The sequence below is a fragment of the Alligator mississippiensis genome, chromosome 3 (assembly GCF_030867095.1).
Source record: "Alligator mississippiensis isolate rAllMis1 chromosome 3, rAllMis1, whole genome shotgun sequence".
Taxonomy (NCBI): domain Eukaryota; kingdom Metazoa; phylum Chordata; order Crocodylia; family Alligatoridae; genus Alligator; species Alligator mississippiensis.
The window spans coordinates 241,046,767-241,118,855 of record NC_081826.1 but is presented as its reverse complement, the minus strand read 5'-3'; positions in this window follow the sequence as shown (position 1 = coordinate 241,118,855).

Below are 72,089 nucleotides of genomic sequence, written 5' to 3'. Positions count from 1 at the left end.
AAATTACCTATCTAACAAGGAGGGTTAATTGGTAGTTGCAAGCCAATGTGCATGCTCTCAACTAACTCCCTTATTATTTTTTTTTAACCTCCATGTGAACTATCGCCACATAGAATGTTTTATTGTTTTAACCCTTCCCCTGTAACACAAGTTCTGGATGACAATTTAATTTTTATTATTTTAAGATGAACTGGGATTTATAACATTTATACTCCTATAAATACAAGATAGTATGTCTATAATATATTAAATTATATTAAACGAAGCAACAGATTTATTTAATTAGTTTTTCTCTGTTTTCCTTTTCAGCCTGGGGGTGAGCTTCCACCCCTCCACCCCCCACCCCACTACCTTTTCACTGTAAAGTTGACCCTGGTAGAAGTGACTGAAGAATAAGGCTCAGAGTTGTCATCTCATAGAGGTGACCTCCGATCATTAGAGCTTGGAGTTAGAACTGTGAACATTTGAAAAACCCATGTCCATATCAGGTTAATTGGATCCAGTCCCAGGAAGCTTGCCAGAATTCAAACTGAGCACTGAAGTTTCCCTGAAGTAGCTGTGCCATCATGACAGCTACCAATAGTTGTGTTTCATGAACTTCTTCTAAAACTAATAGGTTTTCTTTTTTATTATTATTAAATATGCATAACTAAAAGTACTTCACAGACAAGGTTAGTGCCATCTTTCACAGATAATTGTTTAGTGTGAATGAAAGCTTTCTAAGAGTATAACTCCAGACAAAATTGCCCAAAGTAGTTTGGTAAATGCCATGATACATAAGACCTGTGTATCAAAAATGCATTTTGGACATGGCATGAAGATGGTATTGTTGAAGCAATTGCCTAATATTTCCATACTTATAACAACTGTCTGGCATAGGAAGGTTTGGATAGCCTTCACTGACTTTCATGTTGCACAAAATGAAAAATGTCTAACACTTGGGTGTTCTAATAACCATGATATTATTATAACAATTACGCCATTTAATATGTAGGATTAGTCCCTCGATAGTGCCATTAGCCATCCCTATACCCTATAATAGGTGGCTTCATCTTTGTTATGACATGATCTTTCCTACTGTTTATTGACCCTTCAATACAAGGGGGAGGGAACATTCCCAGCCCCCCAAACCTTTAAGCAGCTACTGTAAAGCTGTGGTTTTATTCTCAGCTGGAATGTTTAGAAACCCTTAGAGCTAAATACCTTGGTGTACTGCTTAAACACCAACAACAGCCTTATGGGGCCTTACCCAACTTTAAACACATCTTTTTTTGTTGAGAATATTGCATTCTGCCACAATTCTGTAGGCTAACCCTGGGCTCACATTAAATATACCAGCTTCATTGAAGCTTACTGAATTGAACTGAGTTGCTTTTTGTTTTATTCTCTCTTTACTTCACCCCCGACTGGGACTGGGCAGCCTTTCTTCTAGTGGAGCGTGCTTTAAAGTATCCAAAAAAAGAGAAGGGAGGGTGGAGTGGGGGTAAGAAAACCAAAAGGTGCAGCTTAGGCCCATAATTAGTCTTGATCCTTAGAGTCTAAAATATTTTAACGCCAGGTTTCTGATTGCAGTGCGGCAAAGTGGATTTGGGAATGCAGAAAAGTAATTAGGTCTGTGCATTGAAGTGTGGAGAGCATTTAAAAGTGAATGGGTGGTTACTACATTCTTGGCAGGCTGTTTTTTATCTTTTCATGCTCCACTGTTGTTAGAGGTGATGGGTTTATTGCAGTTTTAGCACTTTGGAGGTGGCTGTTTTTCTTAACCTCGCCTTTCACTTTCTGTCTCTAAGACGAATACTTGTGGCAGAAGGAAGAGTGAAGAAAATGTTCAATAATAAAAAAATAACCAGAGTCTAAAATCTCCAAAATAATGTTCACATAAGCAGAACAAGTAGGAGTAACTGACAGCCCTACAACAGGGCACTTACAAAGAATCCGGGTTTAATTAATGACTCACTGTGTATAGAACCAGCTGGAGACAATGGTCACCCCAAAGAGAAGGAAAACAAAACATTTTATTCTCTGGCTGGGTATGTTCACATAGTCATCTGGGCAAACCATCAGACAGAAAAGGCTGGAATCATGATGCTCCTTATAACTTCTGATGGGTGACTTAATATAGAGGAAACAAGAATACAGCAGACATTCTCTGACATGTAGTAATTTGTAGATTACTGTGGTCTGCATCGCCTTTGCAGTTTTGTAAAACCAACCAAGAGTCACATAATCTCTGTAGGTCTGAATCTATGCTGGCATGTTCACTACTCAGGTTTCCATTGGTGTTGACCTGAAGTCATACAAGTTCCTGCTTTTAAAAAAAAATGAAGAAATAAGATAAGAAACTATGTATTTCAGAGTGCTCCCTTTGGGGGAAATAGGTTCCCTAGCTCTGTCTGACTGCTGCTGTAATTGTAGACTACTGTATTAAAATATGAGGAAATACTAGGCCACAGAAAAATACAGGAAGGGCACTTATTAGCTTTGAGAAATTGCCTCAAATATTGAGAGAGAACTGCTAAAATGTAAGTAGAACAATGCATGGAAAATGTCCAATAGATATCTGATAAATAGATAACCTTGTGGTATTAGAATTGTATTCTGTTCTCAGATCTCTTCCTTTAACCAATTCTGTATTTTTTGCAATGGTTTCTGCTGTTTTATGAAAGGTATTTTGTTTGTTCCAGTGAAAAAACAATCTCTATTTTTTTAATAGATGAACTCTCTTTTTGTAGGTCACCCTAAAAATTTAATTTTATCCTTTAGTTCACTGGATGTTTATTCTTGTGAATGTTTGTCTTATTTCAGATATCCATTTTAAAAGGATTCGGTGCATTTCCTTCTGTTTAGTATTGTATATGGGAAATGTGTTATTTTAATTGGTCTCTTCTGATAACAAGTATTTAAATGGTCTCTTGCATGAGAGAACGTGTAGTGAAAAAGTGTTCAATTCTGTGCTTGCTACCTCACATACTCCTGGCTGGAGGAAAAATAATCCTCTTTTAAACGTCCGCATGACAGGTCTAGGTTAGTGATGGAGATGACCAAAACTAGTAGAAATGTGGTTCTATTTTGTTTTTACAGAAGTTTGTTAGTTAGATTTTGGCTTTATAAAACCAAACCCAAAATAAGGGATAGCTCAACTCTTGGTCTCAAGATAAAGCAGCATCCAGACTGCTTCCCACATCTCAGAACTCCCAAAGTTGAGAAAATTTGGGATGACCATTCCAGTTCTGATCCATTACTGATTACTGTTACTGGTCAGATGAACATTGACTGAGATGACATTGGGACTATGCCTGAGAGATAATTCCTCCAGGTTCTTCTGAAACACTCCTGTACTTCTAAAGTAAAGAGCATTTTTGCCATTTACTTCAGTGGGACATTTGCTTTTATGAAAGATATTACTTTTATAAATGCTAGTCCTTAAGACATGGTACACAAAACACTGCTTAACTGCTAGTGAGACAGCACTTCTAGCTCCAAAACATCATTTTTTAGAATAACATGTTTGAAGAAATTGAAATGAAATATAGGAATGACCATAAAAAGTAAAAGAGTCTGACAGGATGCTAACAGTTGTTGACTGTTGAATAAAGCTAACACACCTTTCCACTAGCACATCATTGAGATCAAACACGATGTTCTCATGTTCAGTGATATCCAAGCTGCATGGAGAGAGACAGACATTTTTAAACTTCTGGTGGTTGTTAGAAATGTTTGTTCTGTTTAGTGACTGCCTCTTTATTTGACTTCAGAAAAAAGGTATACAAGAAGTCACTTAGGTAGGCAAATCAACGTTCAGAAGGAGAGGAAGTATTCTGCAAATGAATAGAAATGCAAAAAGAAGTACTTGGACAATCTCAGCTGGAGGGAACAAATAAAAATGACTTAAGCTGGAATTACCCATGTTGTAGGTCTGATCACTATTGGAAGGTAACATTTGCTAACAGACCGTTAATTATTACCACAATTACTTCCTATTTTATAGGAAGAAAAACTGTTGGTAGTAGTAAGATTTTTTTGGTGAGCACTCAGCTGTGCTCTGGCCTAATAAATATGGTATTACTGCAAAGTATAGAGCCAGACTCTAAAGAAAAATGCACACATGTGATCACAATTGTTAGTCTAACTCTTGTGTTTCAAAATAAATTTAAAAATGAAATTTCTATAATCTTTGCTGTAAACATCACAAAGTATCGTAAGGGCTTTAAACCCATCATATATATTCAGTGACCACAGTTTAGTGCTCATGATTTTTCCTGATCAAATCTAACCAAATTAGTAACAATTAAAATCCTTACATGGATTCCATGAACTGTTGAAATAAGGTCAATTTGGGGCAAATTCAGATTTTGGTTTGGAGATGGAGACATATCTCATAATGTGGCAGTATATAGGGAATAGTGCTGGGAATAGGTCTCTCAAATATAATTGCATTCAGTGTTCATTGCCATGTGAAAGCAGTAGTGGAAATGATATATGACTCTTTTTCTTAAATGGAAAAGAAGCAACCTTTATGAGCTTTGTGGCAAACCTAACCCTGGTGTTCTAGTTCTGAAGGCTAGTGATCTTCAGAAATAGAAACACAGTTTTGCAAGCAGAGTAGAAAGAACCTATAAACCTTTAGATTAAGGCTCTTGGGAGTAGTGAAAGAAATCAAGGAAAAAGGTAATGACTGAAGGGAATTTAGTCCCATTATATTTCTATAAGAAGCAATCCCACATTGCAAATATGTAGAGAACATACTTCCACCACTCTCCAGGTAACCAGACGGTAGAATCTAAGTCCAGATAAACCACTCCCTCCAACAATGCATCTTGCCTCCAGATACAGCAGAAGGTCTAAGAGAAAAGCCATGCCAAAAAGAGATGCTGTTTAAAATAAAGCAAAAAATAATCTGCTGTTTTTGGCTTATATGTATAAATCATTGTCATTGGTGGTGATCTAGGTACCAAATAATACTGTAAAACAAGCTTTAAAACAGACAAATTAAAGGGAACAGTTTGCTAAGATGGCATATTTAAATTGCAAACATATTAATGTTTATTCAAAATACATTTTTTTAAATAAAATACCTGGCACTGTCCTGAAAACATTGGGGTTTTGCCATACTGAAAGTAGAACCTGGAACAAAAAGTCACATATCCAAACAACCTATCATCTAGTTGTTTTCAAACTTTTTTGGACTCAAGGAACCCCTGCAAAACTCTTGAATTTAACGGCATCCCATTTCAAAAACTATTTATTACAGTGCTTACCTCCTTGCACCCTACAACACCTTTAAAAGAAAGCTGTAGCACCCTAGAGTGCTGCAGCCTTCTCATTTGAACATCAATGATCTAGAACATGCTTCAATTGCTAATACAGGAGGAATGAAGACAGATATTTGCTCCTCCAGAGTTTGCATCAGAACTAAATATGTGCGAGGAATTTATTGTTCCTGAACTAGTTGGCACTAACACTCACTAAAAAGGCTCCCCATAGCTGATCTTTCCAGCAGAAATGGGGCCCAAATGGGCCCAACCTTCATGCAAAAACCTCTGGGACCTAGAACTTTGCAAGGGAGAACCTCCCAAGCCTGAGTACACTAGGTCACAGATATTGTCTTCTCCTCCCTGCTTTTCCTTCACCACCATGTTTAGGCTTATGTATCTAGCCTAACTGAGGGGGCAAACAGCCCCCACCACCACTGCTCCTCCTGCAGGGACTCGCATGCCAGCAACCAGAAATACCTGCCCTCATAGGCCAGGGAGTACGGAAGGAGAGGAGGGGCAAGGCAGTCAGGTAGAAAAGCATGGTTTTCTGGCCCGCATCTACCCATCCATGGCAGACCATACTGCTCAGAGCACAAAGACTGCCACAGGATAAGGAACAGCTATGGGTGACATGTGTCTGTAGGACATTAGTGTGCCTGGTGCCAGGCTAGAGGAGGAGTAAGCACTTATCCCCTTACATGGAGGCTGAGTGCTGCTGCATGCTGAAAAGGATCTCACAACACCAGTTCTTTTAAACCTATATTTGAGCTATAGTTTGAATAGCACAAGGTAATGGGCAACCCCTAGGAGTAGCCAAGGGGAGGATATGTAACCTGAGAGCTACAATCCCATCCCTGGATCCTTCTTCTTTCCAAGAAAGAGTCAGCCCTTATTCTGGACCAAATGGGGCCAGATGAATGCCATACTACTCTCTACCTCAGTCTCCGTCAATATTCCCAAACACCTCTACAGAAGAGTCGTGGCTCTGCAGAGCATGCCCTCAATTTTATAAACATAGTGGACACATCTACATGGGACACTAACTGCGCAATAGCCTAATTCTATTGCGCATCAGCGTGCAGGATAAAAACCATGCTAATAAGCTAATGCATATTACTATTAGGCTACTGCGCAGTTAGCGTCACCAAAAAGCCGTGCGCCAGCACTCCTGCACAGTAGCGCCAGTTACTGCACATTGATTTAGTACTAGGTTATACAAGTACTAAACTTAATGTGCAGTAACTACGGCATATTAGTGAATGCATAGATGTGCCTACTGGCAGTCTAGGTAGCCCACGTCAGACAATATGTGTAAGTTCTCATGACTCCTTATTCCATAGTGGATGCACAGAACAAATCCCAATTTTTCCCCGTCAATATGAGATATGAATACAGACAGCAACCCAATGTATAAACACTCTTCTAATTTTTGGCAGGGTTCAAAATCCAAATCCAGATCAAATCCAAATTACCCCTGTAATGGACTGAACTAAATGTCAAAGCTCATGTCCACAACATGCTAACTTTAGAAGACTCGAGTTGTGGAACTCAATACTGTATCAGGAGGCCATTTTACATTTTCCTAAGTACTAAGTAGCCGTATACTGTTTATATTTAGACATAGCAAATGAATACAGAAACTTGAAATAATTGATCGTTTTCTTCTAACTTCAAAAATTAAAAAATTGGTAATTGCTCTAAAAGCAAAGCTTAAAAAGTTAGCTTATCATTTATATGACATTAATAAGCATTGTGGATTTTTGGATTGTAGAGCTAGGTCAAAATACATATCAGTACGTAAATATTATTTCCCAGCCAGCTGACTGAAACTGAAGCCCAATATTAAATAGTTTGACATTCTTATTTATAGATATTATCTGAATAGTGACTTCTGTTAAAAATCAGTGATGTTTAATAAAATAGAAATTGAATTTCTAAGAATAGCAAACTTTGAATTGATGGTTTTATTTCAGAAATTGGATCTATTTTGTTTATCTCCTAAAAGCACTAAGTTTAAAGTGAGTAAAACTTTTCTTAGAATCAGTAAGCTGAAATGTTTTTGAATGAAACACTGGCTTCTTGCCTGTTCCCTATTATTTTAGTTATTTCCACTACAAAGGTCCAGATATGAATTGGGCCCTATATTTATATTAAAATTTTTCTATAATAATATATAGGGCCAATTATAGAGGGTCAAAATACCATAGACAGAGAATTCCCAAAAAGCCAAGAGTGTCTCATAATTAAAAGAAATTTCCTTATTATTTAGAACCTTGAAAACTATAATTTCTTTATGCAGTCTCATAGATTTCCATGAACCATAATCATGACAGATGAGTTACCTTTGCAAAGTCATAGCATCAATTGGATATCTCCTGCAAAATGATCATCATCAGGTAACAGTCACCCAAAAACCTGAAAATAAAAAGGAATATATTTTTCCACTCTTGCTTCTAGCTCTTTCTTCAGCCTGACAGTTGAAAGAAAATCAAGTTTCATTGATGACTGTTATTAGGCTGAGATGGCTGGATCGCAGTTTCATGACAAGTTTCAGAGAAGTCCCCTAGAGAACTTCTATTTTCACTGAGATGCAAAAACTGGAAAAAAAAAGTATCTTCTCACTCTTTTTATTTATTTTTTTTATTTTTTTCTGCGCTGCATGGCATCTCTCCAAATCCAATGGTAATTTCTGTGGTTTCTTCTGTTGAAATCTAGGGAATCTGTTCTTTTCCTTATTTGAGTCCTTCAAATGGAGGGTGCTATAAAAGTGTAAAGTATTATTATTTGTTTGAAAGACACGAATGGCAGTACCCAGAAGACTGACTCTCTCAGAGTTCAAGCTTTTCCTAAGGCCTTGTTTATGATACACTAAGTGTAATTTTTTAGATCCAAGAAAACAACCTCACAAACAAACAATCCACAAATGATAATGATTATGTTCTCACAAAAATAAATTCTTCTATTATAGGGCCAATGACAGGGGATTTATGTGGCATTGAAGATACTTTCATTTCATCATCCATAATCAAACATTGGAACAGATTATCAATGGAAACAGCAAATACCTCATTATTGCAATTGTTAAATCAGGATTTGTTGTCTTTCTAGAAGCTTTCTGTAGTTCAACCATGCAGAATTTAATGATGAATCTAATAATGCTACGGACCTGATTCAGGAAGGATCCCAATTCAAGAAGGGCCTTAAACATATTCTTGAATTGCATTGAAGTCAAAGGGATATAAGTGTGTTCTTAAACTTGAGGAAGTGCTTAATGCTTTCCTGAATAGGAACTAATTTAAGCACAAGCTTAAGTACTTTTCTGAGCATATCAGAGGGATTGACCTCAAATAATAAACTATATCTACGTAAATGCTCACTGAAAGGAGGCCAAGTTGTACCAAAAAATACTTCATCCCAGGTGCAGAGAAATAAATTCTTCTAGGACTAGGCCATATTTTAGTTGGCAGAGGATTGCATAGCAGCAAGTTATATGTTACCTGTAAAACAAAAAATGGGATTTAGATGAGTTTGTTAACCTAATCCCCTTTAATCTGAACATAAAAATAAACTGGTTGTTATTTCTATTCCTCATACATTAAAGTTAGATATTTTGGAATTTTATATTTCCACAAGATCAAATTAACTTTATCATGCAATCCCTCAAGACAGAACAGAGGTTAAATTGCCACTTATCAAAAGGGGAATTTTACTCAGAATAAACATTTTATTTTTCTGATGAAAAAGCTTTTTGCCAGATTCTGGTCTCATTGGCATTAGCATAAACTGGGAATAATGCCATTGAAATGGTATCAAAATAATGTAAACATTGAATAAATAAGCAGAGAATCAGACCAATAGAATAAATGAGGATTTTCTTTCATGTAAATGATCAGAGGTTAGTTTTGGCTCCAGTAATCTGAAAAAGATGGAGAGTGTCCTTTCTCTTTGGTGTAGTCTTGTGAGGTGCCAATCCAGCAAAAAGCTTATAACATGTTTAAGCCCCTAGTCAGCCTATGGCTTTCAGTGGAGCTAATAAACATGTGCTTAGCATTTATGCTGAATTGCTCAGTCCTTTCTAAGGCTTTGTAAAGACATTCAGTTTGTCCTGGGAGAATCACTGCTCAAGACAGCTAACTTGGGAACAACCAGGGTTAAATCACTCCCAGGACAGTTTCTCCTGGGAGAGTGAATGTCTGTACATTCTTCTTTCGAAAGAGAACATAGTCCTCCAGCATCTATTCCTTTTCTCCAAGGAGCCAATGGGTGCATCTGCATGAAATGTTTACTGTTCAGTTGACTAAATGCATAGTAAACATCTCAACATCTACACGCATGCCCCTATTAGGGTGCACAAAACTCATAAACTCTGCAGCAAAGTAGGATTTGTAAATAGTAATGGTAAATACAAGTCCTACCCTACTTCAGAGGTTTTTTTGTGTGCAGCAGTGCACGTGTAGATGCTGACCTGGCTGCCTGGGGCATGAAGGTGAGTCAGTGCAAGGGCTGACTGCCAGCCAACTCTGCACTGAAGCACCTTCATTCCCCCATCAGCCCCTGTACAGCACATTGAGCCTGGTAATAGCAACCCCGGGCTGGCAGGCATACACCCTGGACCTCCTGCCACCCAGGGCTGCTGTGTGCAACCCAACTCAATGGACTACAGTCTGGGTGCACACATAAATGGCACACCCCAGGAGCTTCCCAGGAGCAATAAATTGTGGAACAATAAGCCCTGCAGTTTATCGCGGTGCATTAATGGCACATGTAGATGCCCCAGTATGTTGCTCATTGGACTCTGATACTCCAGCAGGGAACAAAATACACCCCCTTCACAATTCCCACATCGTACTGCAGGGGAGCACAGGCTGACCCTGAGCCTATCTGGATAAGCCAATCAGCGCTGCCCTTTGCACTGCTGCCATTTGTTGCCAGGCAGGCTATGGAACAGGATGAAAATTTTGAGAACAGTCTTACATGTTTTGCATCTGGTCCTGGTACGCTGCCAGAGGATTTATATCACTTTATCGATCTACTGTGTCTACAAAGCTGGTTTAGCCAGTCCAAAGAGGTTTTCACAGTAAAAAGCTGATCTTCTCTTGGTGCAGAGGCAATGTTGTAGTTATTAAACTATATATCTTAACTGTTACCAGTATAACAGAGAGCAAAATGTTCTAAGCCATGTCCACTTTTGCTTGAATTTTCACTTCCATACTGTAACTGCAGCCAGCAGTAAAACAAACCCACAGGCTTCTATAGCACAATTTGGGGTGGGCGCTCAGCTGTGCACTAAGCAGCACCAGATTTAGAGTGGTACACAGACAGTAAACTGTGCTTTCAGTTTGCATGATTTGGCCACAAACAAGGATCTGGCCTCTGTGGAACAGTTTACTTGTATCTGTAGTGCAAGTGAAATACAGCAGGCAAAAGATATTCTTCACATTGCCTTTTATGTAGATTACTGTTTGTCCATCTGATCCAATAATGTGTGTTTGTTTAGGTATATGTTACTAGTTCAAATATGTGATTCTTTTAATCATTTATTTAATATCTAGTGGTTATTGGGCTGGGAGAGGGCTATTTGGTAGGAAGTCATTACTGACCAAAAATTGGCTTATTCCTTTCTGAATGTAAACAGCAAATCAGATTGTTTAAACTGTACACATCCTTTCTAAATTGATATCCAAGTTACTTATTGAAACAGGAGATGTTCTCTGTGACAAGCAGAGAAAAGAGATAATATATTTCTGTACTTTGGAGAAAGCTTGGGAAAGAAAAACTTTTTTTTTCAAATCTATTTTTGTAACTTTTCAAAAATCCAAAAATATTTCTTCTGGAAATATGATTAAATAATTTTTTGGCAAGAGATTATAAAACCTGCCACAAGGAACTGAAATCATGTTCCAGCACAAAACTACCTCTTCAAAGTAGTACAAAATACAACCGAAGAGCATGGGTGACCTTTGCAACTTGTCCTTTTCAGAATCTGTGGACAAAATTGTGCCCTAATTCATGGCTCGATCGAGGCAACCACACTGAAATGGCAGTTTTGAGAAAGTTTGATTGTTATTGATAGGAAAAAGGCTGAAACTCTAGTCTGTAAACAATACAAAATGACAAACAAATATAGTATTTTCAAATAGGTCTTGGAATGATATTTTTAGCTTTGCAACAGCACAAATTGCATGCTTTTTAACCTGGTAAATTCAAAGATTTGCAGTTCCTTTTAGCTTTTCAAAAAACTGTTAGAGAATTGGACACTGTGAGTTATTCACAATGAATGAATGAATGAACATTAGATTTAACTTTAAAATCATATATCAGATTCTTTTTAGAAAAACTGGCATGTCCAAGCTCTGTTTCTCCTTTGAAAAAATGTGTCTAGTAGGACGAACTTCATTCTATATTTCTCACTGCTATCTCCTATCTTATAGGAAGGTTGGGAGTATGCAGATGTCAGGGGAACCCCAAGGACCAGTTACTGGGATATATGCTTGTACAAATGGAGGCTCTTTGGCTAGGCCCAGTGGCAGGAAAGAAGATCTGTGAAAAAGCCCAGGGCAAAACTAGTGTAAAGTTTCAGATAAACAATCAGACTTAACCACCTCCTGTTTACTCCTAAAGCAAAAAAAATGCCATTTTTGTGCATTTTCTATTTTCCCTGTAATCTTTACAAGGGATCTCTATTCTCATGAAGTGGAAAGATTAAAAAAATACAAGGTTATTCAGAGAGGAGAGGTGAGTCATATACAGACTTTCATGTATGTTATTCCCCAGGTATATAATACAAAATGCTTTGTGGAGCAAGCACTTCAGATTTGGATTTCACTATGAAGGCTGTGCGTGCATACTTAATTGAGGGTTTTAAAGTCCCCAATTCAAAGGAATATTATTTAAAGCCTGGGAATACAACATGTTAGCCTAAGGTTTAAAGTACTGCCACTCCACATCAGTAGATGGAGTTTTGGCCTTTGGTCAAAGACTGACTTGTAAATAACCCGTTCTTCTATTATTATTTTTTAAACTGTTTCTGTGACTTTTATACACTTCTACCAGGGATGACCAGTTAGAGTACCCATTTTTAAGAAGCCTCTATCAGGACATTTACTGACAGTGAGCACCAGAGTATTTCAGATTTGAGAAGTTGTCTTGAGGCAGTGGGTGACCTGATCCCTTAATCCATTTTGAGGACTATACTCTGCTAACACACCATTTATTTTATGTATTCTCTCTGCTAGATTTACTTTTATGTGGGTTTCTTTTGTTCAGATCCCCTGCCTTACTATAGCCAAAGCCAGTGAAGTTTTGATCAGTATAAAATCAGGACATATTGAATTCTTTCACATTTGAAAAATGGTATCTCTGCTTAAATCAAATGTATGATTCATTCACGGCTGGTTTAGGATTTTATCGGACCTTGGGCAAGCTGTGTCTCAATTCTGTACAGTCAGAAGAATGAACAACTGCCAGTCCCATTAAAATACCGCTTCTAAAATCTTTCTCAACCCAGACCAACATGATACTTTAAAACTGCACACACCAATTATGCATGCAAATATTTAATGGGAGAGATCATCTGTTGAAGAAATACTGTATTTACTTGAATATCCTAGGGGGGGTTCCCCAATCAGCATGGGGGTAAGAGCCCTTCATCTTACATTCACATACCAGCAACCCACCTGCCCTCCCCACACCCTACCAGCAACCCAGCCACCCTGCCTGCCCCCCCCCCCCCGCAATTAAGTACATTGGCTATCATTGAACTGCTGTTATGACTAGCATGTGCTCAGTCGTGGAAACCAACTATGAAGTTGAATGCCCATAATGAGCATGCCCATAAAACACATGGCTCATATTGGGCAAGCACACTGATGGGAATCTTTGTTCGTGTGTGTGTGTATACATGTGTGGCCCTTAAAAATGAGCTGTTCTTCCAGGAGGGAATAACCACCAGGCTTGGTACTGCAAAAGCAGACTGGTACTCAAAGAGTCTAGAGCAAGCTCTGACACCCTCCCCTGGTGCCAAAGCTGCTGACAGGAACCTGTCTGCTTGTTTTGTGTGACCCTTAAAAAAACAGGCAGCTGTTCCCTAAGGAGGGAACTGGCACCAGGCCTCAAGTACTACAATACCAGGCTAGCAATAGGAAAGCTAGAGCCAACCCTGACACCCTCTCCATGGTGCCAAAACATAGTTCCCATTGTGCTCACTTCCCCTCAGTACCAGGTTTTTTTAAAGTCATGGTGAACCACTATATCAAATACATTTCAAATTCCTCTTCCCTCCAACAGCTGAGCAGTGCCCTTCTTTCCTATTTCCAATGATTCCTGTTTCTTCATGAGCCTTAAATGTCTGGCAAACATAACCAAACAAGGGTCCAAACACCTCATCCAGAACCCCTCTGTCACCCCTCTTTCAGACAGCCTCTTGTGATTTAGTCTCCTGCCCTCTGTGGGGTGGAGACAAACCAGGCAGCCCTGTACCACATCTGCATATACATTTTTGGAAGGTCCCAGGACTTGTGACAAGATCGCCCAGCCCCAGTCACAAGTGTGGGGTTAATTAGCATGTAGATCCTTTATGGGGGTATCTGGATTACAGAATCATAGACAGTTAGGGTTGGACAGGACCTCAGGAGGTCATCTGGTTCAACCCCCTGCTCAAAGCAGGACCATACTGAGCAGTGCTTGGCTGTGAGGTCATGATAACTTCAAACATTGTCTCTGCTGGGGCCCAGCCCAATGATATAGGATAAATTACGAGCCTTTGAGCTCTGAATTAATATCATGTGTATAAGCAGGTACAAAGGTGGTGCTCAAAAATGTGTTTATGGAGTACCTGTGCTAAAATTTGCAGCAGTCAGGGTTGGGGTCAGTCAGACCCATAGAATCTCCTGCTCCCCTTTACAGTTACTACCATCCTCTCTGTCCCTTTACCACACTTACACATTCAGCTCACTTCCACATTGTGCTTTGTGTGGGGACAGAGCCTGAGCGGGGTCTGACAGTAAGGGGGGTGGGGACAGCAGGAAGGCTGCAAGGGGAAGAAGTTGGGGGACAGAAAGCAAAGAGGTCACCTGATCCACCCAGTCACTATTTTCCCTGCTGTAGCAGTAGGAGTGGGCAACATTAATAATTCAAGGCAACACTCCAATAATTAGATTCTAGACCTAAAATAATTACAACAAATTTATAAATTTTCCATATATAGAAGTGTTGGGCAGTCATCTTATATTTGATATGGTATCAACTGATAATTAAAATATTTTCCTGAGATACAATAATTAGACAATAGTTTCAAAGAATTGCTATGCTTAATGATTGATAAGGTTCAATAAATACATCCAGGTAACTAAAGAAATACATACCAGGACTGTATTATTAAATGCATTATTTAATGCAGTTTTAAAAACCTCTTGTTAAGTGTAAGCAAAATCAACACGAAAGTGTTTAGTACAAGCAGTGAGACAAATAAAAAGCAAACTTTATATCTAAAGATGATATTATAATGCTTGGCTCTGTCATTTCACAACAGTGAGACGACATTTACTCTCAATTACCCAACTGTAAATCCAGTAAATCCAGAGTACTCTCTGGAAGTATAAATGGCATTATTTTGGATTTTCATCTATGTAACTGAAGTAGTATTTGGCCCAAGTTGTATATAAATCAGGTAACTTAATACCATTTGGTATCAGAAAAAGTCCATGTGGCAAGTTTAGTACCTGAATGAGTTCCTGGGGTTGCATCAACAATGGTCTTATCAGCATTCAGCATCAGTGCAGGAGAATGAAGAAGTAAAAAAATGCCAAACTGTGAGAGGAAAATGACAACACTAAAAGGGCAAAAAAGGATTTCTTAACTGAGCTGAGGATTTTCTCTTTGTCGGTCATTTTCCTTCTCTCACGATAAAACAGATCCACATTCCAATCCACCCGAAGGAGTCATATCACTGTGTGTATGTAACTCCCATTAATTTTAGTAGAAGATGCAGCTATGAAAGAAGTGAAGATTTGACCTCTAAAACAAGTAATTGGCGTGAAGTGTTCTGTGGTTGGATCAAGGACTACACACAGCCAGTTGTGCCTACTTGGCCTCAGTTGTTTCAGCTTACGCTTCCTAGTAATTCAGTAAAGCAGCCAATTTGGGGACGGGAGGTGGGGTGCTGAATGCTCATGCATGTACGTATGAGTTGGGGCACAGAAAATTCACCTACATTTTCATTTATAGTAATACTTCTGAAAATCAGTCCACAGATACTGACATCTAAATACAGCTAACAGACTTACCTGGGCCAATTGGTTTTGCAAACCTTTGCCAATGTCCTTTAACCACACCGTCTAATTATATGTATTTCTTTCCTAATCCTTGATATCAAAGAGTTAACAGCATTCCAAGGAAGACTGAAGCAATTCTAGACACAGACCCAGAGTCACCACAATGAGAGGGAGGTGAGGTATGTAATGAAAAATCTCTGCCACCCCAAGAACAGAGAGAAAATAACATTGACCCTACACTTCTTTCTGTAATATTCAGTTGGGAAACAAAGCAAAAGTCACGTCAATCTTAGAAATGAAAGCAAAGTAAAGACTATATATATATTTTTTTTAAATGTTCCCTCCTTCTTTCAAGCCAGCCAACTAATTATGGCAGTCTGGAGTCAAAAAAGCCCTTCCTAATACACAATCATTTTGAACAGATCAGGAGAGAGAGTGGGGTCTATGGGGGAACTTGGAAGGGTTGGGGGGCTAGCAGGGTCTGCAGCAGAGGATGGGAGATCAGGGGGACTAGTGAGGTCCACAGAGGGGGTTGGTGGGGTCCAGAAGGGTTTGGCAGGATCTGAGAGGCTAGCAGAGGTGCTTGAGGGGATCAGGAGGGTTAGCAAGATCAATGTGGCTCTCCAGTTTTGTCAAACACCCCCAGACTTCTCCAGCCTCCCCTCCCTACCCCAAATGCTGCCAAACTTCCCCGATCCCACAAATCCTCCTGGAGCTGTCTTTACCAACATTCACCAGTCCTGGGAGCCTGATTGAAGTCAGGGTGGGGAAGGAACAGGCAGATTGGGAGGCTCACAGCTCCGTGGTATGGGGGTTGGCAGGATCAGGGGGCTCTCTCCTTCCCCCTGGAACCAGGGCTATCCTTCACACCCACGCAAACAACTCCCCCAGTGAACCAACCCCCACCCCAATCCCACACACCCCTCCCTGCACCCTGATTTACTTCCTCAGCTCCCAGCACTAGGGAACACTGGTAAAGCCAGACGTGGGAGTGGCTTGCAGGATGGTGGATTTGGTGAACTACATCAGAGGCTGACTGGTCCATTGTGGGGGTTGCCTATCTGGGAGTGGAGCAAAGGGCTGAGGGTTAAAAATAGCCTGGTTTAGTGCACGGGGGGTAGGGGGGAGTAGGAAAAGCACAGCTCCAGGACTGGGGCCAATGGCTGAGCTTCCTCTAATCCCCCCTCCCCACCCCAAGTTCCTCGCTCCATGGGCAGCCATGTAGCCCCAGCCCCAGATCCCTCAGACCAAACCCAGCATAGGAAGGGGGCCCACAAGGCAGGGGGCTCCATTCCTTCCCCCCCCCCCGCTGCCCCTGCTGACCGCCTAAAGCTGAGGAGGCCATGGGGCTGGGCTGTTCTGGGGTGCCCGGCTGCTCGCTCAGCGGGACTCAGAGTTCTCAGGCGGCCTGTTATGAGTACCCCCAGCCTGCTGGCCTTGGCCAATGCAGGCCGCCTCCTTTCCCTACCCATCACTATGGGAAATATGAGTTCTGTTCATTCCCAAATTAATTTAGGTCACTAAGAAAAAGTGATAAAAAGTAATGCAAATCCACCAAAGGCTTTTTGATTCTCTGTACCAAGCCTAAGTGTAAGGTTGGCACCTGGGTGAACTAAGTTGAATCAGGTGGCCATTCTTAACATGATCTAACCTCCCCCTAACCTCCCTGAATGTCTGTACCTAGCCCATGACAGTACCCTTACTATTCACAGAATAACACAAGAGGGTTAAGAGGCTAAAGCAAGGCTTTTTTTCCTCCTTTTTTCCAGTGTTATGGCATGTGGTCCACATCATTGCAGCCATGACTTTGAGGCTGCATTAGTCATGGTGCAGTGATCAGTTTTTATTTTTGCTTTTTAAATTTACACATGAGGACAAAACAGTCAAGAATCCAGGAGGAAGAGTTGTCATCCCTGTAACATACCACTGATAGCAGAACCAGACATCAGATCAGATCTGATATTCCCAGACATCATCTATGACACTTCAGGCTGACCAGGAGTTCTGCCTGCCACTGCAGGATAGGCAGAAAAGCCACTACATTGCAGTGGGGTACAAAAAGGGGTTTGCCAATGTACTGTCAGAAGAACCAAACAAAGAAAAGGTGATAGGATGCTGGATCTGATCTTCAATTGCTTTGTACCTTGCATAGGTGTTATTAACAATTGTGTTATAATATTTTACACATACTTTGTATAGATGTAAAATGACTACATAAAGTATCAAAAAATGGAACATTGAACCAAATAAAGGCTGCCAACAGAAGTAATAAGGGACAGCAGCATTTACAAACACAGGAATGCCATAGTGTTTTGGACTCAAGGTCTGTCTAGCATCCTGTATCCTGCCTTTTATGGTTACCAGTACCAGGTACTTCAGACCAAGGTAAAAGAACCCCATGGTGGGCAGATGTCAGATAATTTCATGCCCCACAGTTCTTATTTGCATCACAGTTAGTGAGATTTGCTTAAACTTAAACCATGAAGCTTAATGGGCCTTCAAAATGTGTTATTTTTTTATTCTAATTCTGGATGTTCATGATTGCCCTATAAACATCTTATCCTTTTTTGAAATCTTATTAGGTTCTTGTCCTCAAATCCTCCCTGTGATTAGGAGTTGCAGAGTTTACCATTTGTCATGTGAGAGGATACTACCATTTACCAGCCCTGAATTTCCTACCTGTTTATTTAAGATTGTATGTTCTTGTGTGAGACACAAACAGAATCTCCTGCCCAGTGTTCCCTCGACTATCACTTAACATACATTTATCATGTCCCTCTAGTGCAACTTCTTTCTAAAGTAAACAATCCCAGCCTTCATTGTTCTCTTGTCCAGGCCTTTGATAACCGTCATAAGTTCTCTGAACCCATGCAGTTCTGCAATATCCTTTTACAAATGAGGTGATCAGTACCAAGCACATTTCTTAAGTCAGCAGGACAGAGAGACACCTACCACTTCCAAGATTAAACATTCTGATACCATGGAATGTAGTCCTAAAAAACTAGTACGTGTTTGCACAGACCAGTAGTGAAGTTGTTCCTTGTTTTAGGTCAACTGGAATTTACTTAAGAAAACTTTACACACTCTAGGTATGTTTCATATTCTCACCAGCATAAACCAGGAGTTAATTCAGTGAATCTGATTTCAAAACTTAATAGAAAACTAGTATTGAAGAGGACAGGTAGGCCCCCAGTGCAAGGTACCAGGGGGCCACAGTAGTTAGATTAGAAATTCTACCTTTGCTCTCTTCTTGCATAGTTATTATTCTTGCTATGGAATGAAGTTGTCACCTTGCTGTTTCCAGTCAATCATTTCTATCTGTCTATTTGTGCTGTGCTGCAGGCAAACTTTTTAAGGTCTTGAGCTTTTACAGTACCAATTCCAAATTATCAGAGGTGGTAAATGTTCTAGTAAAAAACCTTGTGTAATAATAATTCCTTATACAAGTAGGTGGGGACTTCTTTGCTGTTTGAGAATAAGCATTTCTCTCCATTATATGTTACTGATCAATATCTAATGTGAAAAATGTGTCTCTAAAAAGAAACCTAGATTACAGTTCTTTCTGCATTGAAAAATGTACTAAGATATTTTGCTCTTCTATATTCCTATTGGTCTCTTTTAACTAATTAAATGTTTCTTTCATAATGGTGAGGTTTGCTCAAATTAGTTCACCATGAAAAACTGAATATCAATAAACTGGAAAAATAATGGGTTGACCAAATAGACGTCTGGATTTTTTTTCTGAATAATTTGACTGGGGGGAGGGGGTATTTGTTTTTTATTCTTTTACCTTTTGATCTATTTGTGCAACTGAATGCAATTCAGGAAGTTCTGTGATTTTGATTTAAAATGCAAGGTCTCAAGTTATATCATTGTAAACTTCTATTGTTCATCACTAATAATGACTAAACTACAAAGCAGCTACCAATGGTGTAATTGTGTATGGTGATATGGGAGGACTACATGTAAAATGGCAAAATGAAAAATAAAATTCAATTCACAAAAGTTTATGTCACTTTAAACTTTTGGATTCATGTGTATGAACACTGAATTGGACATTCCTCCTTTTTATGTTGCATTGAATTGTACTTTAAATTACAGAATTAAACGCTCAAAGCAGAAACCTTGTCAGTTACAATGTCACTGAATCAAATGCTGTAAAGATGAAGTAGCCCTGCTGTTATTTCTGTCAAAGCCTTCTGGCTATACTTCACATTTGGTGTCTTTATTTGTTCCTCTATTTCTATTTTGCTAAATAAAATGTTGAAGCAACAGCATGCGCTGTGAAACACAGACTGTAAATATAAGCAGTGAACTTAGAAAGAGGTTGAACATATGAGACAAGTACTATGTGAATCTTAAAATTCTTTCCAATTTGGCAAAAAAAAATAATTTCCAACAGTTATAGTTGGGAAGGAAAGAACTGAATGTACCATATATAGATCAAAAACCAAACTGGCACTGTTTGGTCATGTAGGCTAGAAGTGCAGTATTATAAAATAAGACTATACCGACTCAAGTCTACATTCATTCCACACACAATAGTCTCATTGAAGTTACAGGCACATTATGGTCACATTTTGGTTTTTCATCCCCCTGTAAGTCCTTTTGCTTACCATTGTCAGTCAGTTTTGTTTCTGAAAAGTATTATTCTGAATATATATAAAGTAGCTCCTGCTCAGAACCAAAGAAACACTAAACGTGTTCTTCTCTTACTGAACTATATTCCTCTTTGCTTATAAAGTGTTCTTTCAAAAAGTGCTCGAAACAACTACATGTCAGTTTGTGAAATAAAAATAACATTCTCCATTTGGTTGCTATGATTTCTTTTAAGAGAAGGAGCTGTTACTTTTATTAGTGATGAACAAACAGCTTTGCAAGTAAGCTGATTGTACTTCAACTTTTATTTTGTAAGACTTGTTTAAGGTAGCTCTGGCCCAAAGGTCTAAAATGGGCGCAAAATGCTAATGAGTGCTTTTGTCGGAGGCCAACATGCAGGTGGACAAACGACCTGAAAATGCACGTACAAACTCCATCATAAGTAATCGCAGGCACTTTAAAAAACCCTGTCTATTTTTTGTAACTTCCCACGTTTTGTTGTTTTAAACATTGAAGGACTCCTTCCTGAAAATCTTATCAGGGTCAAATATCATGAATTCTTTGAAATTCTTTGTCACCAGTTATTTGAGATTCATTCTAAAAACAACAGCAGCAAATAGCTGTTATCAATCACTGGTTATGAGTATGTCTATGCAGCACAATGTAGTGTGGAGTGGATATACCCAATCCACCTCCTAATTTTGGGCAGCACTCCACCCTGGATAATATACCCTGTTTCTCAAGGTATGTCTGCACAGCATTACATTTTGCCATCTGATCAGCTTTCAGTTACATCCAGACTTAGAATACAATAAAAATTTCAACAAGTTGTGTGAGTTTCTCATAATGCAGAATTTTTCCCGATCTGTATATTAACTAGATCTCTGCCTTATTCAGATAAAACCATGCCCTATTATAAAATAATCAGAGTGAGAGAGAAAGCTGGGTTAGTCAATGTGTACATTTGCCTAATTTACATATAGAAGTTATTTCTTCTCTGAGAACGTGATAATTTACAGTATGAAATCCCATCTGAAGTCATAGAGCCCTTCAAAATTAAGTGACAATAGATTCCAAGCCTCCCCATTTTTATTTTAGGAATTAATCATCATCTAGTTTACACCAGATACATCAATAGTGTAACTAAGGATAGTCAAACAGGGTACTAGCTTCAGGCACCAACCTAGTAGGGGCACAAGATTAGTAGCTACTGCCACTGCCTCAGCTACGAAGCAGCTACAAAAACAGCCTGTTACACCTATTACTTTTAACTTTTAAACTATTATTTTACTGTTGAATGAAATTTACCTCCACACACACATCAAGCAGGCTGTCTTAGGTGCCACATACTCTCTTGGTATAAGTGGATCTTTCACAGTGCTCTTCCTCTAACAAAGACTAAGCAAACACCTTTTTCCCAAATTGTTGCTTATGCTATCCTATTAGGATCAGTGGCTAAGAGGCACCTTCCCTTCTTTTCCTCTCTGTTCCAGTCCCAGGAGTGAATCCTCAGAGTTATCTCATATCCACTTCTCTAAGAAACAGCAGAGCCAAAGGTTTCTTCAAACCTGGATCACCCATACAGCAGCTCAAAGTAGTAGAGGCAAGCCACTCAGAGCATACAGCTGTTCCTTTGAATACATTATATTCTTTACACACTGCTGTTTTCTCAGACCTGATGCAATCTGTACTCAAGAAAATCTAAAACAATGAAGTATCTGAAAACACTCTAAAGCATAAAGGCCTCTGAAATGAATAAGCTTAAGAAGAAATGATTCTGAGAGTAAAACTCCTACCTAAATTTCTGAAACTGGAAAGTCGCCATAATTCAATTCCTATTCTACAGACTGGTTCTGCTATGACCTTGACCCTTTATCTGCAGCTTTAAAAAGTGAATGCATAGAAAGAGAATGTGGGTCTCTGCTGGACTGGTAAATTAGACATAAGCCCTAAAAATATGTTCAAGCACATATTTAGATAGCTGCAGAAACAGGTATGTGGGTGGCTTCTTAGCCTGTAATCCAAAAGAAAAAGAAATCACTCTCTAGAAAACCCATTTTATTTTTTAACTGTCTTCCTTCTATTGTTATTCCTGGTTGATTCTTCTTCCATACATTCAGTAGTCCATAATCTTTAACGATGATTATAATTTATTAATAATTAATTGATTCTTAATTCTTTTGCATCTTCTAGCAGACATAATATCCTGAACAATAATGATATAATCGTGGCCTGGAAGGAAAAAAGAAAAAAAATTAATTAAAAAGATTTCATTTTCTATTTAAAAATTATAGTATTGCCAAATTCAACAGCTATATTCACTGCTCAAGCCTCAGCACAGTATCATGTATTATTTTTAATTAAGATATCCTTTTGTATTTCCCTGATAATCTTATGGCTCTTAAACCATGAAAAAAAAGCTAAACTATACCATTTAACTGATTGTGTGCTGCCTTAATTCATACGTTTCACCTTTAAATATTTACTTGACAGCCTAGTTGTATTCAAATATACCTGCAGTTGCTAGAGAAAATAGCATGCCACATAATTCAATCCAGCCATAATTTGTAGAAAATTTACATGAGCAGTTTGACATAATTTATGTTCCAAGTTTAACCTAGAGTCAAGGAACAGCATGTATGAGTCACCCACTGTTTGACTGCGTGTGGTAATACTCAACTCAGAAGACATGATGCAAGAAGAAGCTTTTTTCTTTTGATGTTACTTTTTGACCATGCACAATGTGTAAAACTAAATCCTTTCTAAAATACGGTAAATCTGTAAAGACTTCTGAGCGTTTTTTATGTATGTCCAGTTGATGTTTGACAAGCAAACTACATTTTGCACCCTGTTTAAGAACTGTTAAATGAGCTTACATAAGGGAAGTTCTCTTGGAGGGAAGCAGATCATTCTGTCAAGGGGTGTGCCTGTATACATGGTAAAGAAGAGGTAGCCTTACTGGTGCTAAGGGCTGCATCTTAATCGCTGCAAGTACTTTTATTAACTTCCAAGGTACTCCTCAGGCACAGAAATATTTGATATGACTAAATTCACAGTATGGCAGAAGAGAGTCCATCAAAGGCTTTGTCTTTTGTGTCTTGCAAACTCTGTACTCACAGAGCTAATTGCAGGAGAGTAACTTAAGAAAATGAGGGTTTGCAATACTGATCCTCTACTTGCATCTAATTATTGCATTTCCTCTTGTCATTGTTCAAAGAAAATATTTTTCATAAAAATGGCAGACAACTTGCTTTCAACATGTTTGCTAATTAATTTTTGTCTTGTGTATATATATTTTTTACCTTTTTAAGTCATCATATGCACTGCCCTGCAATTCATAGAAAAATGCAAAAGTCATATACCAGAATGCATTGGCATGATTTACCCACAGTACAGTACATTTTAGGAGTACTTTATATATTTTTACTGTAATTCTTATATTTGGCATAAGATGCAAATCTAAACTTTGGTACCTAAATAAACTGATTTTTAGAAGTCCTGAGCCTCTAGGTAAGTATCATAGATAAGCATCTAACTTCAAGCATGCAAATTGGGAAAATATTGGATTTGTTATGTATATATAAGAGCTGAAACTAGCCACAAGTGCAAATGCTAAACAGACTCAAAGAGCAGAGGAGATAGGGATTACCAAAGTGCATAGGGAATCAGAGGAAGATTATTCAAATGCTTATAGTCTTGTAATAAGTAAGTACAGTCTGTTCCTGTTTAAAAAAAATGGTTTGTCAATTTTTTCCCTTGTATGCGGTTGCAAAATTCAGAATGTGGGTATTGTCAGTGCCGACTCAATTTCTGCATTGCTCTTTTGTGAGTTCTTCAGCCCAAAGGCACATTAGCATTACAGTGTTTTTTGCATTCAGATTAGGTCTGTAGAATTATTTCTTATTATAACTAACTAACTAAACTATTGTCTTGGAGTTTTAGAATTCTCTAACTAGCAGGCTATTGGCATATCTTGATGCTTTGCTGCTCTAACTTTCATTTCACATAGTGAGCTGTGTTCACTTAAGTGCTGCCAAGGTTCTTCAAAGTATTTGAATGAAACTCTTCATAAAACAAACAAAAAATCCATTACCAGCAGCCACCAAATGTTGTAGACTTGACAAATGGCCAACCTGGAAACTTAAAGGAAATTTGCTCTGCTGACAAGTGGCTCTTGTGAAGGTGCTGTTTACTTAAATGGTGTGTGTATACACTACAGTGTAACAGTTTTGGAAGTCTAGGATCAGTAAGGCTGCTAATTAAAGTACAGCATCAATCCCGTGTGTTTTAGAATGGATTTGTAAATCCAATGCTGTCAGCTCACTCCAGATCTGAATTCATTATTATAATAATGTTTCAAGTTGTGCTGCCTGAGTCAGCTGACTTGGACCATCTGAGCAGCTGTTCCGTGCTGCAAAGGCTTACAGGCTCTTGCCATAGAAGAGGCTCAGCAGCAGTTACTCTTATCACATTTTGCCCCAGCAGTAGTCACCTACTATAGTCACTCCATTGAACATTCAAGAGAGGAGCACTATGATATGAAAATCAGAATAAATTTTATACATGTTTAAAGCTGAAATTACAAACCTAACATACATATGCAGAACCGTAAGATATTGACTAAGCAGATTAATATTGGAAAGCTCCTTAATAAAAGAAATCTTTGGCAACTTAGGTTGAAATGCTGCAAAACCCCACAGGGGTTAAAAACTTTTTAAAATCATTATTAAATAAGAAAGTGGTACTCTTTCCAAATCATATTCTCCTCCCCCAAGATATATAACAATATATTCATCTGTTTTGGAGAGTACTTGAATTTTTCAATGCACAGCCATTTTAATAGCAAGCAGCACATTTTTCTGTTGCACTCAAACTGAGCAGTCATGGCTCTACCTTTCACTTGCAAACCAAAACCTTCAGGACTTTTGCAGTAACAGATCATGGAAGATGGCTTTCTCCTTTGTTTTTTAAAAATCCAGTGGCTTCTCTATAATTATACCTGGTGGAATTGGACATTTAATCAGATTACATGTGCCTAAATACTCATTTTTAGCAGCCCCCTTGAAGAAAACAGGACATAAAATAGATCTTAACAATTAAGGTTTAAAACTCAAAAATGAAATCAAAATGTAACCTATAAGATTTTCTCTTTGTTTCATAGAATCATAGAAAAGTACGAATGAAAGGAACCCTTAAAGGTCATCTAGTCCAACCCCCTGCCTGAAGCATGATCATCCTATCCAAACCATGCCATACAAATCTTTACCTCACCTATTACTAAAACTACACAGGCAACCCTATCACACAGTCACAAAGCCTAGCATCTTAACCTGCCACAGGTAAAGCAAGGGGACAACAGTGGCCTATGTTCTGCTGCTGCAAGGGTTGTTAAAAAGGCTTGAGAGATCCATGGAAGAGGGCTACACTTTCTGCTACAGAGGAAGGCAAAACCTCTCAAAGTTCATACCAGTCTGACCATGGGGTAAAATTCCTTCCTGACCCCAAATGTGGCAATTGGGCTGACCCTATGAGGAAGGGCAAGTTCCTTTAGCTAGGAACCTCTGGCTTTTAGTCCTAGCAGGGGTATTGGCACACCCCAATCCATTGGCAATGTGTAGAAACGTGGCAGAGCACCCCCTGCAAAAGGTGCTGCCGACATTGCCAGCAGCGCCTGCGGGCAGACACCGCTCGCCACCCCACCTTGGTGCTGACACCACTGGTGGCATCTGCAGGTGGTCAATGATTGCTGCTGGTCAGCAACAATGCTGCCAGTGGCATCTGCGGGTGGTCGTGGACCACCGGTCGGCACTCACCACGCCCCCTGCTGCTGACAGTGCTGCAGCCACCTGAGGAGTTCCCCATTTGCCACCGCCATGCTCCCACCACCGACAATCCCACCACCAGCTACAAGAGCTTACTGTGGCCCCCCAGCGTCCAAAGGCACACTGCATTAATGCCCCAATCTAATTCCTTGGCTGCAGCCAACACCCAATGTTTCTAAAGAAAGAAGAAAAAATTCCATAATAGGTTGCAAAAGGAGGGGGAAAAATTCCTCTTTGGCCCTATGTGGCAACAGCAAAGCCCAGAAGCATGGGAAATACCCATTGTATATTCTCGACACAGCTACTCCTAGATGATCTTTGACCACTGGTTATCCAACCTCTTCTTGAACACCTCCGGTGATGGAGATTCCATACCTTCCCTAGGCAGTCTATTTCATTTCCTCACTGTCCTAAGAGTGAAGATTTTTTTCCAAAGAGAACAGTGTTCTCCTTCATTCTTATGGCAGGCCTTCAGGTATTTGAAGATTGCTACCATAGCCCCTCTCAAGTGCCTTTGCGGTAAGATGAACATGCCTGTTTCCTTCAACATCTCCTTTTATGGCTTGTTTAACAGGTAAACTTTAACTTGCTATGGAAAAGCAGAATGGCCCCTCTAAGGGAAGGATTTTTGTGAACCAAACAAAGGCAGCCAGTCAGGCTGGGGTTAATAAGCAGCCTAGCATGTCAGCTGATAGGGCACATGACCAAAAGCCAGCAGGGCTCTGGGTATATAAGCCCCAGCCAGAGCCAGAACCAACAGTCTGTCTCTGGAAGCAGAAGGAAAAGGAGCCGGGGGGGGGGATGCTGTATGCTGAAAAGAGACTGTGAACACGCTATACCTGGAGATGACATGGAACACTGGAGTTGAGCTAAGCCAAGAAGTCTAGCCATGCAGGCCTTAGGATGAATAGCTCCTAGCCAGGAAGGCTGCAGGGGGATACCAGGCTGACCCCAGAGTTGTTCTCAAGACTGCCAGTATGCTACTGGCCCTGCTACATCCAGGTAAAGGAAACCCTGCTGTAAGGCAGCAAGATATAACTTATTGTTGTTTCTGGCAGCTTGTGGAAAGAACTGTGAGGGACAATTTGAAGTTCCTGTTACTGCCCAGGACCTAGTGGCTTGTAAATTGCCAGGTGGCAATATTAGTGGCTTGTAAATTGCCAGGTACTTTTCCAGCTTTTCCTCGAAATCTGACAAGGAACAAACATCTGCCACTGCCTGTTCTACCCCAGGGCTATGGCCAAGTTCTTGTAAAACCTTTTTCATGGCAGACACCTCCTGCACATAAGGTAAAGCTGGTGCAACAACTTCCTCTCCAGGCTTCTGTTTCTTAGATTCCTCCTTTCTCCTAAAGAAAAAACATCTCTAAATCTCCTAATCAGTGAGAATCTAACTTCTCCCGTAAGCTCAGGGAGTTCTACAGCCTGAGTTGTGCACACCAAAAGAACAATAAACATGGAGCTTCCTCTGTACCTCCCTTTAGCAATTCTCCACCTCCAGGGGGTAGCATGGTCACCCCTGGATCCTGGTCCTGTTACATTTTCCTCCCAAGCCCTTTATCATTTCTTGCCCACCTGACAACCCTCTCAAACTTCTCCACGTCCTTATTAAAATATGGAGCCCAAAACTATACACAGTACTCTAGATGATGCTTTACTAGTACTGAGTAAAGAGACCCCATCCATTTTGTCTTGCACCTAATGCATCTCAAAACCTCATTCACCTTTTGTACAGCTGCTCCACACTGCAGACTCATATCGAGTCTGTGAGCTACCAGGACTTCTAGACCCTTTTTTGTTCTGTTGCCATCTAGCCAGGTATCACTCAGTTTGTATTTGTGTTTTTGATTATTCTTCCCAAGGTGTAGCGCCTTGCATTTGTCTGCACTGAACGTCATCCTGTTAGTTTCCATCCAGATTTCCAACGTTCAGGATCTTTCTGAATTGCAATCCTGTCCTGTACATTTGTGATCCTTCTCAATTTTGTGTCATCTGCAAATTTGCTCAAGAAGGTCTCTCTTTCCACATCTAAGTCATTAATAAACATGTTGAACAGCACTGAGCCCAGCACAGGCCTCTGTGGCACTCAACTTGAAATCTCTGGCTATTCTGAAATGGATCCATTTATAATTACCCTTGTGGTTATTGAGTCAGTTGCTTGTCCACCTTATAGTAGTTTTGCCTAGCCCATGTTTCTCCAATTTGTTTATGAGAAGGTCATGTGAGACTCGGTCAAAAGCCTTGCTGGAGTCCAGATACACTGTATCCAGAGCACTCCTCCACTCAACCAATTATTATGTCAAAGAAAGATCAACTTTCTTTGTTCAGTAGGGCTAGAGAGACATAGTTTGCCCTGTTAGTCTGAATTCAAGTAGAAGGCAGGGTAGATCTGCACCTTATAAACTAAACAAAGTGTATGTACGCACGCACGTGTGTGTGTGTGTGTGTGTGTATTTTGGTACATTTGGTACTAATTTTGATCCTGAGTGAAATCCAAAACCAGGAGTAGTTTGTTCATATGTGGCAGTTGGCTAATGTTGCTGTTTGAGTACAGCTTTGCACCAACATGGTAGAAAGCTCATGAAAACATTTCATTTTGCAAGGAGAATAGTTATTACCAGTTTTCTGAGGAGCTAGGAGGAAAATTCAGGGATATCATATTTTGAAAAGATGGCAAAGCCCATAATAGAAACACCTCGTCATGAACTTCCACATTTCCATAACAGATTTTTTACCCAAAAATGTAGACCCTATGAAAAAATACACAGGCACACACCATATCTAGCATACACTTAAGGCTGCATCTATACATACACTGCCATGTTATCCTGTCCCTCTGGTTCTATCCCATTATGCTCGCTTTCTTCTTCCCTCACCACCAGCCACCTCGTGCTATTCAAGACAACATCAGATATGTTTTCCTCCTGTCATTACCCAATGATTGTGTGTGCGCTTTGGCACTGCAGAATTATTTCCCGCCACATGGAGCTCTCTTTGCACGGTGCAATTCTCAGCTGCAGAGAGAAAAACCCCGGTGCAAAGGAGTTCCCGCCGCTCGCATGTAAATTTGTTCCCCATTATTGGCTGTTTCTAAATTATTCCCACGTGGCGGCTAGCGATTGGCTTGCTAGCCATATAAGAGGCTTGAGCAGTTTCCGCCCAAGTTGGAGATCTCCGAGAATCTCAGGAAGATCCTGAGAACCCCGATTCCGAGAATTCCGGGAGAAATCCGAGAGAATTCCGGCAAGGAGTCCACAATTACCTCGTGGACTTCTACGTATATCTCGGATCGAATGGTGGCTTGATCACCCATCAAGAGTCTCTCCCCGTCGCTGCACGATCCCTCAACATACCCTACCCTGCGCGCTCGTCGAGAGTCACCTTTCGGACTCTCATTTCGGTCGTTCCACGGAGCCTAGCAAACTCCGTGAGTGTGTATCCAGAGCTCTGTTCATGTTTGTTTTGTGGAGCCTAGCAAACTCCACGTGTGTCTTTTTGTAACTGCAACTCAAGAAAGTTTTTCCTGCCTGCACCGCGACCACCTACGGTGTAAGTAAAACAATCTTTAATCAACCTCTATGCGTCAGTGCCTAATTCTAGTTCACCGTGCCGACCTTTTCCCCAGCCCACGTGCCCGGGCTGCTGGCCACAGCCCCTTGGCCCTGACACCTCCCACTTTTCCCTAGGCCTAATGAATTTCTGCCCCCAGGAATCTTCCACCCCTGGCAAATTTATGAATTCTAACTTCTCTCCACCTCTGTCCCTGTACCATGGCCGGAGCTGGTGCAGGAATTATTGGCTCTGGCTGCTGTGCTGTGCCACATACGAAGAGGTGGAAGAGGCCAGGATGCAAGGAAGCAGCAGCTGTCACACTAGCAGCTTAGGGCATAGGGAAGGGTTCCTCTTCCCACACATAGCAGCATGGTTTGCTCCATTCTAGCAGCATTCTGCCATTCCAAATCAACCAATATTAGGAAGTTTTGCTGTTTTTTTTAATATTATTCCTGTTTGAGAAATCTCACCAGATGATAACAGCATGAAATCCAGACCTGATCTATAGCTCTGGGTAGAACTTGAACCATGAGGCATAGTTTAAACTTAATACAAACACCTCTCCTTAAAAGTGAGGTACACTGACTGCACCCAGATAAAAGGCCAAATCTTGTTTTATTTGCACCATAATCTCACTGGAGGTGATAAAAATAATTGAGTAAGGTGAATAGCACATGACCCAAATGTTTTACTTGTCTTACATGCAAATACCACGTCATGAATAAAGAATTTTACAGCTCACTTATTAATATTTTAGCCAAGAAATAAGAAGTACATCTGTCTTTTGTTGGACTGCTTTTCCCCACTGTTGCTGCTTCAGCTGAATCTCCCATAAAATAATATTTATATAGGCTTATACAAATGAAGAAATCATGTATCCAGTTGGGATGTATGAATTTTTAGATGCTTTTAATATCAAAATAGAGCTGCATATGTTCACAAAAATGCCTATACTGTTTATCATGGCATATAGGTGGAATGTAGGATGATGGTGATTTTCTGTAAAGTGAAATGTTAAGAACACCTCCTTTAACCCCTTAAAGGATGGATAGTATGTACAACAGATGTTTTTCCTATAGAACATTGTTCAAAAGAGTACTGTACTGGACCATGTTTGATTGCCTCTAATAAAGGCACCCAGACAAACAGAAAAGAGAGGATTGATGGAGTAACTAGAGGATGTAGTTCAAAAATAAACACATATTAATAATAAGAGTTCATCTGTCCTGCATGTCATCAGAAAATAAGTACTTATAAGTTATTTTTAATTTATAATGATCAAGTAATGTCCTTTCAGGCATGCTAGATGAAAAAATCCTCATATCTATTATATCGTGTTTCTCTTTGTACATTTCAAAAAAATACAGAATGTCACAAAATACTGCTGTGCATAAGAATGTTTTTATCCATATCCCCCAGAGAGAAAAAGAATCAGAGCTTGCTTTAAGCACCAATGAAATCTGCAAGTGTAGGAAGACAGCCCCATTTACAAATCATATATTTTCTATTTCTAAAGTTGCATTAAAAAGTATATATTCAGCCCCACAAACCTTTGCAGATTATTGTTACCCTGCAGCTCATTGAAATACTAAGAGAAATTGCCTTTATGGGTATTTCCTTTTAAAATGCTATAAGAATGCTCATTCTCCTGGTATTATAGTGAAAAACAAGATGATGGCAACAAGAAGATTCTGCTCCTGGAAAGGGAAAAGATTCCATTTAACTTTGTCAGGTTGTCCTAAAGAAACTTGCATGATAATATTTATTTCTTCTGGGAGACATTACAGTTGTGGAAAGATGGGGCTTGGGCACTGGTCAATGATAGAAAGCCCACTCTGAGCACAAGTACCAGCTTTTATGGAAGTTGCTAAAGTGACACCATTTTTCTTCCTGTAGAATAGGTGAAGAGAGAAACATAAAACTGATGTAGCTTACATCAGATGTAAACTACAGCCTTTGTTTCAACAAATTTCAAATTGTTTTAGTGAAACACATTTGTTCTGTGTATGTATATTTCCATGAATACATGCTTGTGAAGGAATCCTGAAGACTTAAGTTCCATCATATATCGGCTTGGTTATATTATATATAGCAGCACTGCCAGCTCCCTCACACCACCTTCCTAGCGCGGCTTAATCCCAACCTCTTAAGAGAGCACTTCTAGAAGTAGAGGGCAATTCAGTTTCCAAGGCTTAATTAAACCCTTTGCCTCTTTGCTGATGTTGTTCATTGGTATCAGTTATAATGTGGATATTGTCCCTTAGAAAGTGGTCTAGAACTGCTAACTAATTTCACAAAGGCAGTCAAATGAATGGCAGTGGCATGTGGTCACTACCAGCATGGGCTGTATTCAAATTGTTGAAAGTTTGTACTGCATTACCTGTCCTGTAAGCTATCGATGCATTTGTAATGGACTACTTTGACCATTTTGTCATGGATTTGTGTCAGCCCCAGCCCCAGCCCTGTGAGTTGGACCCAGCACCACATGCCTGCACACAGCACAGGGGGTCCATCCAAGATTTTCCTGCCCTCTGATCAGGCTCTCCTCTGGACTCTCTCAAGCTTCTCCACATCCTTTTTGAATTGTGGAGCCCAGAATTGGATACAATACTCCAGCTGCGGCCTAACCAAGGCTGAGTACAGCGGGAGGATGACATCCTGGGATTTGCTTGAGAAGCATCTATGGATGCAAGCCAGAGTTTTGCTTGCTTTACCAGCTACATTACGTTGGTGGCTCATATTCATCTTGTGCTCAGTCATGACCCCCAAGTCCATTTCGGCCATGGTGCTAGCAAGCAAAGCACTGCTGAGCCTACAAGTGTGCTGTGAGGTTTTTTCCCCCAAGGTGGAGTACCTTGCATTTTTCAATGTTGAATTCCAACAGGTTTTCATCTACCCATTTTCTGAGCCTGTCTAAGTTGGCCTGGATCATCATCCTGTCCACAGGTGTAGACGCTTTACCCCAAAGTTTGATGTCATCAGTGAACTTGGGCAGTCCGCTTCTGATACCAATGTCCACATCATTAATAAAGATGTTAAAGGACAGAGCCTTGGGGGACCCCACTGGTTATGACACACCATGATGATTTACTTCCCTCAACTACCAGTCTCTGGGTCTGACCTCAGAGCCAATTCCCCAGCCATTGAACTGTGATGCAGCCAAGGCCACAGTTGGCCAATTTTTCCATGAGTTGATCATGGGACACCAGATCGAAGGCTTTTTAAAATCAAGATATATGACGTCAATCTCTTCTCCCTTGTCCAGGTGATATGTCACCTGGTCATAGAAGGAGATTAGATTGGTCAGGCAAGACCTACCTGCAACAAACCTGTGCTGGATATCCCTCAGGATGTTACCATCAGCCAGTTAGCTAAGAATGGTCTCTCTGATAATTTTTTCCAAGATCTTCCCTGGGATAGAGGTCAGGCTGATGGGCTTGTAGTTCCCCAGATCTACTTTCCTCCCTTTCTTGAAGATAGGCACCACGTTGGCCTTCTTCCAATCTTTGGGCACTTCACCTGAGCACCACGAGTTCTTGAATATCTGTGCCAGTGGCTGAGCTATGATGCCTGCCAGCTCCTTAAGTACCCTGGGGTATAAACAGTCTGGGCCACCTGACTTGAAGGTGTCCAGCCTCTCAAGGTGTTCCTTCACATGGTCAACACTGATGAAGGGTAACAATTCTCCCTCACCCTGGCCATCCTATACCATATTGAGCAGGGCCATCCCTTGGGGCTGGTGAAAAACCAATGCAAAATACCCATTAAGCAGGTTGGCTTTTTCCTGGGTGTCAGTTGTCAGTTGTCCCATTTGGTTTAGCAGGGGTCCAGTGTGCCCTTTGCTTTTCCTCCAGCTCCCTATATATCTAAAAAAGGACTTTTTATTGTCTTTGATACATGTAGCCAGATGGAGTTCAGTTGCAGCATTGGCTTTCCTGGTTCATTCCCTACAGGTCCAGACCAGTACAGAATACTCCTCCTTTGAGGTGGCTCTAGTCTTCCATCCTTTCTTTTTAGATGCAGGAGGTCCACAAGCTCCCTGGAGAGCCAAAGGGGCTGCTGTGCCCTTTTGCTGCCTTTCCTCTGAGATGGGATAGATATTGCTTGTGCTTTCAGGATCACTCCCTTACATCTTGTCAGTCCATAGACTTCTTGAGTCAGATAGAGCTTGTCCACGCACACAAGGAAGCTTTGCAACCATTCAGATTTGGCCAAGTGCTCTTCCCATAAGATGTCTGGGTAGTTGAAGTCTCCCATGACAACCATGCACTGGGAACATGCAGCCTCAGCCAGTTCCTTGGTGAATTCCTGGATGAGCTCTTGATCCTGATTAGGAGGTCTGTAGTAGACTCCTACCATTGTGTCCCCTGTGCCATGTTCACCACGAATTTTTACCCAGAGAGTCTCCAGTCGTCCACCCTGGATGCCAATGTTGGTTTGATGTGTAGCTTTCCTTGGCATAGAGAGCTACACCCCTACCCCTTTTGTCTACACGATCTCTCCCGTACAAAGTACAGCCATCCATACCTGTGGCCCAATTCTTGGTGGAGTCCCGCCAGGTCTCCATTATCCCTATGAGATTGTAGTCATTCTCTTTAGCAGGAGGACAAGTTCCTCCTGCTTGTTCCCTAAGCTCCTGACATTGGTGTACAGGCACCTAAGTGTCCCATTGGAGGCCCTAGTCTTCCCTACACACATCGTTCTGGGCCTGGGCTAAGAGTGAGTTCCCTTGAGTGCCTTAACCTGCTGTATTTGCAAAAGTTGTGCAGTGGGCTTGCTGTGGCGGTAGTCCCCCCACCCCCCCAGTGGTGGGCTTAGTTTAAACTAGGTAATTGCACAATTACCTTGAGAATAGCTACACATGCAAAGTAACTATCATACAATAAAAAAGCTCCAACCAGCTATAAAGTTAGACCTTGAAACTGGTACTAAATTTATAGCTGGTTGCTATCGAGTTTTAATTTGTGCATGTAGCAGGGTCTGCCCTGTGGCTGGGAGCCCCATCAGCTGTGTACCTTCCCAACTGCAGGAGTGCACCTTGCCTAGCTGAGGCTGCAAGTCCTACAGCTGTGGATTCTGGGTCCCCACAGCATGCCTTCCTTCCAGCAATCATAGAATCATAGAAAGTTAGGTTTGGAAGGAACCTCAGGAGGACATCTAGTCCAACCCCCTGCTCAAAGCAGGACATTTAATCCAACCCCTGCTCAAAGCATCCCCAACTAGATCATCCCAGACAAATCTTTGTCTAGCCTGGTTTTGAAAACCTCCAAGGAAGGAACTTCCACAACCTCTCTGGGTAATCTGTTCCAGTGTTTTACTACCTTCCTGGTGAGACTCCCCCTGCTCCAGGGGTGCAAGAAAACCCCAGGGCAGGAGGATCACTGATGCAACAATCTCCCTGCCCCAGAGGTGCGTGAAACACATTTGTTGAAATGCATTTGTTCTGCGTGTGTGTGTGTATTTCCATGAATACATGTTTGTAAAGGGATCCTAGAGAATGAAGTCTGATCATATAGTCCAAACTGGATATATTATATGTAGTAGCATCACCTCATACCACCTTCCTAGAGTAGCTTAATCCTAATCTCTTGAGAGAGAGCACTTCTAGAAGTGGAGGGCAATTCAGTTTCTATGGCCTAATTAAGCCCTTTCCCTCTTTGCTGATATTGATTATAATGTAGTTTCATGCGCCCGCAGGTTAGAAAGATCACTGCAGTGATAATCCCCCCATCCAGGGGGTTTCACACATCCCTAAGGCAGGGGGATCACTATAGCGGTGGTTTCCCTGCTGTGGGGGTGCACAGGTACCCCTGCTGCTGGATGCCTAAGGGAGCTCTGAGCCATGAGAGCTTGCTTCTTGCCAGTGCAGTGGATGCCCGATCCTGGGCTCCCCCTGCACCAGCAGGAAAGCACAGTGGGATTTAATGTGGCAATCCCACAATGGGATCTAAAGCATTTCCTGCTATGATCAATGGGATCTAAAGCATCTCCTGCCATTGTGTTGAGAAAATGGGAAAGCAACTTAGTGAATAACCCCTGATACTCTGTAACTGTTTGTGTGCATGCAGTTATCCTATGGTAGGTGAAAGCTAAACCATGCAGTTTATCCCTGAATGAAACCAAAACAGTTGCTACACATCAGCTGTTCTCACTCCTGTTAGTTTATTTTAATTTGATTGTTTGTGCATTTGCTCACATCATTTACAAATAGTCTTGAAAGCAAAGGGTCCAGTATTGAAGAAGAATCCATTCACATGAACTCATACATATACACAGAGATGTAGGAGGATCCACCTGTAGTAATCTGTGGATTAGAACCAAAGAGGGTTGCCACAGAAGAAAGACTCTTAATCCCAAATAAAATTGAACTGTTACAGAGGTTAGAATTACAGTCCCATTCTCCAGTCTCAGTCTTTATTTAATCCAGTTTAGCATGGATCATATGAGAGTGAATAAAAAACAGGAAAACACATTGATAAGTAAATTCATATGGTAAAATATTAAGATTTAGCATTGCACAGCATGGAAGAGTTCAAAATATGCATAAATGTTCAATTTACATGGTTATATATAAAATTATTTTATAGTCTACCAAATTTTTCAGAAATATTGAGCCAAATTTTAAAAATATAATTGGTGCTAATTACCTGAACTGAATTCAGTGGAAGTCCAAAACTTTTCAATAACTCTTCTTGATAAGGAACATTTAGCATGCAAAAATAAATTGAGTTATAATTTTGGTTTTAACGTATCCTCTAATGTCTGAGTCAACATAAAATTCCAGTGACAACATACTAACAAGGTATGCTGCCTGGGACGTGCACTTAATTGTAAAATGTCTGTCTTTCCTTTTCCTGTTTGTTGTCAATTGCAATATGCTGAATCATAAGGTTAGGGAGGCTTTTAAAGTCTGCTTTGTAGCTATTGTAGTTTTTCTCACATCCATGCTGGCCTTTTCCTTTAATTATCTATAAATTATTATTCTTGGCTAGCTTGCACTTTCCATCATGAACTGTTTGCCTTCCAAACAGGCTCTGCTTCCTTCTTATCTTTGTTGGCTTATTGATATTTCCTATTCCAACAGCTCTTTTCCTTTCTGCATACTGTGCATGAACATTCTCCTTCTAAGCCAGCCATATCCTCACCTTCACAGCTCACTTCTCTCTCTTTCTCTCTCTGTTTTGAATAACAAGCTATTTCCTCTCTCATTTCCTCTCTCAGAAGATGTTTTGGGCCTGTTCCCAAAAATCTCTGGCATTAAATTATGCCCATTCCACTTCTGTGTTTTCAATGGGCAGGCTTCCAGATGTGTTTCATCAGTCTAGGCCTCTTGGCCTGCAGTCCAGGGGTAGGTCTGGCTATGTAAATCATGTTCCTTACTTGGTTAGCATTCCTGGCAGCCCTGGACAGTGGTGACAGGGTTGGTGGTGCTTGTCCCCCCTGGCAACAGGCTCTCTGGTTCATGTTTTCAAATCAATTGCAAGAAGTCTGTTGTGGTATAATATGAAACCCTGGGCTTCCTTTTTATTGCAAGTGAAAAGGCTATTAGACTGAGGAAGAAAAACGCTGAGTCAGTTATATTTACCCAGCTAAAATACATTTTTCAATTTACTGACTGATAAGTGTATTATCCAATTACCTTCATATCTTTAACAAAGTTACAGGTCACCTGGAAGTAAGGTTAATAATTCTAGTCAAAACAAAAAAGAGCTGTAAGGAGGAAGAGTCCTGTTAGGTAGAATTACAGGTTAAGTCATTAAAAGTGAACAGTTTTGGAGGCAAGTGTATTTACTTTGGTTCGTGGTATTCCAAGCAGTTTGTTTTTTTCTCTCCAATGTCACATTTATATTAAGAAATGTAACAAGACAGAAAGTTTTGCTGATTATCTAAGCTTTGTAGTGGCCTCTTTAGGATGAACATTTTACACCTAATTCTCCATATCCGTTTAAATATTTGTTTACCTAATATTAGTACCAATTAACATAATATTGGCAAAAAAAATAAATAAAAAGAGGTTACAGGTCTGTCCAAACCTATATGGTTTACCAGGTAGAATAATTAAAGCACACCAGTTTTGGTACTCAACAGGGAGTTGATATGGCTAGCGCTGTATCTTGCCTGCTTTGACTCCTCAACCCAAATGACTAGGTATCTATCTATCCCAAACCTAATAGTGGGCAGCTTCTAGTATGAGACCATATCAAGGCTTGAACTTGCAGCTTGTCTGTTCTGCTACTGTGCCCCAGAATAAATTATAAGCATCCTATCAAATCTGAACTAAAATGGGCTGCTTCACATTTGTCTGTTTATTTGGTTGTCTTCTTTGGCTTCAAATGCCTGGGGTGGTAGATACGTTGAAAGTGCCAGACCACGTATGTTAGCTCCTGAACAAGAAGCAATGTTGCCATGCTCTTGTGGCACTGTGGGTCGAATAATTATTGTGTTTACTGGATTCCAAGATGATTTATTCCCCATTTATCATGGGGAAAACAAAGCCTTGTCTTAGAATTGAGTGTCAGACTGCTGCAACTGGGAGCTGTGGGAAGCATCTGTGCACAGAGTCTGACTGGGTCACAGACAGCATCAGTAGTATCCAGGTTCCTGCTTCCAGAGGCTGCTTTCTACCCAGTCCCCCTCCCCTCATTTCCCTCACTGGCAGCTGGGGCAGCTAGGCAGAGAAGGAGGAATCTATGTACCATTTCTGCAGCCCTCAGCTGAGCTGGGCTCCCTTTACAGCCACTCCCCACAGCTCCTAGCTGATGCAGGTAAGGGACATGGGTGGAGGCCCAGACCTGCTCCTACCCCACCTTGCAGGGAACAGCTGAGGCAGCACAGATTCCTCCTTCCAGGCGAGGAGATGGGGGAGATGGGAGGCGAGGTGGGGAGGGAATGAGGAACCTGCACACTACTAAGCCAGGCTCCCTGCTTCCTGAAGCCAGAGCACGAGTGGGGCAGAAGCTATTCTTGTGCCCAGATCAGCCAATAACAGCATCAGAACACCTTCCCTGTAGCAGCATGCAAGTAAATGGAGGTGGGCAGGCAACGGGGGGCAAGGAGGAGGGGTCAGGCTGCCTGCTCCCCACACCATTTGCCTCCTCACTGCCTGCCTTCCTGACCCTGCCTTTTCTACCACTTGCCCCCCTGCTGCTGCTTTCCCCCAGCCCTGTCCCCCCAGCACTGCTTTCGCTATCACTTGCCTCCCTGATGATGACTGCTATCCCTATTGCCTGCCCTCAGGCCCCTGCTTTCCTTACTATTTGTTCCCCTGCTTTCCTGCCACAACAGTGCAGGGGGGCAAATTTAAGATGTCCTTCCAATAATTAGATGCTAGACATGAAAACTTGTAATAAATTTATAATTTTTCATGTCTAGAATCTTATTATTGGAAGGTTGTCTTATATTCAAAATCATCTTGGATTCAGGTAAATATGGTAGCACTGCCACTCGGTGCTCTGAAAGACCAACTTGCAGCACCGGAGTAATACTGCCACAGTTCAGAAGCTAACATGGGCAGAGCTGCACTCTGTTTGAGTACACTGTTCTCTGGAACTATAAGTCTGAAGTATAGACATGTCTAGTCAAACCGAAGGTCTGTTTCTCCACTTTTCTCCACCTGCTCTATGCTGAACAAGTCAAACATGAGTGATAAATCTGAATGATTTATCAAAAAAGTATGGCTGTTTAAATGGTACACCTAATATGCAAAACTGTACCTTCTTTAGGAACCTGATTCAGATTCCGGTAGGTCAATGGAAAGTCTCCTTATAAAAGTAAGAAAGGGTCCCTATAATTCCACTGGATCTTCAAGAGGTATCTGAACACCTAATGCATATTTATTTCCATGAGAGTTAATTCTGTAAATATTTTTAGGGTGGTCACTGCTAACTGCAGATGGCCATCACCTGTAAACTGGAAGCTCATTCACTGAACTTTACTATGTTCAGAACATCTGATTTGCACCCAACTGATTTTGTCAGTATTGAGGACATGGGAAATGCAGATGCAAGGGAACCCAGTTTTGATCTATCTTACAGCAGAGAAATCAGAAGACTGAAATCAGAAGAGTTATACCAGTGTAAAATTAGCATGATTATAATCAAAGTTAGATCCAATAACTCAGTTTAACATTTGCATTGAAGTGGAAAATGCATCAGGAGAATAGTACAGGGGTACCCAACCTCCAGCCTGCAGAGCCATAGCTTCCAACCCACAGGCCTCCCCACAATTTGAGAAATGTGATGGTGAGGGAGCAATGGTAACTCTGTTGCTAAATTCCCAAGCCCCACAGGGATGGGTTATGCCCAAACCATGCCTTCCTACCTCATGCAGCCAGACTGGGACCCAGTCACAACATCTTCCCCCTGTGGAGCCAGGCTGGAGCTGGGCTATGCTCCCTCTCCCCACATGACTGAATTGGGGCTGGACTGCTCCCTGCCCACCCTGAGCAGCTGAATCAGGCCCCACTGCACCTGCCCTGTACAACAGATCTGGCCTGAAGACAAATCAGGCACTGTCAATCTGGCCTGCTTGGCAAAAAGATTGGGCACCACTGTTATAGTAGATCAGTTGCATAATTTCTTTAATTTATGTTTGATTACTACCCAGCAAAAACTCTTATCAGAAGGACCTAGGTTTTTTCTTCCCTACATGTTTTTTTTCTGGAAAACTAGGATTATCCTGTACAATTATAGTCTCAATCTTAAAACACATTTTTTTCCTAATGGCCCTTTTTACCATCAGTGTTAATGATTTATGATAATACTGAGAAACAGTTCTGGAACCTTTGAATTCCAAACATCAAAATACCTTACTTTTTAGAGGCTGGAAGTAAAAGCTTTGCATATTTTTTTTCATTCAAGTTATATTATACATTACCAGGGAACAAATGGGCTAAGCAGAACTTGCATGGGTTTATGTTGGCCTGATAACATGTTGATGTTGGCACTTATTTAGAAGTTAAAAAAGTAGGTATAGGTTTTTAACCAATACCTCTCCATCATTTGTAGCTATAAATAATGAACTCTTTCTCCATAGTTTTAGCTAAAAAAATTCACTTAGCTTTTAGTTCTGAATCTTCTATAACTTTCTAATTTCTCAGACCTTCCTTAAGACCCAAATTAAAGTCTTACACCAAAACCCAATTGGCTTCAGGAAAAAAATTACCTGCACATAGACAGCAAGATCAAGGCCCTGATTTTGGTTCTGTCTCCCCAAATGGGTGATATAGCCCACTTCTGACTATCCTTCCCTAAACCAAATTATTTGTAGAAGCGTACTTAGTATAGCAGCTTAATAGAAATAGGTACCTTGTATCTTTCATGCCCCTTACCCAATTAAGTTCAGTCCCTGTCATCAGTTTCTATCATCATCATCCTTGGGGTTAGTTCAAATGAAATTACTTCTACAGGTTCATCTCCTTGCTTTCCTTTTTTCACTTTCGGCTTTGAAGCTAGTGTTGAAGGTCCATTTCATGGATGTGGTATCCATATATGTACAGATCTCTCCCTAAAAGTCTGTTGTTAGTCCTCCTTTTGATAGCTCCCAAAACTGCCTCTAGCATTGTGATCCTATTATTTTCACATGTGTATGTCACTCTCTCACCTACAGTCTATTAATATAATAATAATAATGCATTATAATATAATAATAATGCATAATATAATATGTCTTCGAATTATTATATAATATGTTATTGTATTATATAATAATAATGCATAATATAAAAATAACAATGCATTTCCAGCAGGGGAAGACTAAGGTCAGTGAGCCAGATATATACATACATACCTGTGCATACATTTAGCACAAATGGTTTTCAAATGGGTAGTTGCCTGAACAATTACCTGATCTGTGCATACACACACACTGACTGGCAAGAAACTGACTGGCTTTGTTGCATACGTACTGGCCTCTGGCTGCTTTACCACTCCATCCAGGAAGAACACAGACCATCTGCAGATGCTTCCTCAGCTTGATGAAGGGTGTTTGTGCCCAAAAGCTTGCTAAGAAGAATTTTTCCAACTATGTGAGTCAGTCTAATAAAAGATATCGAATTTACCCAAAGAACCTTGTCTACACACTCACACTCATTGCACACACAACTGAACATATACATGCAAACTCACATTATTTTGTTCTCCCTCTACAGGAAAAATGTTCTTTTGCCTAATTAGACACTAAAATGCATCTATCTTCTATGACTTACACTATATATATAAAAAGTAGCTTTTCCCCATGTACATTTGATCTGATCAGCCTTGCATATATCCTGAAATGTAACATTCTATAAATATTCAGTAAGGAGAAAAAGGAAACAGACAGAAAATATATCCAAAGTCTATGAACATAAGAGTGTTTTAAAGTTCTTAAAGCACTACATATTGGTTTCCCTCCATACACGGAAATGATACTCAGTTCTATTCATACATATGTGCATTTTGTATCTTCTTGTACAGCTCTCAACCTTCTCCACCCCACTGATAAACTCATTCTTGACCATTTTATTTCCTATAGGGATCCTTGTGCTTTCTTCTGTGCCTAGTGTGGCAGTAAAACAAATCAGCATTCCCTTTGTAGATTTAGGTCTGATTAATCAATGCATCAAATTACCTGAGTTTCTATATTGTACAGTACCTGAATATTTCACTTTAACAGGTCCTTTATTCTCCCTTCCTCCTCCTACACAAACAGTTCAAAAACTTTCGCTGTGAGATTTTCATATATATGTACAATATATGATCATTTAAAAGCATTATCAACTCCCTTTTCTGCAATGAAGTAAAACATTTGCTCCCCTTTGCTATACCAATTACAGATGAAAAACATTTTGTTGTATTAAACGTTAGTAAATTATTTTTTAAAAGGCTTTATCAAGCATTTTAAAGAAATAGGGGGAGAAGCAGAGACAATAAAATAATGTTTTGGAGGACACATCTGTTTTCCTGTACTCTAATGTAAGTGCCTGATTCAGATGTTATCATTCTATGTCCCATAAGGAATATTCTCTCACAAAACATGACAGAATGTGCAGTAGTAATGGTTGTGTGGAATTGGCTGTGTTTGTGAGATTCCTCCACACTTACAGTAGTTTCACTTATGGGATAAGATGTCAAAATGAGCAATAGCTTTCAAAAACTGGACTAAATCATGGCAGGGTTCTGTGGCAGCTGAATGGTGACAGAGAAAAGACAGTGAAATAATAAAGAATACTACCCCTTTTTTCCAACAATGTGTGCATCTATGAATTAGCTCCTCTTCACTAGTGGTAAATAAACAAAATATACCTGATCTATGTGACCAGATCAGGGAGGAGAGATACTAATGCTCTAGCCTTATGGAAAAGTAGCAATATATGCATGATGTACTGAATCAGACCTATAGGCCATCTATTCGGTATCCCAGCTCTGATAATTACTATCTTTAGGTGCACCAGAAAAACCTGCAGGAAAGCTCAAGATGACCACTTTCCCTGTGGAAAAAACTTCTTTCTAACTTCATGTAGTTAGTGCTCTGCCTCTATTCTATTTAAACTTCTTTATTTTTCATTATATTTATGTATTTCTATCTGTAGCCATGGATGCCCTCCTCACTCCAATTTCTGATCCTCTTGCCTTCAGTGATTTTCTGAGTCAAAGAATCTCACACTTTATTTATGTAAGAATGCTTTTTTCAACAAGGGAAATTTAAATTGGATATTAGGAAGAACTTTCTCAGTATGAGGGTGTTTAAACATTGGAACAAGCTATCCAGAGAGGTGATGGGATCTCCATCCTTGGACATTTTTAAGAGCTGGTAGGACAGACATTTAACTGGGATTGTCTAGTCAGGGATGATCCTGCCTTTATCAGAAGGTTAGACTAGATGACCTCCTGGGCTAGGGATAAAAGTTACACATAAACTGGTACAAGTGATCAGAAACTGGTTCAAGTCTGTAACACAACAGAAGTTCAGTATTCATAAACCACTTTCAAAATGGTTGAAACCTGTTTAAGATAAACCCAGATGGATGTAGTATCAGACTTAATTGATTTAGATTACATCAGTTTATTGAACTCCTGTTCCAGGGCACTTACACACATGTAGGGAGTCTGCTCCAACACCCTGGAAATCCAGTGCACCAAAGCAGACTCAATTAATCACCTCACGCACCACATGTATCAGTGGCAAAGAATGCGCCAGTGCTGAGAAAATGGTGGTGGTGCACTTTGAACTAAAACACGATCAATGTGCTTTAATTCAAAGCATGCCACCACCATTTTCTCAGCACAGATGTGCACTGCACCACTGTGCACCTGCTCCCAACACAGCACCAGGTGCTTTTAATTAGTGTGACTCACTAATTAAAAGCACCAGGCGCTGCAATGGGAACACATGTAAAAAAGCCCCTAAATCCCCTCCAGATTCAAGTTTAACTCCTAGTCCTGCAGCATCCCAAGACCCTCCCCTGCAAACCCCACCTCACATGGTGGGTGGGCTAGCCATGGCCCAAGCTATCTGCTCCAGCAGAGCAGAGAGGCCTGCTCTAGCACCCTCAGGCTTCTGGTCTGGGCCACTGCAGGCATGTGGCTTCATTTCCAGACTCAAAAGTGAATGTCTGTTCACTTACTTTTTTGTTCAACCTATGCAGCTTAGACTAACCTGTGAAGATTGAATCAATTCAGCCTTGGGCTTTTTGATTGCCTGTACTTAGCCCGGAGGTCCTGTCCAATCCTACTATTCTATGATACTGTGATTCTAAAGTACCTAATTAGCTATAAGCACCAGTCATTATAAAGCTTTTAATAATGGGATCACTTAACATATATATGGCTCCTTTTATCCATAGGTCCTATAGTACTTCCCAAAAGTAGCTATGCTTGTTTATCCCTATATTAAAGATAGGATAGTGAGGCACACGGGAGGTATGTGACTTGCCAAAATCACATAAAGAGTACAGGTGAAAATAGTATCCAGATCAACTTGCTGAAAGGTCAGCTGTGCTACTCTGCCTTCCCTTTTAGGCCATGGACCCTTGGTTGGGGGAGTTTTTAATGATATAGGTAGAATGTATGGTTAATAATACACAGATTGACTATGTACCCCATAAATACATCCCATACTGAGACAGCCAGAATGTGTGACAGGAAAAATAGTCCTATCATTTCAGCTTAAACTAAAGAATCAGACACTGTCAAGTTTTCTATGCACAAGTAGACATGTAGCCTGTGTTTCACTGCTGCTGTTGTGTTTTAGACTGTATGCTCTTTAAATATTAAAATTAAGAAAATACATATATATCCTGTGGGCCTGGGGTGGGGGGTAATGAAGTTTCTGGATGGTAGTAAAATCATTTTCCTTATCATCCACTACAGAGCCAGACATTTAGTTTGCTGCCAGCAGGTCCAATCATGCTAAATCCATGAGTATTAATGGATTTAGAGTAAGGGGTCAGGAATCACAAAAATTCAGATTTCCTCTTTCCTACCATTCAGTAATTAGTGTGGGTTTAAGCACCTGGGAAAACATCATTAGCCTTACCCCAAGTCACAGGTTGTCTAGAAATGCTGTGTGGCACCCAAAAAATAAACCATAAAAATTGCTTTATGGTGTCTTAATGGGATATAATTTACAGAAGCATTATACAGTGTACAGACAGTTTTCTTTAGTTTTCATCACAAATATAGCAAACCTCCTGAAAAGAAGTAATAAGTGGCATCTGGTTTGCAGTTATACCCACTGAGGAAAAACAACACTTGGTAAAGGTGTGGACTGTGGATGACACCTTCTCATAGGGGTAAAAACCATCTCAAGAGAAGCAATGTAGTATAACACAAAGCAAGCAGGAACAGATACTGGGAAATAGTACCAGAATAATTATGAATGTGTATCTGGCATGTTAATATTAAAAATATTTACACAGTTAGCTATTATTATATAGCCAAGCTCAAAAGGGTCTACTTTCTGCTCTCATAGAACAAACATTTCTAGAAATTTTATTTCCCTTGAACAATTTATAATCCATCTGTATCCGCCTCCGTTCGATTAGGAGCTCGCGCGCTGCCTTAGCCCGGGCTCGGGATCTTGTGCCCCCGAGCTTCGTTGGTACGCCCCAGGGTTTACCCCAGCTGGTATTAAGGGGGACCCCAGAACTCGCCTGCCACGACTTTGATGACTCTCTCAGTGGGGGGTCTTCCCTTGGGGTATCCCCTGGTGCCGGCACGCCTCTTCGCAGGTACTCTCGGGGCTCCGTCCTCCCCTACACCCTGGCCATATGCCACCTCAGGTCTTCCCCTCCTGGCCTCTCACCCGTCCTCGTCTTGTCCTCTCTCTCGGCTCGGGCACCCTAGCCCCTACAGGCTGTCTTCGGGCCGGGTATGCCTCACCCAGTTGGAGGGTGCTGCCCTGATCCCTCCTTCCTTGGGAGGCAGCCGTCCTCTCTGCCTCCCCCAATAGTCTCGGCCGCCGTTACCCACTCCGGCGGCTCCGCAATACCGGCTACAGCTGGCCCCGCTCTCAGGGTAGCTGCTACACCTCACGCTGCCTCGGGTGTTGGGTTCCCCGCTGGCTGCTGCCCCGCCTCTGGGGGTGACTTCTTCCTCTGTCTCTTCCCTTCTGGGTTCTCCACTGCGCTGCTCGCAGCCTGCTCCGCCACACCGGCTACAGCTGGCCCCGCTCTCGGGGTAGCTGCTACGCCTCCTGCTGCCTCAGGTGGCGAGTTCCCCGCCGGCTGCTACCCCACCTCTGGGGCTGACTTCTCCCCCTGTCTCTGCCCCTCTGGGCTCTCTGCTGCGCTGCTCGCAGCCTGCTCCGCCTCTATCCGGCGGTGTCCCGCACTCTGCAGGTGGCAGCTGATCCCCTGCTCGCTGGAGCTCCGCGCTCCGGCTCTCTCCCTCCAGCCGCCCTGCTGCTTCGGCGGGGCCACCTTTTGTTCCTCCCGGCCGGCGTGCCCCGCCCCCGCCGCTCAGCTGCAGCCGGATAAACGCCCGGCTGATGGCCTGCGCCGGCAGCACCGGCGCGTGGAGTTTCTTCGGGTCTTCCGGCCCTGCGGGAGGTAAGCAGAACCCTTGGCCGCCGCGGGGGTCTCCCGGTGCCCCCGCTCCCCTGGGACACCATCGAACTAGGTACTTTGGTAGTACTCAGCAGCACCATAGTATTTGTGGTCTGGCTATATAGACATGCCTTTGTGAGCCTGCTACTGAGGATTGTGGCAAAGGTTAATCTGTTTTTTAACTACTAATGCTGAAAAATATGTAATTTACAATCAGGATGAGTGAATCACCTTTTTGATCATAGATACCTAGTCCCCAAAAAGAAACTCAGGAGTTGCGATGTGACTTTTAGGTGTACATCCACAAGAGAAACCTATTTTAGGTACTGAGACTTTCTATAGAAGATTTGACATCTGAAAATGACAATGAGTGGGAAGCTGCTTTAAGTCAGCACACTGAATGATGAGTACACAAGAACCAGCTGTAACAAGGATCAAAGCCCTGAGGTGGCTGGGATGCCCCCTAGTAGCCATGTGACTCCTGCTCCTAGGATATCCTCCATTTCCTCTTGCCTGCTACACCCTTTTTGGAATAATTTGATAATGAAAAGGGAGGCTGGTGCTGGGTCCCAGAGTCTATTATTGATCAGAGGGTCTCTCCTGAACCCAGCTGATCCCCATCCTGCCCCTCAGGCACTAGGTGAGGCCTCCTGGCCTGTCCATGCTTTAGTGTACTGCTTGCCTTAAGGACTGCAGTGTAATGAGAACTGATAACATCTGCAAGCGGCCGTAGGGGTAGAAAGAAGTCATGAATACATGGCTTCTTTCTGCCCCTATGGCCACTTGCAGATGTTGTCAGTTCTCATTCCAGTGGGGCACCTTGCCCCAATACACTGTTAGGCCTCCTCAGTTCTCCATGCCCATGTCAGGGCCTCAGTTTTCCTGAATTCTGCCTCCTTTCTCTGGCTGAGCCTCTAGCCTCAGCCCACTGGACTAGACCCAGCTTCTGGGCTCAGCCTCCATCTCACCCCTCTCGAGCTCTGGGCCCCTGGCCCTGGATTCTGTCCCCCAGCCTCAGGCCAGGTCTACCTCCTTTCTAGCTAAGGCTTTTGGCTCTTTTGGCCCCTGCCTGTCTGTGTCATGAATCTATCCCCCTAGCAGGGCTCACCACACCATGTGCTGCTCAGGCACCCCTGTGGCTTAAGCCTTGGTGTGCCCCTCAGGCACCTCACTGTAGCCTCATCATCACCCCTTATAACCACTTTCAGCCCACCAGTTTAAAGCTTAAACAAAAACACAAGCCCAATAAAACTAAAACCAAAACTATCCCCACACTGAGTCACACTTTCTGGCAAGCCATGAGTCTTTGCTTGCAGTTCCCAGGGCCTCTTTGGTGCCAGCCAGTGCTTCTCCTGCAGAGCTCTTCTCCCTGCTGCCTGCAGGGCCAGACTGACCACCTGGTTTCAGGCAGTGGTCTTATGAGCCTCTATAAGCCGCACCCCTTTCTATCAGGTGGCTCCACTTGGGCCTCTAGGACAGTTTACAGCTGCTACTCTATAGAAATGCTTTTTCTGCCCTCCTGTCTTATTGTTGGACTGCCAGCCTTGCAATAGGCACTCGTAGCCTATTGCAGGGTTTGAATTATGGGGGAGTTTGGGGGAGGGCTGAGGCCCCCCCCCACCCTATAAGAAATGAGAACCCCCCTTGCGGGCCAGTCAGTATCCCTTCCCACCCCTCCCCTCCCACTGCAATAGCCCAGAGCCCATGTGCCACCATGCACAGCCCCTGCCTTGCCCCACACCTTTGTAAGCAGCCCAGGCAGTGGTGGCGGTGCCTCCTTCCAGCTGCTACCACCATTGGCCTCAGCCCCATGGTACTGGCAGAGACCCATGCACACAGCCCCAACACTGGCTAATTTATTTTTGCAGACCCCCCCAAGAGTCAAAGTGTATCTTGAACCCAACCTACTGGTCCCTTTTGGTTACTTCTCTGCAGCCCATAATGAGTAGTCTTCCCTTACCTGGGGGGCCTCCCTTTGGCTGCTTCTCCCTTAAGGTAACAAGAGGCCCCAGGCTCCCTATTATACCAGCCAACAGAAAACACTGAGGACAATGATGTCTTTTACATCTCAGTCATCTCATTCCTCCCTGCCTTATTCCTAGCAGTTGAGAGGCGTTTCCCCCTACTCGGGATTCATAGTCTAGAAGCCACTATCTTCCTTTCAGAAACAAAGTTTTGTGACTATTCTTTAAAAATATGTGCACAAGAAAAGGAGATGTTACATCTTTGTAGTTAAAGCAGCCATCCATGATGTGGCAGGGTTGTTGTCTGTAGCCACATTGGTGTAAGGACATAGACAGGCATGGTTCTTTGGGTAGATGTGGTATCTTTTATTTGTTCTAGAAATCTTGCAAGGAACTGTTTTCCAACTGTTTGGTTGGTCTAATAAAAGATATCACATCTACCCAAAAAATCTTTCCTACCCATGATGTGGGACACCTATGTCCAATTCCCACCTCTACCTGAGGGGTTTCAAACCCTCATCTCCTACCTTCCTAGAAAGTTCCCTAACCACCAAGATATAGACTATTCTGATTCAGGAGCACTTGCCACATTTCCTGTTGAAGTTGTGCCATTGTCCAGAAAAGAATTTAATATTCGTTGAGTCAAAAGGAACAAAAATGACCATGATTCTAGCCCATTATTTTCAGCACTCACCAGGAAGGGAGTGGGTTATACATACCACAGGGAGCACTGAATTGATCAGGCTTGATATAGATGTTGAACCCTGTCAAGGCTGCAGTGCTTTAGGGCACATGCAGAATTTTGACCCTATCGGGTGTGTCTACATGGGAGCACCATTCTGAAGCATGGCAATGAAGGAAGCAGTGAAGCCATGTCCTGCCATCTGGTGCCAGAGTCAAATATCTTAAGAGTAACAGCAAAAGGGACCCTCTCAAGTGGTTCTACCAGCTCATTTACAGGTTTGGCATGTGCAAGCAGATGAACCAGTGGAATAAGATGCACTCAATTGCTGTATTCCCTTAGAGCACTGGAGGAGTGTAGGCATATCCCTTAAAGCCAAAAACTGGTACAGCTGTAGCATTAGGCAGCATGCTAAAGCAGGGGCTTCAGAATGTCTGTTTTGAATGTAAGTACTTATATTCTGCCTAAATTACTTTTTTTAATCTGGCATTTACCCCTTCCTCAAACTGAACACAGTGTTAAACCTTCTAAAACAGTTTGTGTAAGGAAACTCTCTTCTTGCCTCCCAGTATCCTTCCAGTCCTGCTTCTTTGTCTGTTTTCCTGCTCCTCTATTCCATGATTCATACTACCTATCTTATAGATTCATAGATTCATACATATTAGGCTGGGAGGGATCTCGGAAGATCATCGAGTCCAACCCCCTGCCCCAGGGGCAGGAAGTCAGCTAGGCCCAAAGATCCCAGCACGATAAGCGTCCAAATGTTTTTAAGAGTCCAGAGTAGGTTCTTGCACCACCTCTGGAAGGAGTCTATTCCAGGCCTTGGGGGCTCAGCTAGTAGCTGCAGAGATATAGCATCTCCTTTTCTATATCCACCTAAAATGGTCTTGGAGGAATTTGTGACCATTGGACCTTGTCCCTTGGGGTGCACTGGTGAACAGGCATTCCCCCAGATCCTGATGCACACCCCTTATATACTTATAGGGGTGAAATACCCTCATTAAACTCATTGCTTTTAACTCTCCATTAGTTTCTCCTCCACTTGTATATCCTTGCTTTCCTCTTACAAGGTCATATAAACTAATTCCTGCTTTATGTGTTTGCCCGCATATGGCCTTCCATAACCTCCACCATACTATGCACCAAAAATGGATTGCCAGACCTTCTCCCTAAATTTCCCTTGGATTACACCATGGAAGATCCCATAAAGGACCCCATGGGACCTCTCTGTTAGGCCTGTGAGACCAGTCCTCTCAAAGCATTTTGCCAGAATTGTCACTTTTCCCATCCAGTCTGTGTCAGCTGGGGTTTAAGGGACTGGAAATCCAGAAAGCTGGGGAATGAAGCAAGAAAGTGAGTACATAGAAAGTATATTGACTGCCTGCAGCTCAAGAGAGATAAGAGACCTGTACGTTGCAGGCCTAATGGAGGCAGGGGGACATAGGAAGGTTATTGATCCCCAGAAAGAGAAGGAGGTAAAATAGACATTGGAGATAACTGGAAGAGAGTTGAATAGGAGGTTGTTCAATCAAACGTAGATATTACTGAGTACTTTTCCGTACTAAACCTCCAAATCTTTAAGGTTAATTAATAAATTTATAACAATTTAAAAGCAAAAATAGCATTTAAATATATGTGTATATATTTAGCATTTAAACTGATGTATATATTCTGCCTGATCTATAGCATGCAGCTGTTCTATGTCCAAAATAAGAACAAAATCAAAATAGAACTGTTCTCCACATGCCCTGACATGGTCATGTTTTTTCACAGTACCTGGGAATTCACTAAAAGATTGGTTATTAATCCTAAAACATGGGTATATTTATTTTAATTAATATTATCAATGCAAAGGTCCACCTTTAGATATACCACCAGTGGATACTAAAGTACATATGAAATTATATCCATGTGTGAATGGAGTTCAGAACCCATAATATACCATATTCAAATATACAACAGCAACTAACCGACTCCCCTTGAACAGATAGCATTACCTTAAAGGCAGATTTAATGCAGCAAAATCCCACAGCAATGTTTTCTATTAACTTTGCCATCTGGTATGCATTTATTTACGTATTTATAGTCTATTGTTTAAAAATTATTTTAATGATGTAATTGCTTTATATTTTTAATATATTTGTTCTGTATATTCTTTATTGAAGGGTTTGGAAGAGTCTTTGTAACTCTAACTGCTTAAGTCATTTGCTTCTCCCTATCCCCCGTGCTGTGCTTTCACAAGGTTGTGCTTTTTCTTTTTGTGGGACAAGCTCTTTCATTTACTTGGAATGAAAGGCATAATGTGAATACCTTTTCTGAGCTGATCGCTATTTGCTTGTGTAAAAGGAAAATATTGCTTTCCAAGATGGAAAAACATTACCTGTTGATACAAAAAAGGGATTGATTTTAATGTGGCAGCCTGAATGACATTGTGTTTTGTTAACTGTGAAGAAAAAATTAAGTTTAGAACATGAAAAATGATATGAGCAAAATCTGCCTCTGCTCTAACTTTTTGGGGCCATTGAAATTACACCAGGGATGTAGTTGGTCCTGTATGTCTAGATATAATAGGGATAATTTTGACTGAAATTAAAATATTGAATTACAGGTAGAATATGGACTTCAGTTCAGTAAAGCATTTAAGCTTGTGTCCATCCCTTTTCAACATGATGTTTCATTCTAAGTATAAGTGTTAAGTCAGATTTTTGAATGGCTTGCCAAATAGTGATAACTTCAGCACATGCTTAAAGGCAAGTGCATTTTGATATGTTTTACCTAATTCTGACCTAAATTCTAAAGGGCTAATTGAAAACCCATAGAAACACTCCCATTATCTCCAGGGATTTGGATCAAACCTGTAGTCACCATGATATATTCAACAAGAGATGAAAAAATAATTGGATAATAAATTAGCATTTTTTCTAAATGTTAGTTTTCCTGTCTCAAATGTGGATGTACTATCATTTTATCTACTATCATGTCTGTGTTTTCCATTGTAATAGCAACCAGTCACAATAATGGGAATATTGAAAGGACATATTTTTTCCAGCAATCAGAAGGCTCCCAACCAATGATATGCATACCTAAAAGTTATACTGATTATACTTTTAGGTATGTAATGCTTAATCCAACCAAAATAAGAAGAGGTCCTGGAAATTTATTACCACTAAATATTCTTTAAAAGCATTTGAGACTGGTATTCTAGGCTAGTCAGGTGTGCAAAATCTGTTGTAGGGGGTTCATAGTACTTCAGCAAAATGCAAAGCAGCCCATTTTGCTCACACTTTCTGAAGTCCAGGAGAAGCTTCAAGGGCTCCCAAACCCTGAAACTCCAAGCAAGACCAATTTTATTCATAAGAAATTCGCCTCAAAAAAATGATTCTTTGGATGATAGCAGTTTACGCTAACTCCAGCATAAAATGATTATGTAGATCTTTCACCCAGCCTGTTAAAAGCCTTGAGAGTATGAGCTTCTTGGCTGAATTTATTACATTACTTTTATGTTAGTGTGTAAAAGCTGCAGCAAGCTTGACAATCAAGCAGAGAGGAACATGTTTCAAATGCTCTTTTGACTCAAGTTTCCTGTTTAGCTTCAGAGCAGGTGAAGTTTACCTTGTGCATTCTAGGCTTTCCTGTCCTGCATTCGCCCCTTAACTAGGTGTGTCATTCTCTCCTGGGGGGTGAGAGATGTACATTCCAAGATCAGTTGACCCTTGGCTTCCTTCACCATTAAACCACTCAGCTTCATGAAGTGGTAGTGGCTTTGAAATGTGTACCACTGATCTTTAGGGACTGGGGAGAGATCATCAAACTCATTGCACTTGACACACTATTCTAATCTGAAAGTTGAAATAGATTCTTGTTGCTGAATTGGAACGTCTGTAAATTGCTGTCTAACAACATACAAATAAATAGACTTATAAATAACTGATTTGTTCAGGCCCTCTAGTAAGTGCTAACATGCCTTAATTTAATTTGCATGCTGCTTATTCAGACTTCTATTGATGAACCTCACCATGGACAGGAATTAAAAGGGAGTGTTGGTGAAAGGAAAAAAATTAAGCCAGTCAAAAGTCAGAAAGGCTTGAAATTTCATATCTTCAAGGTATAATTTATACTTTTAGGTATGTAATGCTTAATCCAGCCAAAATAAGAAGAGGTCCTGGAAGTTTATTACCACTAAATATTCTTTAAAAGCAGAAGCTTATTACATCAAGAGGTAGGAGAGTTGGAGATTAAATGAGGCATCTGGTCTCCTGGGTTTTGGAAGTCTGAGGGAAATGCCCTCATCTCTACAACTACTACCAGCAATATACACCCACCTAGAAAAAGAGGCTTTTTCTTCTTGGAGTAAATACAGATCTAGTTTTCTCTTTCCCTGTTCAAAATATGTGGGATTTTATAGCCCAGTGCTAGACAAGTTCAATACCTGATTGAAATAACCTTAGAGAAAGATACATATTGAGGGCTGAATTCAGACTGCTCTGTGAAAGTACATCTGTTTTATGAGAGACACACAATCTGTCTCATTCCAACCTGCATTTCTGGGTCACTTGAGACATTTAAACTGCACTTATAATTAACAGCTATTTTTAAACAGTGAAAAAATAGAGCACTGGTAAGGTACAAAAGCATTAAAATTGCCCCAGTTTTGCTTTTCAATAGGACACACCACTGCAATATGCTTCAAGATCAAAGAGAGCTCAGAAAAAAAGAGACAGGCCGATCAGTGGGGATAAATTGTTCCCATTATGATGGTGTAAGAATAGGGTTCTTTCAATTGAAACAATTTAATAACCACATTCATTACATTGGTGTCCACTTGGTTTTATCTGAGCAGTTTTTGCATAACTGGGGAGCAAGTTCAATTGAGCTTATTCTCTAGAAATTAAGATGTGCAGGGTTTGACATTCAGAAATTAAGCACTAATAGTTGGCAAAGCAGTTGTCTTGAGATTCCCCCTGGATGTAGCTAGATCTGCCTACCACTAATTATGTCAAATGCAAATGTATTCTCTAAAAGACATACCAAAAAAATTCCATTAGCTCATTTCAAGGCAGTTAAGGGTACACCAGAAAGATGACAGATATCAGCGCTTCATCTTTTGAGTGTGTTTATGAAATCACTTTAAAAAGTAGAAATTAAGTAGGTGCAATGTTTCTGCTTGTAAACTTTCTTCTAGCATCAACAGTAGATGTATTTTTAGGGTCAATCTTTAACAGTCCTAAGCAAAACAACCAAACAATGTGTTTGGGGTGACATTTCCAGCAATAATTTTATAAGGAACAAGGGAGTCATTGACAGATTTCTTTTTTCTTCCAATGCTGACTTCAGCAGCGGACACCTATGTATTTAGAAAAGGAGCTGAATTCTCTGCCAACCAGCTTGGCTGAGAATGATTAAGTTTGCCAGTTCTCAACTGCACAGCAGAGTGTAATGTATAAAGTGAAGTGCAGTTTATCTTGAAATGCTATAAAAATACTAAAAACAGATCTGCAGAAATGTTACTAAGAACTGAACCCAGAGTTTACACATGACATATTCAACCTACCCTATCCCTTTCTGTCTGCTATCCTTACTAGTAAATGAAACATACACAGGAACATTTAAAAGACATTTCCCAGTGTACACTGAATCCTTTCTTGTTTTCTCAGTGCTGCCAAACCAGTGAAGAGTAAAGAACTATTGAAGCATGCATTGGGTGGCAACTTCATAATAGCAGCATTTCTTCTCTCTCCCTCTCTCTCTCTTTCTCTTTTTATCAGAAGACAAAGTGTAAAAACTGTGAAGTTATCCTTGCCTCAGTGCAAGCTTTTAAATGGATGGCTTTTCCAGAAGCAACAGTGCTTCTCTTACTTGGCTAGTTCCCCAGATGGGATTTGCAATATAAAACCATACATGGATTCGATATTGAGAAAAGGGAATAGACTTATACAAATCACTGGAAAGATAAATATGCCATATAGATCAATAAATAAAAGCTAGTCCCCAAAAAATCAAACTCCAGCATTCCAGACCAATTAAGATGTTATTTACTACTCATGTGATTGCTAGTTTGACGCTCTCCTTATTCATTTTTAAACTATAGGCATTTGTTTTGTTGAAAGATATATAACTGATTTGTAAATAGAAAATGATATAGATAGATTTTATGTCTCATAAAACTGTTAATCTGTGCTCCATATTAAATATATACTGTAGTATTTTTTTGCATTTAGACACAGCACTAGTATAATTAAAATAAAGTATGCTAGCTTTATTTTTTTCCGTAAGTCATTTCCAACCATAGAGCTCAAATAACAGTGCAACTGCAGCATGAAATGTGGTTATAATAGCCTGAGACCACATTTCCTGAAACTAAAACATGGAAGATAATAGTGTGAAGGTACAAATTAAATGCAAATAAAACAGATTCCCTATTGTTGCTAATCCCCGGATTGGATTTCAGTGAGGAAATTAGCTGTAATATTTAACCTCTTTGAATAGCAATCATTGACATATTATCAGTTACATTTTCAGAGTTTATGCAGAATTATGACACAGGGATTTGAGAGTGCCACCTGTCCACCTTTTGAGGTTGAATAGGATAGTCTGAGGGTAAATAAAATACAAATAAGTCATACCAACAGTTTAAAGATGCTTACGACTGTGAGCAAAAATGACTGACTAATTTTTCTGACTGATAAGTAGTTTTGTTACAACCCCCTTTGATTTCGTAAGTACAACCAAAGATCTACTTTATGCTCAGAGGTTGCACCAGTTTAACCAATTAATTTTAAAATCAAGAGTTTAAAAGCCCTAGTGTGAATACTTAAATTGGCTTGCATCTAGTTTTAAAAGATTTTAGTTGATGCAGTTGCTTGTTACTTAAGCCAATTCTATATAAGCCAAGAGTAAGTATGGCCTTAATAGAGGGATGCACCATTGTAACTAAATAGATATAAGATCATTAAATGCAATCAGTGCAACTTTTGCATACAGACAAGGATTTATTTTGGAGAAAAAGTGAAAGGAGGGTTGTTTTTTTTTAAATCCTCTTTGGTGTATGAATTCATTCAAAACAATGTTCGATAATACAATGGTTTTTCCAGATGAAGTTCACTGGCTTCACCATGTCATGGAATCATGTTGCATGTTAAACTGAGAGCAAGCTTACTACATGTGAAAAATAGTTGGAAAATAAGATCAAACTGAATCACATTGGAGGTCTATTCTGTGCCAAAAATCTGAACACTAAAGTCCTTAAGTGATCTTTTTCTTTAGCTTTTCAGCTGTAGTTACATGAGCAGAACATTTTGAGATATTCTTTTAATACAAAGAGTTCATGAGTCTGGCCAGATCCAAAAAAAGACCACTACAGCTGAACTTAGTGTTTGGTGCCAGCACCCAAAACAGTGATCCATAAAACATATTGCCCAGTAGACACCTAATTCTGGATGTGCCTTAAACCTCATTAGAAGCCTTCCTTTTTGCCTGAAATTTCCCTGGGTGCCTTTAGTTCTGCCATCTGTTTATGCCCAAATAAACATAGTTTAAGCATCTAGGTGCTTAGCTCCTACCTAAGTGCCATTTGGATCAAAAAGATCAGCAAAGTAGTATATAATATATATCTATACAGAATAATGTAGTGTAATACTGAGACTTGCCACACTGGCTCTGTATGTGCTAGCTCTCCAACCAGAAGTAGTGTAGCTGTGGCAGTATGTCTAATGAGTGACTCGTTAGAGTCTATTGGCCCATGTTGGGCCACACTAATACTTTTATTCATAGATTCATAGATTGTTAGGGGCTGGAAGGGACCTTGCAGATCACTGGGTTCAGCACCTCCCACCCCTCGCTCTAGGCAGGAAGGCAACTGGGGTTAGGTGACCCTAGCGACATGACTGTCCAGTCTCCTCTTGAAAACTCCAGGGTAGGCGACTGTACCACCTCTGGAGGGAGTTTATTCTACAGTCTGGACACCCTGACTGTGAAGGAGTTTTTCCTGGTATTAAGCCTGAAGCAGCCTTTCAGGAGTTTATATCCATTGGTCCTGGTCTTCCCCGGGAGTGCCCTAGTGAACAGTTGTTCACCGAGCTCCTGATGCACTCCTCTGATAGTAGTAAGCCGCTATCAAGTCCCCTCTCAACTTTCTCTTCTTTAGGCTAAAGAGGCCCAGGTCCCTCAGCCTTTCCTCGTATGGCTTGCCTCGCAAGTCCCTGGTCATACAGGTGGCTCTTTTCTGGCCCCTCTCAGGTTTTTCCACGTCCTTATTAAAGTGTGGCACCCAGAACTGGACGCAGTACTCCATTTGTAGTCTCACCAGTGCTGAGTCCAGCAGGAGTATCACTTCCTTAGTTTTACACAAGTTTTACATAAGTTATGCTCTTTCCAGTGAGGGTGTGCAGAGCCAGCACGGTGGTTTTCAGTTGGCTTTGGTTTGTATAATATAAGCATGTTGTAAGTACCCAGAGGGGCCCAGTCTAGTAGGTGTGCTCATACACGCCAACTGTGGCAGTAAATTCAGCATAAAACGCAGCAGCTACAGCCACTTTCATTCAAAAACAGGGCCAGAGGATGAGTGAGCTCTCTACCCATTGTATTGAAACTGGGCAGATGAGCAGCAAAGAAAGCAAAATTCATGGGGCCAAAAGTAAGCAAGAAGGACCCTGACGCTGTAGTTTAAACTTTGCACTGCTTTTACTTTATGCACTTACATTAAATAGTTATTAAATAAAAAATAAACATGGTGTTGAGAGTAGGGTCTAGTCTCTAAGACTCCTCCCCTCCCAGCCAAGACCCCTAGCCACTAAGCTACAGGGTATGTTTACATGAGATGCTTTACTATGCATTAGACTAATCTAATGTGCAGTAGAAACTCACCATCTACATGTGTGCAGCAATTACAGTGCAGTGTATTAGTCTAATGCTCTGTTTTCTAGTACCCCCCACTAACCTCCCCTGCCCTCCAGAGCCTAGAGCTCCTCCTGGATGCTGCAGGGGAGGCAGATCAGGGCAGGAGCAGCCCTAAACTAGGAATGTGCTCCCAACAGGGGCACACATTTAGATATACAACAGGGAGTGCTTTAATGAGCCTGAATTTTCTGCACAGAAATGCATTAATTGTACATGTAGACATGCCTACCATAAACCTTCTTGCTTGCTCTTTTTCTGGCACCATTAATCTTTCATTCTTTGCACAGTTTCAGTGGAAGGGGTAACGGGTACCCCCAACAGACTGATAGACTGGTAAGGCAGGGCACTGTCATACTTTCATTAGAGTAAGGAACCCCTGTGCAAGTGCTCTAACTGCTAGATAATTATGTAAGAGGCAGGCACCGCAAGCCATGGCATTGTAAAAAGAAGCAGCCTTGTGCATTTTTTCCAAAGAATATTGGTAAGTGCCTGCCTTTGAGACTGAATTCCTGGCTCTGGATCCTTTGTGAATAGAGGTGCCTATCTGCAGCCTTGACTCAGACATCTAAGCTGAGACATATTCCTCTGCTTAACATTTCCACTGGCTAGTGTTTGGCAGACTTCCTGAGGTACCAAGTTCTCCCCCTATACTGTATAAGAAAACTAAGTCCCTAACTTGGGGCTTTGAATTCCATTCTGGGAGCCAGGTACTTGAAAATGAAGTACCTAACTTGTAGATGCCTTTATTGCCTCTCATCCCTGTCCTAAATCAGTTTAGTCAACAGAAGGATTCCTGCTGATTTCAGCAGGCATTTAAGCAGGCCTCCGGACAGCTTCAATATAAGACTCAGTGGCTGCATTTCCCTCAGCGGACTTAGACAGAGTTAAAGTTGGAATGGCTTTGCTATGCTACAGAATCATGAAGACATAACAGGTACATAATAGCCCCTTGTATTAGTATACCTTGATATTGATACAACTGTCACAGCTGCCTGTACCAATGATTCTCAACCTTTTTTAGACTGGAGGCATCTCTCCATAACTTTTGGAAATGAATTAGCATTGCATTTCAAAAACTTAACATTTATTTCTTACAGTGGTTATTTTCTCACACCCCAGGACATTCATATAAGGCTGGCAGGGCAGGCATCAGCAGGCAAGGTAATCCTGAAAGCGTAGTCGGAGCTGGTGCATGGTGCTCAGCACAGACAGGGGCTGCTCAGTAGGGTAGATTGTAGTCTGGGTCATTAGACAGCTGAAGAATGGAGTTCTTGCAGGAGGAAAAGAGGGTGACAGTGATTGCTGGAGGCACAGAGGCTGGTGCTTTGTGAGAGTGACAGGGGCATCACCCTCCCATGCCCTGCTCTTTCCTCTGCCCCCTCCCTGCCTCCAGTCTGTACCTGAGGGAGCAAGCAGCCTCCACTGCTTCAGCTGTTCCTCCAGTGACCCAAGCCACCAGCTCTGGGAGCACGAGAGGAATGTGGGAATGAGCCAGGCTGAAAAGCACAGCCCTATATCCACCCACGCATGGTAGAGTATGGTGCTTAGAGCACAGGGAGGCAATTGGAGCAGAGTGCTGAAGGACTGAGGACTGGGAATGGGAGTAGGAGCCCCTAGAGGAACTGCCAGAGGTGCCGTTCGTCCACAGGATATGAGAGTGAGCATGGGGCATCTGGAGTATAGAAGAATGAGTCGTTACCTGCTCACAGAGAGTCTGGGCACTGTTACACCCTTAAAACCCAGTTGAGACTCACTAGTCTATATCCTCTGATGGCTTAAACTGTAACCGTGGTACAGATGTTCCAGTCCACAGGTATCCAAATGTCTGGATTGCCTATAAAAAGTTAATACGGTTTTTTATCCTTCATTCCCTGCTCAAAAGTAAATTTTTTAAAGCATCACTATTCTCTCAATTGTTGTCATCTTTGTCAGATGAGTAATGTATAGATCAATAAGTAAAGTGAGTTCCTAAACTTCAAGCTTTGGCATTCAGATCAAAGTTGATATTTGTTGCTGGGTGATGGTTAATGGAAGGATCCTAACAAAAAGGCTTTTCATGGTTCAGGTTTTATTAATAGGAGGTGGTATTCCTGATAGATAGGTTAGAGCATCAATGGTCCATGTGCAAGACAGAAAACATAGCTATAGTGATAGTGGTCCAAGAAATGTTAGTGTCTAAGCAGACAGGGAACACTTGAACCCTCAGGTAGTGTATCTTTGCAATCCTTATACCAGTCAAGATGACAGAGAAAATTTCCCCAAGGGACATGTGACTGAGCCCCCTCAGCAACATGCAGTTGGGAGCCTGTCATGTACGAGGACAGGGCATAGACCACTGATAACAGAAGGTAAATGTAGGTTTTGCTTTTATTCTATTTGTGTAGGCTGTCTTCTCACCAGGGTCTTCTTGACTCCCATAGGAAATGATCAGTGTAGGACTTGTTTCTCTCTCTTTTCCATGAGAAAGATGGGTATATGTAAGGCTGGCTGCAGTACCAGTAAGTTGCCCTAGAGCAGCAGTTCCCGAACTGTGGTACAGGTCCCACCAATGGTATATAGACTACCTGTCAGTGGTACACATTAACAGATTTATTATAATTACTTTATACAACACAAAAATGCTGGTGGTACTTAAGGTTGAACTGAAAAATTTGCTGGTGGTCCTTAGGGCTCATAGTTCATAGTTGGTAGGGTCGGAAGGGACCTGAGTAGATAATCAAGTCCGATCCCCTGCCATGGCAGAAAAGAGTACTGGGGTCAAACAACCCTGGCGAGGTGTTCGTCTAACCTCCTCTTAAAGACCCCCAGGGTAGGAGCCAGCACCAGTTCTCTTGGAAGTTGGTTCCGGGTCCTAGCCGCCCTGACAGTGAAGTAGCGCCTCCTGATGTCTAGTCTGAATCTACCCTCTGCCAGCTTGTGACCGTTATTTCTTGTCACTCCTGGTAGTGCTCAGGGGAACAGGGACTCCCCCAATGCCTGCTGGTCCCCCATGACTAGTTTGTAAACAGCCACTAGATCCCCCCTCAGCCTTCTCTTGTGGAGGCTGAACAGGTTCAGGTCCCATAGCCTCTTCTCGTAGGGCCTGACCTGCTGCCCCAGATCATGCGAGTGGCCCTCCTCTGGACCCTCTTCATGTTGTCCACATCCCTCCTGAAGCGCGACGCCCAGAACTGGATGCAGTACTCCAACTGCGGCCTGACCAGTGCCACATACAGGGGGAGGATCACCTCCTTGGACCTGCTTGAGATGCATCTGTGGATGCACGACAAGGTACGCGTGGCCTTCCTGACCACGTCCCCACACTGTCGGCCCATGTTCATTTTGGCATCAATCATGACTCCAAGATCCTTGTCTGCCTCTGCACTGACAAGAAGGGAGTTCCCCAGCCTGTAGGTATGCTCCTGGTTCTTCCTCCCCAGGTGCAGCACCTTGCACTTACCAGTGTTGAAACCCATCCTGTTCTCATCTGCCCACCCCTGTAACCCATCTAGGTCCAATTGCAGCCTATTCCTTCCTTCTAGCATGCCCACATCCCCCCACATCTTAGTGTCATATGTGAATTTAGGGAGGAAAAATGTCCAGCACACCTACAGCCTAGGGAATGACCTGCTGGGTGGCACGGAGGTGGAAAGGGATCTTGGAGTCCTAGTGGACTCCAAGTTGAACATGAGCCGGCAGTGTGACGAAGCCATCAGAAAAGCCAATGGCACTTTATCGTGCATCAGCAGATGCATGACAAATAGGTCCAGGGAGGTGATACTTCCCCTCTATAGGGCGTTGGTCAGACCGCAGTTGGAGTACTGCGTGCAATTCTGGGCGCCACACTTCAAGAAGGATGTGGATAACCTGGAGAGGGTACAGCGAAGGGCAACTCGTATGGTCAAGGGCCTGCAGACCAAGCCCTACGAGGAGAGACTAGAGAAACTGGACCTTTTCAGCCTCCGCAAGAGAAGGTTGAGAGGCGACCTTGTGGCTGCCTATAAGTTCATCACGGGGGCACAGAAGGGAATTGGTGAGGATTTATTCACCAAGGCACCCCCGGGGGTTACAAGAAACAATGGCCACAAGCTAGCAGAGAGCAGATTTAGACTGGACATTAGGAAGAACTTCTTCACAGTTCGAGTGGCCAAGGTCTGGAACGGGCTCCCAAGGGAGGTGGTGCTCTCCCCTACCCTGGGGGTCTTCAAGAGGAGGTTAGACGAGTATCTAGCTGGGGTCATTTAGACCCAGCACTCTTTCCTGCTTATGCAGGGGGTCGGACTTGATGATCTATTGAGGTCCCTTCCGACCCTAACATCTATGAATCTATGAATCTATGAATTTAAACAGGGTGCTTTTCACCCCCTTGTCCAAGTCACTGATGAAGATGTTGAACAGTGCGGGCCCAAGGACCGAGCCCTGCGGAACCCCACTGTCCACATCCCTCCAGGTTGAATAAGACCCATCCACCACCACTCTCTGGGTGTGGCCCTCCAGCCAACTAGTGACCCATTTGACTGTGTAGGTGTCGACGCCACAGTCCTCTAGTTTTTTTAATGAGAATGGGGTGAGAGACAGTGTCAAAGGACTTCCTAAAGTCCAGAAATATTACGTCCACTGCTACCCCTGCATGTAAGGATTTTGTGACCTGGTCATAGAAGGCCACCAGGTTGGTCTGACAGGACCTGCCTCTAATGAACCCATGTTGGTTGCCCCTAAGCACAATCTCCCCTGTTGGCCCCTCACGGACATGAGCCAGGATAATTCTCTCAAAAAGCTTACCTAGGATCGAGGTAAGACTAACTGTATCATTTTAAATTGGCAGTGTGCAATCTGCCAGAGTTTGGGAACCACTGCACCTAGAGCTAGTCTGTCAAACAATCTCACAAACTCTGCAATCCCTGTAGTGATTCTGTGGGGTCACCTGATACCAAGAGAATGGTAGTTCTCAAGGTAGGCCCTGCAAATAATTTCATTTACATTTTCTGGAACCAAGTATGCCTGCATTGTTTTAAGCAGAAAGTTCGTATTCCTCCTGATTTCCAACGTACACATATGGATGGCAGCTCCCAAACCCATAGCAAGTAAGTATGCCCTTACACTCTGGTTCTCTGCTCCTCTTCTATCTTGTTTTCTCTCTCAGAAATATATATGGTATACAGAGTATAGTGTGTATGGCATATGGTGTAATCTATGGACACTATAAGTATTTTCATGTCTTGATGTGATACCACCTCTCCATAGATGTTTTTGTGGTGATGGTGTTCATAGTCTATGATTGTTGTACTATGCTATCTGAGTTCATTTTTTATGATGTAGGCGCTATCCTTTTTTTAAAAAGTAAGACTTTTTTAAAGAGATGTTTGTAAATCATTAGAATTGCTGCACAGCTTTATATTTTTAAGTCTACAAATAGCAGAGAGCTGAAAATAGCCCATTCAGTGTGAGCTGCACATGGACGCGCAGAAAGGGGCAGGGAAGGCAGAGAGACCACAACAGAATCATGAATACAGTGCCCTATGGGTAAATGGGCAGAGTTTGGAGCTGACCTAGATAGTGATGAATCAATGTGCATATTACAGGAAGGGAAAATTGCTCAGTCTAACTGCCACATGCTGAAACCCAATCAAAAACAATTACCTGCATGTATCTATCACTTGTGAGGTACAAGTATAAATGAGATCCCACCTTACTTTGGAGAGATTGTAACCAGGTGGGAACATTAATATATATATTCTGCTATTATTCTGAAATACAAAAATTATTAGGAGGGGCTATACAAAAAATTAAATCAGATGTAAACTATTGACCTCTCTGTGTAGCCAGAAGTCAACCAGAGTTTATCATTTGCTGGTGAGAAAAGAAAAGAAAAATATGTATATATAATAATTGATGCATCTTTATTGGACAGTAAGTCCAATAAGACAGTAAGTTGGACAGTAATATAGGAGGACTACACCCTCAGCTACCATTAAGGGTTGCAGTTTTCATGGAGATTCAATATATTAAATAATTGTTCTCTCATGAACATAGGGTAATTTCCTACATTGCTGTAAATCCATGGGCTAATATTTTGCATCATCTTGTTCACCTAAAAGTCATCGGACAAAGCTCAAACGCTGATCCAAAAATAGTGAATTGTCTTTCTTTTTCCTTGTGTTCCTTGTTTTCATTTCTTTGTTTTGCTTGTTCTTCTGTATTATATGTGTCTCTATGCAAAGGTCTTTGGCATTATTGTTAGCGCTACCAAACCTGATGTGGACTTGCCAACAGTTGCACTGTTGTGTAGTTCCATTGAAAGCCAGAGAACAGTCCAGCTCCTACTTGAAAAAGAAAGAAATTGTAAATAAAAATATTTTTCTTACCATAAAAAAAGCAATTCTGCTACTGTGAGCTGAGTTTTTTCCTGTGTTACCTTTTCTTTCAGTAAAATTGTTTACAGATTCAAAATGAAATTCTGGAAGCTTCAAAAACAGATGGATTTACCTATACTATCAGTAAGAAGAATAATTTCATACCTGAGCCTGTACTTACACGCGGTGCACTAATACTTTTCCTATAATACTAATGCTTGTTGGGGCATTTTATTACTAGTACTTACTTTTTATTATTAATTGTAATTTTTACACTCTTTAAAGATAAGGTTTCCAACTGTATTATTCTTTCTGTATTGTCTCAGCGGTGCCAAGCAGCCATTGAACTTCCTCTAAAAAGGAGGATGAGGATGTTTCTACTGAAGAAAAACTCTCAGGTGGTGTAGAATTCATAATGCTGTCTCTATGCCACTTCATTCCTACCCTACATATGGGGAAATATGTCTGAGAGGCGAAAATAGAGTGAAGTCAGCAGAGTACTAGGCAGTAAAATGTGTAAGAATGTATGTGTAAGAAGTATATGCAAGAATAGAGTTAAAATAATAACGTTTTACAGATTGACCCTCAGACTCTAGTGATTTTAAGTACATCCACACTGCTGACTGCAGCTTGAAGTTCAGCATGGGTTTTACCCTACCAAGAAGTCTTCCCTGTCAACAATGGCTTCTCAGCAGCATAAATTATCCAATTCTGGGTACATCTACACATGCAATTAGCATGTAGCAATAACTGTGGCACAGTTCATACTAGAGTTTATTACTCCTGGGTGCAGTGTTAACATGCTCAACACATTGAGCCAGGGTGGAGCAGCCCTGCCTGGCAGGAGGTCCAGGGGTCAGCCTGCTAGCCCAAGGCTGTTCCACCCTGACTCAACATGCTGCAGAGGGGCTGGCTGGAGCTCAAGGGTGCTAGTGTGGGGCTAGCCAGCAGACAGTCCCCGCACTGTAGCACCCTCATGTCCCAGCCAGCCACAGTCACTGTCTACACATGTGTTTCAAGGCACATAACTACTTTGAGGTACAATAGTAGTTGTCCTGGACAGTACTAGCCTACAGGGGAGTTAATTAATTTACTGCACTGTAATACAGGTGCACATGTAGACAGTTATACTTTACTGCAGAGCTAACTAATTAGCTTTACTGCAGAGCTATTGTGCATGCCACCCAGCTGCCAAAATGTCTGCCAAGATGGCAGAATCCTGTGTTAATGCTCTCAGAGTGGCTGAGCACTGTAGCTTGTGCCTGAAGCAGCTAATGAGCTGCTGGTAGTATCTTGATGAGACTTATGAGGTGAAAACACTATTTGCAGGAAGTTACATAAAGAATTACTTATAGTAAAGAACTAACCATTCTTGGGACTAACTAACTGCCCACCCAGCCTCCCCATGCCATGGCTACCCCTGCCCCTGCCAGCAGTGCCAAGAACTCCGCTGCTCCAGTCTAGCCCCTGCCAGCAGTGACCAGTGCCCTGCATTGCTGCTGGCCATGGTGCTGGCCCTGCTAGCCACAGCAGGCCCCCCCCTCCACCCAGGCCCCAAGACAGCCATGCACCTACCAGTGGGGTCAAGGGCACTGGCTGAGGGAGGCCTTGCCCAACCCCGTCTTTCTGCACTCCTCACTCCAGCCCACCTGCCCCACCACTCACACACATCCCCTACCCCTGCCCACCCCCAGCACCATTCTCAGGACACACACATGGGTGAAACCAAAACACTTTATTGCCCTCACAACCCCCATCTCTCTCCCCTCAACAAACAGTGCCCCTCTGCCACCCTCACCACCCACCAACAATAAAAAAAGACACTTACAGGAGTCAAACTATATACAGGAGGAAAACTGTATGCATATGGAAAACTATTTAGTATATTTTGGCTGGTCAAGCCCAGAGTGGGGGGCCATGGGAGGGGCCTAGGGGCAGAATCCCAGGACAGGTGCCCTGCACCCCAGCCCCTGGTTGTTTCTCTGTGGGTCTGGGGGCTGCGGTCACCCATCACATGGTGGCTTTATTTGGGGCTGGGTCTTCAGCTGTGTGGTGTTGGAGAGACTGGTATAGCCAGGCACAGGTGGGTGGGAGGGAAGGCCAGGGCAGGGGCCAGGCCAGGGGTTCTGGTGGGCCCTCTCCCAGTATGGGAGTTACCATGTGGCTGGGGTTGACGGGACTAGTGCCTTGGCGTAGGCCTCCCTGTCAGCAATGGCATCTGGCTGCACCCACTATCCATGGTCCACAATATGCAGTGGGCCGGCACCTGGCCAGGGACCCCCCAGGGAGGAGCTGGCACTGCTGACAGCTGGCAGTGGTGTGGCTGGCTGATCCTCATGCCAGGGTCTGGGGCTATGCCAAGGGTGATGCAGCTACTGGGTAGGGCTCCCTGAGCTGCCAGCAGATGCAGCAGGTAGGGAGGAGGTTGAGGCAGGGCACTGAAGGCCCAAGGGCCCCTCCTCTGGTGATGTGTCACCAGAGGCATCAGGGTAGGGTGGGGGCATGGCCAGGCCACCCCTGCAGGTGGCACTCACAAGGGTGTGGACTGTCTCCTGGGGTGCCAAAATATGGGTCAGCTCCTACATAAAGGGCATGGACTTTTGGGCATGACCAGACTGATGATTGAAGTCGGTCATGGCCATCCACTGTGCCCACAAGACCTTGACTTTTACATAGCACTGCCGCACTGACCAAGAGTGCCGTCACTCCCACATCCCAGCTGACAGGGCCTTGTAAATGTGGACGTTCGCGTGCCCACCCCATGTGAACTGCCTCTGCACATCAGCAAGGCCCCAGAATGTGGGATCACATACCTCCTTCCAGGTCCAGTTGGGGGCCCTGGTGGTTGGCATGAGTGTGTGCAGGTGGGAAGGGCTGGGGCTTGATGGGGAGGAGGACAACAACATGGTCATCCTTCTCTGGCTCTCTGGGACCCTGTGCAGCTGTCCCTGCATGGCCGGCCCTAGATAGCACCAGCAGTGCCCAGCACAGGGGCACAGCCAGGGACTAGGAGCCATGTGGCAGAGGCACTTCACCACAGAACCTGCAAGCACAGGAGATGGCTGGGGGTGAGCAGCAGCAGGGAGCAGGTTCTGGTCTTGCTGCCAGAGACATCCAGGCAGCAGGACTGGGTGGATCTCAGGGCTGGGCAAAGGGTGCAGCAAGCTGCAGCCCTTTGCAGCACTCACCTGTAGCCAAGCAGCATCTCTGGAGGGGGAGAGGCCAGGCAGAGACAGCCTGTGGCCTGTCCAGGGGGCACATGGGTCCTGGGGGAGTAGCCCAGCCCTGGGAGAGGAGAGGCAGCCAGCCAGGGGCCCTGGGGTGGGCTCAGGCCAGCCCCCTCATGGCTGAGGAGACCCAGCACTAAAGTTAGTGCCAGGTCGCATCTACACATATGCTAATGTGCTTTAACTAATCGCACTTAAATTTGAAGTTACCCAAATTAGGTGCAATTAGCCTAAATTCACCATTTTTAATGCACATTAAGGGCACATGTGTATAAACATGCACTCTTAATGTGCATTAAATTTGGCTAATGTGAATTAATGAATCCCATGTAGACATGCCCATACAGTAAGTCATCTTGGAAATGCAGTTTCCAGGAAGTGAGGCATCCCAGGAGACAGTCTGGGTGAGGCATCTGGCACCAGGAACTTCCTGGTGCCACACTTCCTGGTCACTCTGTATTCCTAGGACAGTGGTCACCAACCAGTGGATCTTGATCCACCACTAGATCTTGGAGCCTCTCGCAGTAGACCTCAGAGCCTCTTGGAATTGAACCGAGGCTGGGGTGGGGGACTGAGTGCCCACATACATGCACGCACATGCCCCAGCCCAGCAGGTCAGTCTGTGGGGAAGGGAAGGGGTGGGGGCTAGATCAAGGCCCCCGCAGTGAGGAACTGTGCTACAGAGGCAGGAGCAGGGGTAAGCTGAGTGGGGCCCCAGCTGAGTGAAACTTACCTGCTGGGGAGGTGTGCCCCCAAATAATTTTTTCTCCCTCTACCTCGATCTGCCCCCTCCTCTTCCATCCCCACAGACGTACCTGCTGGGCAGGGGGGAAAAAGGGGTGTCAGCGGTGCATGGTAGATCTTGGGTTGCTTTTAAATGCCAAAGGTGATCTCCTACTTAAAAAGGTTGGAGACCACTGTCCTAGGAGGACTTATTCTGTTACACACATATCCATGACTCTGAAAATATCTTTTTTTTTTCTACATTGTGTTTCCCAAAACAAGGTGCATGTTTGATCTGGGGGCATGTTATATGCAAGAGAATATAATATTTTGTCTTTATTATTAGTTGCATACCAAATGGGCATTCATTTCTGGACTTCTGCCTGCCATTATTTCCTCTCTGGAATGTGAAACAATTTTCTATACACTGAGTTCTTTTAAACTTCTATTTTTGATGTCTTTGGTATCCAATATTCTGGGAATACAGTAGCCTTTTTCCCTCCCCTCTTTCCAATAGCCGAACCACCCATACATTGTTTAAACACACTGGCTTTTTTCCATTGCCTCTAACATAAATTTGAGCCAGTTATTTTTATAAGCCTTCTTCCGCCTTACTTTTTCTGCTGTCTAGTTCTTTAAGATTTCATGCCATAAGGTGGTGCTGAATATTCTGGCACCAATCCAAAGTGCTTAAACACACAATTTAAGTGCACAAGTCAATCATTAACATCAGTGTAGCGATTGACATGCTTAATACTATGTACAAGCTGCATTAGTGCCACAGAGTTCTGGCGCAGTTGACATGGTGAAGCCCACTTGGTAGGGAGGTGTCTATTCCAGTGGCTTATGTTTTCGGTAGATCAGTTAGATGTGTTGCTTTGGAAGCTGTCTCATACTTTTTTCTGTCCAAACAGAAGTATAGCCTATGGAAGATAGGAATTTTAGAATTGATGGTATAGTACTAGACATGCTAGTGGACCATATATGATGACATGATTCTGAGAAGGTGCCAAGGCAATGAATGATATCACACTACTGGGTCACGTCCATAATTATTACTGAACTTTCTTTGAGTAAATGGTGTTGAGTAGCTGCCTCTGTCTCAGAAAAAGTAGAAAAAATCACTCTAAGAACTTGGAGCCACATTAATCTGCCAGTATAACTGCATTCACTACACTGATTACTTTAAAAGAAAATTGACCCTGGGGTAGTAGCTGAACTAGATAGCAGAAAGGAGAACCTGTAATAATAATTGTATATGTAAAAAAGCATATTGTAGATTGTTTCTCCTGTGATACTGCAGCATATTTTCTTTCCTACTAGTGGTCATTTTCAGCAGAATTATGGGTTATTTACATAGCAAGTGTAGCTTTATTCCTCCTTGGTAATTTAATATGCTAAGATTAATTTACTGATATATACAGAAGTTTGCTAGCATTAAATACTCACCATCACCATGAAGCAGTTTGCAGTCATTGGCCATCACAGTGAATGCATGGAAATCTGTCTTTCTTTACATAAAAGATTCAGAAATTCCTTTTTAAACTATTTCAGTTTTACAGCTTTGTTGTTTGCTTAATTAACTTATGAAGAGGGTAAAAATTGTTTTCAATAAAGAATTTTACAGGTGCCATTGTGTAACAAAGTTGTTTAAGAGTATGGGAAAAATGCAGTACAAGAGAAATGCAAATCTGCATAAGCCTCATTGTGATTTAACCCTTCTAGAGCTGAGTATAGCATAAAAGGCCGACTTTTTTTCTGCAGCTGTATATAGACTAACTGCAAACTGAACCCTTACTTATACTACAACCTTGGTAATAATGTGTTCAGTTAATCTGCACAGCATAGAATCATCCCCTCAAAAAAGTAATTCACTTCTTTAAAAACTAGGAGGAAAATAAATATAGCGCAGTAAAATTGTTGAGTAGAGGAATCTATCTGGACATTTCACAAAACATTTCATTATGCTGATAATTCCCAGAAGTGCTCTCAAGAGTGCTTTAAGCTGAGGATTACTGCACTGGATCTGATGGACTTTTTTTGTAGCCCCTTTAAAAGGCAGTGAACCGTTTTTCTATTTTATTTAAATAATGCCCCTTAAAATGGATTTTTAGAGGTATAATAACTCCTTAAGAGTCAGTTATGCTAAACAGTTTCTCTTGATAGAAATGTTGTAAAACTCGTTAACTGCACAATTTCAGATGCCGGCTTGGTGAACACTAACTGACATGTGAATGGCCAGAGTTTGTAAAATAAATTGAAATAGTTGTTGTATCACACAGCTAGCAATGCACAAGCTGTAGGCCACAAGGGGCTCAAACCTGACAGAAAATTACTTCAAGATGAATGAAAAGTGCTTGTTTCTCTTTATTAGTTTTTAGAGAACAATGAAAATGTTGAATTGTTTACAGAAGGGCTGATTAAATGTGGTCAGTAGGGCCATGTCCCTACTGCTAACTGTTAGCCTCCCCAACCCCCCAAGCCCTTCTCTCCACCACATGCATCTTCTTATAGGCTATTATGGTCACACATCTGTGTGTGAAATGTGCTCATTTCGACATTCCACTGCTGCTCTGAGCTGTTGAGGCCTTTGTTAGGTAAAACACTGTTGTCAAGCCTAACAAGCAGGTCATGCAATTTGCTGGACACTGAAGCAGAGAATAGGCCGCTATGAATCGCTTGGACATCTAACAATGCTCAGTTCAATATTGAAATACATATGTATTTTTTCTTTGTTAGTCCTGATGCTTGCAATATTATATTTTTTTAATGTTTGCATTTAAAAACCACACTTGATAAGAATATCACAGTATAGCATGTTCCTTCTACTGAGTTATATTACAGAGGAAGAGGGAAAGCATAAAAATGTAGACCTGGACTTTTGTGACCTAAATTCACTTTATAAAAGCACAATAAATGATGCAAAGCACTATCCAAAAGTCTGTCAGACTGTCTGATCTACTTTCAGAGTCATTCAGATTAGAAAAGCTAATATTAGCACAGTATCCCATTTATTAAAGTATCTGATATAATTCAACAGATGATCTACATTCCAGTAATTAATAACTGTATGCCAAAAAAATACCCCTTCAAGAAAGTAACTTTTAAAGCAGTTCTTGTGGGTCATGTTCATGCAATACAAATCTGAGCAGTGAAAGCAATGGAGTGTGCTGTGGTTACTACACAACAAAATTGTCTTTTTTGCTCCACCCCTTTCCTCGTTTTTTATCCCTTCCCCCTCAACCTTCCCACCCCACTCCAAACGCACAAATGCACCAAGAAAAATCAACCACTAACATGCAAGGGTTTGAATGCTATTTGTGGCATTCTGTCACTATACATAGTATACCGCCCTAATGTGAAAGCAGGATTTTCTTTTTTCTATCTGCAGAACATGCTTTCCAGGCCTATTATGTGTATAAACAATGGCATATGTAATTACCTTTCCAGGGTGGCAATTACTTCTGAGAATCAACAGCTAGAGTTAAAGCATGATTCCAACCCCCCTCCCCCCCCCCCCCGCCAACAAACAAATCTTCTCCCCTTCTCTCATCTTCCCCCAAAAAACATTTGGGGATCAAATCAGAATTCGTTATGTCAGCCTTTGAGGGGATAGATACAATCAGTCCAGCTTTTAAATGTCAGTGTGTGTGGGGAGGTTCTTTTTTAAAAGTAATTGCTTTACATTTGTTTCAGATTGGTTCATTTCAACCCTTCCCTACAAGCTAATTGTTATACCGCA